Here is a 60,948-nt window from a genome sequence, read left to right as displayed (position 1 = left end):
AAAGTGATCTTGAGACTGGGCTCGAGCACCACAACACTGTTGACCACCACACCGAATCAACTCCAAAGCTACTGATCTACACACCTAATCAATTTACCAGCAACTGACTGACACACAATCAACTCACCATCTTCTGATATAAACACTTGATCAGCAGAGCAGCTACTAACTGGCACACTTACTCAGCAGGCTACGGTAGTTACCACCCTATATATGTGGTGTAAATCTGTACACCTACCGTACATGCCTGTTCAACACAGAGCTTACACAACTTTATTACATTATCTGGCAACACCCTTGGTCAACAGACCAACTCCTGGAATTCATGCAGAAATTCAGAAAAATACAAATGTGCCTATTGATTATATTTGTGACAATAAGGACACAAAAATGGACACGTATCCCACTCTTAATTTGCATTGTTATTTTACAGCATTGCGTCATGTGAGACTTAGGTTTCAGAGTTTTTCTTTTTTATGTTGCTAAGCAACAAAGAACGTCATCGATGATGCAACTTCCAGGCTTGCAGTTAACATGAAATTATGTACCGTAGTTCTGCTTTCTGTAGAAGTATTTGAAATGAAGAGAAAAGGTGGGGGAGGGGAGGGGGTAAGGGAAAGAGAATAAACTAACAATGTGTGTTGAATTGCTTTGATTATATTAAAAGTATATATTCACTGTGCTAATTTATGGGCTTTTCAGTTCCATATTGTATCACATCATGTGCTATAAATTTGACGAAATAAATGTCATTAAATGGTTATTTCACATGAGATATGACGAGTTATTGCTCGGGATTGCAAAACTGCCAGTGATAGAAAGTAAAACAAGCTTTGACACATTGTAGAGAGCCAGCATGCAGTTCAAAAGCTTGTCTTAGAGAACTTGGGTCCAGATTTTATGACGGCTTAATAAGGCCATCGTAGGTTTAAAAAAAAGCTGAGAGGGGGGTAATATTCCGAGAATAAAACTCAGATTTTCTGACAATAAAAAGTCACAAATCTATGAGAAATAAAACCTCAGAAACATACTTTTCGGCTGCAGTGCATTCTGGGAAATGTAGTTGCATTACATTCCAGGCATTTAGCAGACACTCTTATCCAGAGCAGCATACAGTGTACCCAGAGCAGCCTGGGGAGCAGTTGGGGGTTAGGTGCCTTGCTCAAGGGCACTTCAGCCATTTCAGCTGGTCCAGTGCATCGAACCAGTGACCTTTTGGTCCCAAGGTTGCTTCTCTTATCATTAGGTCATGGCGTCCCTCAACAAGCTCTTAGTACTTTATTCTTTGATATTGGACATTCCAGGAAGAAAGAGCACATTTCCTGTAACTCTCAGCTCAGCCGATCTCTAAGTAACAGAAATTTGGGCAAACGAGAATCCACAAGCTGAAAGGAACTGAAAACTGCTCTTGGACAATAATTATATATTTATAAACAGCTAAGACAAAAAAAAAGGACACAGATACACAAAAATGTGCGGTTTATACATTCATGGAAAGTGTGTTAATTTTTTGATAGCAAACAAAAGCTCAAAGAGGGTTTTAACAATGACAAAGTGCTGCTTTAAAGATGTAAGTATAATGCAAAATATTACAAAAAGATCTTAAACCTTAATATGCAAAAGCATAAAATACAAAAAAATGAGAGTATACATTTTAAGAAGCATATGTACATAAATAAACACTGTATTATTGTTGTTGTTGATCACAATAAATTAATATTAGTTCAAAATAATTTTAAACAATATTTAATAAAAACATAAAATAAAAAATTGTGTAAGTGTTGAATCATTTTGCTACAACAACGAACAAGTCAATGGAAATGCCTCACAGATATACTCGTGTGTGTGTTACTTAATTAGTTTTGATGCTGGCATATACTGTCATATCTCCTGATGCTTGTTGAGTGTGTGCTGCTCTCACAGTGTTGCCGTGGACTACAGTCGAGTACGTCACATCATCCTGATGAGATAGAACATCAATAACATGTGATTACACACATGCGTGCACACACACACACACACACACACACACACACACGAGATACACATTTCTAGAACAATACACACCTTTTCTTCCACATTGTTGCGTTGAGATTGTGGGTTTATAGCTGTGTACGGCACAACAGAATCATTCTGTAGAAAAACAAGTTATATTAGAACATCACACACACATGCACGCAGAACCAAATGCACAAATCAGCAACAAATCAGTAACACAGATTGTCCTGAGCACTTAAACACACTCACCTGTGTGTGTACTGATTCATAAGTGGATTCTGATGTTGTGATCAAGTTCATAGGTTCGGTAAAGTTCTACACACCCGGGTGCACACACACATCGAATGTAAGACTTGTTACTAAAGAACATCCCACTAGTGAAACAACATGGATGTGTGCATTCACCTTCTTTTTCTGCTGTGTCTGCTGTCCTGTTTGTCCATCACTGATCTCAGTCTGTCTATGTCTCTGTTCTACAGAATGAAACAAGACAGAGTGAGACTGTAAAAATCACTCACTGTGCATGCGTGCGTGCGCATACGCATATGTGGGTGTGTGTACCAATGTGTTTCCAGTACATGACTCCTCCGAAGATCAGCAGCAGCAACAGAGCCATCACAACACCAACGCTGATGTAGATGTGTTGAGGATCTGTGTTTGAAGAGTTCACAGTGAAAAGCAATAAAAACATTCTGATTAGTCAAACGGAGTTGATTAATATTCTATAAGAGCTGCTCAGATTATCGCGCTGCTGCAAATTACAGGTTTAAATGTTCAGTAATGCACACCACCAGTGGAGAACCGTTCCTATTAGAGTTGGGACTTGAGCTCAGCCAAAACTTAGTCAGATATCAAAAAGGCAACAGGGCAAAGGATTTTGTAAGGGATCAGCGGCAGGCTGCCAGGTAGCTCCGTTGTATGTAGCTGTCAATGCTGATTTTAAAAGTAACTAAGTACAGGGATACAGGGAAATGAATCTTTAAGTCTGAGTGAAAAATACTGTGGCAAGCGTGCAGCGTGGAAGAAGAGTCTGGAGACAGAAATCTTAGTTTCTCAGTCGTTAGCCTGTAGCTCTCGATAGCACTGGCTTGACCGCTTTATTAGCATCCGTTCACACGACTGATGAACGCTACACTGGAAGGTGACTTCACTACTGCGCAGACGGTGCCGACTCACGGTTAAGCCCGTGTTGGCCTTCGAGAAGGCCTAGGGTGATAAATTTTTGGTCCCTCCGACTATAAATCAAAATCTGATTGGTTAATTAGTCATTTGTCATTTCCTGCATAAACACACACTGCCATGGCCTTCTGTCCTGGCAATGAAGTCCTAACCAATAAGTGAGCCAGCTCGAAACTCTTCTCAGCCTAGAGACAACAAACAAACAAATCTCATTGGATAACTCGATTTTCATGTTTTCAGGACAGTAACCCTTTCATTTGTGAAGCAAATTTTACAGAAAATGAGGCAGAATTAGAAGAGAATAATTATCATGAAATTATGAAAGAAATTAAGGAATGAAGGAAATTAAATATAACATCTCATCTCATTATCTCTAGCCGCTTTATCCTGTTCTACAGGGTCGCAGGCAAGCTGGAGCCTATCCCAGCTGACTACGGGCGAAAGGCGGGGTACACCCTGGACAAGTCGCCAGGTCATCACAGGGCTGACACATAGACACAGACAACCATTCACACTCACATTCACACCTACGCTCAATTTAGAGTCACCAGTTAACCTAACCTGCATGTCTTTGGACTATGGGGGAAACCGGAGCACCCGGAGGAAACCCACGCGGACACGGGGAGAACATGCAAACTCCGCACAGAAAGGCCCTCGCCGGCCACGAGGCTCGAACCCGGACCTTCTTGCTGTGAGGCGACAGTGCTAACCATGACACCACCGTGCCACCCCCTAATTGTACTCATTAAACATTTTAATCTACTTTTAGAGTATGTATGTATGATTAGAAATGAGTACTTTGGTCCTTTCACAGAAAAAAAAAATCTTTGCGTTCCCGTAAATGTCAAACAAGCATGAAGCACAAAAACTGTAAATGAAGTTAATGCAGTCAATTCATCGTTACATTTTTCAGATGGTTCAGATGATTGTGGATTCACTTTATCATTGATCACAAGAATTGGTTTTGCTGTACTAACAAATCTGCAGCTAAATGTCACAGGTTTATATCAATGCGCTCGTTCTAATACATTATTGTACCTACGTATAGCAATGGCTCATTCACAGATTGTAGTCTGGTGGACACTTCAGATAATCTAAGACTAATTTTAAGATTTATCTGCGTCACTAACTAACCATCTGGATCATTTTTAGAGCTTATAAAAGTTCTGTATTTATAAAGAGTAGTTTTAAGAGAGAATTCTGTTCCTGGAGATGTTGCGAGAACAGGAGAACATCATGAAACTTCATCTGAAATGAACAGAAGTTAATGTAGTGTATTGATCAGTACCTGTTTCAAAGGGTGCAGATGTTTTGTCATTAACCACTGGGGTTGATTTTGTTGTTGTTGTGACATGTACAGGATAAAGTGTACCAGATAAAGTTAGTGTGTGATTCTTGCTGTGAGCTGATGTACTAACACACTAACAAACCCTTTTCATTCCAGTGTGTATCAGTGGTGTGTGGTACCTGGTTTGGAATGAGGTGAAGTTGTTCTGGTCACTGGTGCGAATGTTGAAGGTTTTGTCGGTGCGTCTGCAAGGAGATAAAGGTTTAATAAGTTAGAAATAAAGAGTGTGAGATGCAGCGAGTGAAGGCAGAACACAAGTGTGTAAACTCAGCGTGTTCTTTATTAAAGACAATCCAGGAATCGTAGTGAGAAGTGAAAGCGGGTCAGAACACAAACTCAGATAATCCATCACCAACACAAACACAGACAAGGAGCAGAACACAGAACAGAAACTTTTCACATCTGATTCTTACATTTTATTTCTGATTTTATCTTGCACTTTTCCTCTATTTCTTTATATTTTCTTACTTTAGCTACATACTGTAGTCAACTTCACACATGGTTTATTTACAGAAGGTCATTTTGCCTCTTACTGTGACACAGACATCTCTGTCGATGTTGTCTCTGATCTTACACCTGTACCGTCCTCCATCCTCTACAGTCAGGTGTGATACGAGTAGAGAGAGATTTCCTGAAAGATGATCATTAAAGAGCTGAACTCTGTCTGTGTAGAGATTTGTCTGGTCCTTTGGGAAGATTTATTTGTGATCAGAACCATTTAAAAACGTCCATGTGAAAGTGTGTGGTTTGGCTTGTAGTTCAGAGCAGGAGCAGGGCAGAAGGACAGACTGTCCCACGTATCCAGTCAGAGTCACTGTCGGTTGATTCAGTGTGCAACCCGGAGAATGAACAAACATCAACATATTGCATCGCTGTTAAAACATCAGATTAATCTGTCATGAGATTATCACTGAAGTAGCATTGTGAATAAAAATGAGTCCTTTACCTTTAACAATGAGTCTGATGTCTCTGTATTCACTCCCTTTAACACTACACCTGTAATATCCTCCATCCTCTTCAGTCAGGTGTGATATGAGCAGAGAGAGATTTCCTGAAGAGCGATCATTAACCAGCTGAAATCTCTCTTTGTACTGATCACTCTCAGGAGATATCTTTACCCATTTCTGTTCATTTGTTGTGAGTTTCTCCCATTTGAATGTCTCAGGTGTGGTCTGGAGGTCAGTGCAGGAGCAGGGCAGCAGTACTGAGCCTCCTGTGTATGCAGCGATGTCTATTAAGTATCCATTTCCTTCCAGCCAGCAGCCTGTAGGAACACAGCAGGTAATGATGTGTTAATGAGCAGTTCACCATCTGCAGCAACTCTACACAACTACAGACAACCTGGAACTCTACAACTCACTAACATCTACCACTCACTGAAGTCCACAGTCGGGATGTAACTGAATATGAAAACATGAACAGATAAACTGTATAAACAGATTTAAATGGATACAAATACAGATAAAGTCAGTATCTGAAGTGCAATATTCATTTACTCTTGTTTCGAAAGCTTGCCTGAAAGAGTCACAGATAGGTCACAAATAATTATAAAACATTATTTACAAGTAATTTTATGAACAATATGTCACTGTGCTGTATGCTTTTTCTAATCTACTGTAAATTTGAAAATAAAATCTAATCCACTCCATTTGGCTGATGCTTTTACCCAAAGCATCTTATAAAACTGGAGCAGGACACACCTGAGCAGGTGAAGGTTACTCCCGGCACCAGAGCAGCTTCATAGTGCTGGGATTTGAACTCATAACCTTTGTATGCTCAAATCTTTAACCACTGATGCACCACTTCTTTCTTCTAGCTTACACTGATTTAACCACATTTACCAATAAATTAACTGAGACTTAAACTCCAGTGTTTTACTTAACCAAAGTATCAAGTTTACAAAAAAAAAAAAAAGCTGTCAGATCCACGCACGATCGTGCCGGGGCACATCGAACTTCCACACGCATGTATTCACGCTCTGAGCAGCGAACACCTCAAAGACTAGTTACACACACCTGTCCAAGATTAGAGCATATTCAGCGCATGCATACTAAAAGGACGCTGTTCACTCTACAACATTATGAAGTATTGTGTTCCCAGTGACCCTTACTGAGCTGTATGTTTATGTTGTTATTCTGGTTCTCGGCTCTGATTCTGTATTTGGACTTTGGCTTTTGTCTGTGCCTCCAATTTTCCATTTGTGCCTCGCTCGACCTTTGCCTGTCCACCATTGCTGATTTTGCCTGCTGACTTGGATTAGATGCCCGCGTACTGTTATTTTCACAATAAACACTCTTCTTAACTTACATCTGCCTCCGACACTTACATGACAGAATATTTAACCTAATACACGCATGTCATGGAGGAGAAAAGGCTGTACTGTTCCATGCTGAGGTCAGGTTGCTGAACCCAGGATCTGTGATTTTTCTTCAATGGCTGGGGCTAAAAATACCAGCACCAAATCCAAATGGATATTTGCCACAGTACAGCTTTTTTGACTAGGACTTATTGGAGCCAGTGGCGTAGCCAGGATTTTTTACATGGGGTGGCCAAATGGGGGCCAAGGATATACAAGGGGTGGCCATGCTGTGACTAAATAAAGGGGGGTGGGTTCCGGGGGTCCTCCCCTGGGGAATTTTGAATTAGCTAGATTTGATTTCCTGTATTCTGATGTATCTGGTGGCATATCTAGTGCCTAACTCATGAACGAAATGCATGTGAGCCAAGAGGTCAGAAATTAATGTATTAATTTATTTATGTAACATAAAGCATCTGCAAAACAAAGAAACCATCCAACTTGTTTACTCTAGTTAAGCATCAGGATTTTAACGATCACTACTAAAATGCAAAAGTAAAAACTAAGAGATCACCTGTCCCAGGCACCTGGGAAGTAGTAAGGATATTAGTCAGGCTTGAATAAAGAGTGCTTTGCTCAGGAAAAGGAAAATGCTTGTATACTTAACTCATACATACAACATATGTAAACACTTACAACATGTTGTGATATTGTCCATTGCAAGTACTGTACAAACTGAATGTGTTAAGTTACAAAATGTGTGCGTGTGTATGCGTGTGAGGGAGTGAGTGAGTGAGTGAGTGAGTTACACTGATGTAACATGACATAGATGAGGTGTAGTGCATGAGTGGTGTGTGTGAGAGAGAGGGGGGGGGAAGTATGCGCACTGCATGTAGATATATATGAGCTGTAGTATACGAATTGTGTGTGTGTGTGTGTGTGTGTGTGTGTGTGTGTGTGTGTGTGTGTGTGTGTGTGTGTGAAGATATGTTACATGTAAATACAAAAATGAAGTGCATAAGTTGTGTGTGAGAGAGAGAGAGTGTATGTTCAGAGTGCATGAGTGTTGTGTGTGTTATATGTGAATATAGAAATGTAGTGCGTGGGTGGTGTGTGGGTGAGTGTGTGTTCAGAGTGCATGAGTGTTGTGTATACCAGTGAGTGTGTTACATGTAAATATAGAAATGTAGTGCATCATGCATGAGTGGTGTGTGTGTGTGTGTGTGTGTGTGTGTATGTTCAGAGTGCATGAGTGTTGTGTGTGTTATATGTGAATATAGAAATGTAGTGCATGGGTGGTGTGTGGGTGAGTGTGTGTTCAGAGTGCATGAGTGTTGTGTATACCAGTGAGTGTGTTACATGTAAATATAGAAATGTAGTGCATCATGCATGAGTGGTGTGTGTGTGTGTGTGTGTGTGTGTGTGTGTGTGTGTGTGTGTGTGTGAGAGAGAGTGCATGAGTTGTATCTTATAGTGAGTGAGAGAAAGACATAGTGTGTGTTAAGAGAGTGAAGTGTGTTCATATATGAGTGAGTGAGTGAGAGAGAGAGAGAGAGAGAGAGAGAGAGAGAGAGAGAGTGTTAAGACAGCGCATGAGTGTTACATTTAAATATAAAAATGTCGTGCATGAGTTGTGTGTCTGTGTTGAGAGTGTATGAATGTTACATGTAAATATAGAAATGTAGTGCACAAATTGTGTGTGAGAGTGAGATAGACAGTGTGTTGAGAGAGTGCGTAAGTGTTGTGTATGAGTGAGTGTGTTACATGTAAATATAGAAATGTGGTGCATGAGAGGGGTAGGGGGAGAGTGTGTGTGTGAGAGAGAGAGGGGTAGGGGGAGAGTGTGTGTGTGAGAGAGAGGGGTAGGGGGAGAGTGTGTGTGTGAGAGAGAGAGGGGTAGGGGGAGAGTGTGTGTGTGAGAGAGAGAGGGGTAGAGGGAGAGTGTGTGTGTGAGAGAGAGAGGGGTAGGGGGAGAGTGTGTGTGTGAGAGAGAGAGGGGTAGGGGGAGAGTGTGTGTGTGAGAGAGAGAGAGGGGTAGGGGGAGAGTGTGTGTGTGAGAGAGAGAGAGGGGTAGGGGGAGAGTGTGTGTGTGTGTGTGAGAGAATGCAGGAGTGTTGTGTATGTATGAGTGTGACAATTATTAATCACTGTGTACTCCCAGCAGTAACACACAACATCTCTATATTTTCATGTAACAGACAAACATTAACTTTAAAAGTTGTATTCTGCGGTTGGAGTGAGCAAAGTGATTCATAGACAGCTAACTTGCCGACGTAATTTTCGCTTTTGAGTCGTACAATCGAAAACCACCGACGTTCTGTTTTCTATCTATCTAGTATCTATCTATGTGTGCACACAGCACAAATCCCACTGTAGCCGGAGATCTATAAAGACACATATGTATCTATACAGTTGCATTTACATGTAAACGAAGGTTTCAGTCACTGAAAACGGATATTTTCGAAAACCCCGGGCAAAGTGGAGATTTCTGGAAACTCTGAATTGTCTGAGGACAGAATTGTAACTGTATGTCTACAAAGTGAGAAAACTTGAAGAGAGTATAAGAGATGAATAACTTACATCCCAAATTAATCGCACGTTCACGTAGTTCGTAGGTTGTTGTGTTGTCAGAGTAGAGCATGACTATCTGATACCACCTGCTGCTTGAACACGTGAAAGGTTTATGTGCTACGGTAATATGCATCCCTGCAGAAACCAAATAGGCGGAACAAAAATCCAGTGGGCGGAACTAACATTTCGTGGGACATATCGGTTTTATAAATTTTATTGTCCGGCCCTGGGGTGGCCAGGGCGGGGCCAAGGCGTGCCCTGGGGTGGCCACGGCCCCCCCCCGGCCACCTCTTAGCTCCGCCCCTGATTGGAGCCCAAATCTCCAGAGTGCTTATGGGTCAGCTGCATGATCTACTGGCTCACCGGCACACTGGGTTGAACACCTAGTGAAGATGCAGCACCTAGGACACCGGGGCTCCCAGTCTTTCACCGAGGAACTCAACTCCTGGTCCCAGACTTCCAGGAAGGAGGCCCATCAATTTTTTTTTTTTTAGGGGGGCTGATACTCCAGAAGCTGATGCAGAGGAGGAAGAGGCCTTCACTCCAGAGCTCCCTCCAGATGCTGGAGCAGTGGTCCCCACTCCAGAGCCAGTGCCAGGGGCCGACAGGGCAGCCTCTGCTCCAGCTTTCAGTGGGAACAATCTCTTTGCCATGCTGCCTGGCTATAAATATATCATCTCACCTCCTGGTCTCAAGGAGTTCGTCACTCCACTGCCAGGTTTCAGCTTAGACGAGCTATTCACTTCCCCACTGGGCTTCAAGGACGTCGTCGCCCCACCACCTGGTTTCGAGAAGTTTGTCACTCTGTTGCCTGGCTTCAGAATGAATGAGCTCTTTACTCCACCATCAGGCTTTGAGGACATCATCACTCCACTGCCAGGCTTCACCAAGGACGAGACTGTCACAGAAGCTAAGTCCAGACCTCCTGTGGAGCCGAGACCTGAATCCATACCCATGCCTGAACCCATGCCCAAACCCATGCCCAAACCCAGGTCTAGATCCATGTTTACATGTAAGCCAGACCTGGGCATTTTATGGCCCACGGGCCGCATCCGGCCCTTTGGTTCATTCTGACCGGCCCGCGTAAGGTTAATTAGAAATTACAAAATAAATGTATTTTCTAATTTTACCTCATGCATGGACTGAATGTGCATTGCTTTTATTTTGAAATTGTGTTCAACAAAAACGCAATGCGCGCGACATGAACATGACATGAAATCCCACGAAACCTAATCCCGTGATAACTACTTCTGTAATTTGTCCAGACCAACCACAAACTTGTACGTCATCCTTCAAACGGTCCAGCCAATCACATAGTGTGACGTCACCAGCAGGCGCCGGAGCCCGAGCCAATCTCTGGCGAAAAACACCAAATGAGGTGATTAGACTACAAATGTGGGCATCATTATTATAATATGATGTATCTTGCTTGATATTTGGAGTAGAAAGACAATATTGTGATGTCTTTATTGTCTTTTGGGGTGAATGTGACTGAAAAAAATGGCACAAACGTTCACATTTTGTTAACCATTGTTTTGGGAAATTTGATTGAATAAATGACATTTTTTGTAAGGCAACCTCGTTTTTTCCATACTCTTACCAGTCTTAGCAGCTTGTAAAAACAATGTTATTTACTGCTTTATATAAAGAAATACAATTAATATTATGCAGAATTTAGTTCAGCCTTTTGGTCCGGCCCTCCACAAAAATTTCTGTTTCTCATGTGGCCCCATGGAAAAAATAATTGCCCACCGCTGATCTAAGCCCCTGCCTAAAACTCCACCAGTGTCCTCACCACCATTTAAGGTCCAACCAGAACCCAAACTTCCACCCACGTCCATGTTCTGGTGCCATGTCCCTCTCAAGCCAGAGCAGAGCACCAATGGCACTGCACCCAGCACCAGGTCCTCATCCCCAGGGACATTCAAGAGGGGTTTTAGCTCCGGAGGGAGATTTTTTTTTTTGTTGTGGGGGGTCTGTCACATTTGCATGCATCCATGTATGTTAACGCCGAGCATGCTTTGAAAGTCCCATCGCACACATACGCACTCTGAGCAGCACACACCTTAAAGACTAATTACACACACCTGTCCCAGAATAGCGCATGCATAAAAGGACACTGTTAACTCAACAACATTGCGGACTATGGCGTTCCCAGTGACCCTTACTGAGCCGTATGTTTGTTGTTATTCTGGTTCTCGACTCAGATTCTGTATTTTGGACTTTGCCTTTTGTCTGTGCCTCAGATTGTCTGTTTCTGCCTCGCTCGACCTTTGCCTGTCCACCCTTGCTGATTTTGCCTGCTGACTTGGATTATATACCTGTATATTGTTATATTCACAATAAGCACTTTTCTGCACTTACATCCGCCTCCACCACTTACATGACAAAAGCAAAGCATATAAACTTACATGTCTATGGGTTTGTGTTCATCTTATATGCTCACAATAATAAAGGGCACAGAAACTGTTATTTTAAAATGTTACATAAAGAGACTCTTGATCATTCTAGCTCCTGTCTAAAGCATTAGATATCCCACTATACATTACATTTTCTCTTATTTTACTGCAAACTGATGCTATTTCTGTATCCTGGATATTGCGAGCACTAAACAGATACAGATAGTGTCATCATGTTGCACCACAAGTAATGACTGTAGAAAACCAAAAAACTGACCCAAATAAGTTCAGTTATTCAGTGTGTGCTTTACATTTTCATGCCATAAGTAAGATTACTCCATGATGAGAAGATTTAAAGGCTTTAAGAGTAAATACTGATATATTTTTAATGAAAGATTATTAAATACTGTAGGTGAGAGAGAGAGAGAGAAGCAGACTCACCTTCAGTGATGTGGAGAAGAAGGAGAAGATAAAAACACAAGAGCATTTTAATAACGTATGTCCACAACTTACTAAATGTCCATAAGCAGAGACACAATGTGCTGAAATGCAGAAATGTTCGCTCTTCAGTGACACCCTCCCCACATATACAACTACACACAACACACACATTACATGTAATGAAGTAATACTTTCCACAACTTTTTTCAGTTGCTACTTCCTCTTTCATGTGTTTCACCACATGATGCAGCACATGCAACTCTATCTATCTATCTATCTATCTATCTATCTATCTATCTATCTATCTATCTATCTATCTATCTATCTACTGTATGTGACCCATGTTAGTATTAATCACCTTCAGTGATATGAAGCTGTATCAAGAGAAGAAAACACACCTGCATTCTTACTGAGGGCCCAAACACACACACACTAATCCAAAGAGAGAATTAGAGCTAAACACACACACTGATTAATTTCTGCACCGTGTCTCATCATAATGAACACACTCTATAGATCCCACACTGCACGTTTAGCACTTGAGCACATTTACACCCTCACAGGAAGTGCTAACACGGGAAGAGTAAAATTATCAGGATGTCACTGAGAAGGCAGAAGAGTGAAACATAACAAAAGCCAAAGCACGCTACTGCAGACAAACTCACTTTATATGAAATCAAGACATCGACAGGATATCTCATTACATTACTGGCATTTAGCAGACGCTCTTATCCAGAGTGACGTACAACATAATTGGAGCACTTGGAGGTTAGGTACCTTGCTCCAGGGCACTTCAGACATTCCTTCTGATCTAGGGAATCGAACTGGCGACATTTTGGTCCCAAAGCTGCTAGGCCATGGTTTCCCCCATGCATAATGCATGGATTTGAGAGGCTGGTGTTGTTTATTCACTTTATTCTTCCAAACTGCAGGTGGATAGTTGCCTAAGATGGCGCCGGTGAGGAGGCTGCTGTGATAACTGCTCTGGCCACACTTTCTTTCTTTCTTTCTTGCTATTTTAAATTATTCAGCTGGTTACTTTTAGTTATTCAGGATGGCAACAATGATTAGATATGATAGAAATACCTTTATTTCTATTGGTCTACAATCTACTTACATATTGATGCTTTTAACTCCAGACTCAGCCTGGCAGAGAAAGATCTTGAAGGACAACAAAGGATGTGACCCAAAACAATGACCCCAGGGGAAATTATCCAACGTCACGACCAGGCTGCAGGCTCATTGTGCACCCATGACCAGTGTCCTGATAACCAATGTGCAATCCATCAAGAACAAGTTTGATTTCCTCAGGGCCAGAGTCAAGTTCCAGAGGGACATTTGGGACTGCAACCTGCTCTGCTTCACTGAGACATGGCTGAGCCTGGCGGTACCAGACCACGCATGGCAATGGACATGGTGATGTAGATGTGTCTTTTCATACTAAGAAGTTTGAGAAATTTTCATTTTAGTCTTAGGGGTAGGTTTTGTTTTTGGAGCAGAACTTGAAACCTCTGAGTGGTATGGTCTTGAAAGTTGGTATATGTGTTGATTAAGTAATGTATATGTACCTTTTGATACTAAGAAATGTGAGAAATTTTAATTTTTAACTCACCCTGACCAAAGGTCCGGTGGGTTTATGCCATGGGCTGCTGTGGTCAGTGTAAAGAGGTAGGGTTGGTTTCCTGCAGCAGCACTTGAAAAATGTGACAAATAATATCTTGAAACTTGGTATATAGTTGGTATATAGGGCGGGGGATATAGAGGACTCTGTCTTCTTGTTATATGATATGAGATAATGATATTCTAAAAGAATAGCATACACTTTTTAGTCATTTTTAATAAGGACTTGGCCAATTTTGCCATGTCTGCAATAGTCTACATGGAATTTTCATCTAACAGACAAACATAAAAATGTGGGGTTTTTTTTAAATCAAACTTTTATTATTTTTAGGATTAACGTTATGTCCCTTGTACTATAAACTATATTTATTCAAAATAAACACATAACTTTTGGACAAAAATGTATGATTTGTGTGTGTCCCTCAGTTTGACTTACCACCCCATCATGTTTACATTTTCTGCCTATAAAAATGCACTGTTGCTTTAAATGACATCAAAAAGAGGAAGTGACATCATCTGAACCCTCACAGGAGCCAAATTCAAAAGCAGACAATTTCCCACATTATTTATTTGTTGTTATTGTATGTTAGACAGGGTCTGTCAAGCTTCACCTTACCACCCCGTCATGCATAATAGACACGGAAACTGTTTTAATTTAATTCTTTTTTAACTTTTAATTAAAAAATATATATACTTTTGACTGAATAGGCGATATACTAGCTCAGCTAGTTGACCACATGGTGAGCTGTAGCAATTTTAAGGTAAAATTTACCATCCTGTAACACTTTGTATTGTGACAGGGTGGTAATGGGTGTGATAGGGGGGTTCTTGTTGCCATTTAAATTTGAAAATTGATGAAACTGGAGCCTAAATGTAGAAGGTATAATGTCTGCCTGGAGTAGGAAAGGTCAAGGGCATGTGTTATTAATGTTTTTGATGTAGGATAATCACTTTGTTTTCTGTTTACCCTCGGTTCGTCTCTCACTCATCCTCATGCATGCACTCTCTTTCACTCACTCATTCCCTCACTCACTCACCCTCTCACCACTTTGTACCTCTCACGTGCTCTCCATCCTCTCATCCACCCACTAACTGTCACTCACTTATGTTTCTCTCTTTCACCCACCCACTTTCTATCCTTCTCACTCATTCAGTCACCCACCCACCCACTCTCTGTGCTTTTTATTCAGTCACCCACTCAGTCATGCTCATATTATCTCTCTAATCCACCCACTCACCCACAATAATTTACTCTGTCACTCATTCACTCACTCACTCCCAATCTCTCTCATCCACCCATTCACTCACTGAATCATTTACTTGGTCTGTCAGGCAGTGAGTCATTCACTCACTATCTCTCTCGTCCACCAATTCACTCACTGAATCATTTACTCAGTCAGTCACTCACTCACTGTCTCTTTCACTCTCTCACTCTGTCCCATACTCACTCAGTCAGTAAATCAAGAATAATGACACATTTCATAATCGGCAGATCATGGCTCCACTAAGTGCTGCCGAAAGACAACAGCGATACCGTGCCCGCCGAGACGCTGATCCCGAGAGGAGGCAAAAGCACTTAGAGAGTGAGCAGCAGAGATGGAGACATGATGTAGAAGAAGGGAGGAAGAAGTTGATGAATGATCTTAGTGAGAGAGGCAAACGTCAGCTCCGAAAAAAGTGGAGTGAACAGAACAAAAGGAGAAAGGAGTCGAAGGCTAGGATGAAGGCTCTTGAGACCCCTCCTCGGAGTCCAGATGATGTCCAACAGCCAGTGCAGCAGGCAGGACCTTCAAGGTCAGGGTAGTATCCATTAAGGACTGAAAATAAATGGACAGTGGCCTAGTTGAGAATAAGAAGCCAGCCTGTTGTTGATGTTATATGATGACTGACCCCCGAAGTTATAAATGTTTTTTTTTGCTGTGTTTTAGGCAAAGCGTATGTCCAGGAGGAACAGAGAGAGACCACAGAAAGAAGTTGAGAAACTAACAAAATTGCTAGAAAAGGAGAGAAAATGAACGAAAAAAATTTGGAACATTTTGAACGGCCAGTGTTTCCTAATTTAATTCCAGCATATTTGCCCTTGTTCATGCGGTTGTATTAATAAATACATTGATATATACATTGGATCTTGCATCATTAATTCATGTCATGTCCACATTTATATCCAGAATGAATAAAGTTAATGTTAAATTAAGGCAAAAACCAAGAAATTATAGAGACAGTCAAATTCAAATGATTTACCACCAGAGTCACATGATTTGCCACCCCATCACACAAGTTACCACCAGGTACGGTGTCGTCTTTTTTTTTTTCTTAAATGATGGAAAGGGAATAAAATGCCCCACAAATGAATGTGGAATAATGTTCTTATTTAGTGGACTATTCCAATATATGTAACTTTTATTTGACAATGTGAAGTAAAATAGCATTTATTGTTGAAATAATGAGGCCGATGACATGTGAAAATCATATTTCAAAGTTAAAAATCTAAAATAAAAAAACTTCTAATTAATTAACACGTTTAATTATTTTAGTATCAAAAAATGGCATTTTATTTGTAGGAAAACACTACATTTTTAAAAATTATTTTATGTATTACATTTCAAATGGTGTGTATCTTGTCCATTATGGGGTGGTACAAAAATGACTCCCAGGTCTTAATGAAAAGGATAATATACCCTTGATTAAAATTTTGAAAATTGCAAAGTGGAAAAGGCAACCGTTTCACAGAATGACCCGACTATAATTCAGCGTTCAACACAATACTTCTCTCAAAGCTCTTCATGAAGCTGAAGGATCTGGGACTCATCCCATTACTGTGTCAATGGATCTTCAGCTTCCTTTCAGATAGACCACAAGCAGTCGAAATATGTTTTTCCCTCCAATCACCCTCAGCACTGGAGCCCCCCAGGGCTGTATTCTGAGCCACCTGCTGTACTCTCTGTACACATATGACTGCATCGCCTCATCAGACTCCATCACCATTGTCAAGTTTGCTGACAACAGCCAGTGTTGTGGTCGGCCTGATTTCCGATAACAATAAGAAGGCCTACATGGAGGAGGTCGGAAACCTGGAGAACTGCTGCCTCCTCCTAAACATCAGCAAGACAAAGGAGCTGATTGTGGACTTCTGCACAAACCAGGTGAAGAACTAAGCCCTTCTCCATCAGTGGGACCACAGTGGAGAGAGTGGATAGTTTTGGGTACCTGGGTGTTTACATCACACAAGAGCTGTCAGTACTGAGCAGGACAGACAGGCTCTCTTGGGAGTGGTGCAATCAGTCCAGTGCATCATCTGCATTGAGCTGCCTGACCTGCAATCTATCTACACTAAGCGGTGCCGGACCAAAGCCAGGAAGATAATGAAAGACCTCAGCCATCCCGCACTTTAAAACAGACCACTGGAAAGTTGGAACGTAAATGGCGTCAAACAAAATAGGTAGTGTTCAAATTAGCATGGAAGGAGAGCTTCCTGAAGTATAGAAAAGCTCTTAGTGCTGCTAGATCAACATATCTCTCCTCCCTAATAGAAGATAACAAAAATAATCCTAGATTCCTATTTAATTCTGTAGCAAAATTAACCAGGAATAAGACCACAATAGACACATGCACACCTGCAGTATGTAGTAGCAACGACTTCATGAATTTTTTAAATGACAAAATTGAGAATATCCGACAAAAAATTCAAACTACTAATTTAAGGTCAGACAATGTAAGTGACCCTGGAGTTAACAATATAACTGTATCAGATCAGCAATTAGAATGTTTTACTCCCCTTAGAGAAACTGAATTACTTTCATTAATCTCGGCATCAAAAGCCTCAACTTGTGTACTAGATCCCTTACCTACACGTCTATTCAAACAGATAATACCTGAAGTAATTGAACCGCTTCTAAAAATCTTCTCTTACGATTGTCTATGTACCCAAATCCTTTAAACTAGCAGTTATCAAACCCCTGATTAAAAAAACCTGACCTTGATCCCTGTCAGCTATCCAATTATATCTCAGGCCATTCGGGTTCAGAACCAGGACAAGACCTTATCACCACTTCACCCCCCCATCTCTTTCACCTCTTCATGCAATTTCATTCCATTACAGTACAATATATATTTCAGTTGCAAGTGCATCTCATTTTAGTGATCTATATATCAGATTTAAAACCTGCAACACACCAAGTCTGTTGTATTTTGTGTTACACTGAGGCCCTGAAACTCTGAATGTATTTTAATCTGAACAGCTAAACTTCCTTCTGTATGAGTGACACGCCACCAAAGAGACCAACTGCTGGTGGAGGAAGTGACGTGTGATCACACTACACGGGTAAGCAGTTTACTGACATCATCCACACATTCTGTGAACAGTGGACACAACACAGTGTTTCAAGCCTCTTTGGCCACATGGATGACGCTGTGAGAACCTCGATGAGTAACAGCCAATGAGAGAGCAAGAGGAAACTGTAGGGTGACGAGGCAGAAACAACCAGAACCTCAATCATGATGGCGGAGGCTCAGTGTTCCACATGAACCCAGGATAGAGACGGCGATTAATAAAACTCTGGCAGAAAGTTCTTCTTTAATGTGTTTACAGCTCTGATGAAAGTCAGATGATGATCATTTTCTCATATTTATATTTAGTTTGACGGCAAACAGAAAAAAACTCAGAAATAATTTCAGTTGTTCAGTGTGCACTTTACATTTCCACATCACGAGTAAGATTACTGCATGACTTTATGCTTTAAAGGCTTTAAATCGTAAAATCTTACATGTAGTATTACCTGACATATTATTCAATGAGAGACAGAAAGAGTGAGAGAAAGAGAGAGAGAAAAGAGAAGAGGAGACTCACCTTCAGTGATATGAAGCTGTATCAGGAGGAGAAGAAAACACACCTGCATTCTTACTGAGGACCCAAACACACACATTCATCCAAAGAGAGAATTGGAGTGAAACACACACTGACCTACTCGTACACTGTGTCTCATCAGAATGAACATACAGTAAAAGCCACATGCAGACCTTCACAGTTAAGACAGGAAGTACAAACTGAGCAGTTTGCCACTGACCACATAGAGGTGAGAAAGTCTCTCATATCTGTTGCACAGCAGAACTGAGTCTATGTTCTGAATAAATCATCCAACACCAATAAAATATTAACTATTCTTCATTTTCATGCTTCAAACTAAACAAAAGCTTTTTTTTTTGCATTCTTCATTTCTTCTTGGAAAACATGCATTTTATTGTGACTTACATTTTGCACATGAGTTTGTACATGACGGAATGACAGTCATCTGCAGTCTCCTGCATTACTGATCTGACCGCCGTCTACTGGCCTTTCAGGGTTACTGCACCACAATAAAACTCCATTTTATATTTGTCTTTTTTTTATTTAACTTTTAATTTAATTTAATAATCATTTCCTCACGGGCGGCACGGTGGTGTAGTGGTTAGCGCTGTCGCCTCACAGCAAGAAGGTCTGGGTTCGAGCCCCGTGGCCAGCGAGGGCCTTTCTGTGTGGAGTTTGCATGTTCTCCCCGTGTCCGCGTGGGTTTCCTCCGGGTGCTCCGGTTTCCCCCACAGTCCAAAGACATGCAGGTTAGGTTAACTGGTGACTCTAAATTGACCGTAGGTGTGAGTGTGAATGGTTGTCTGTGTCTATGTGTCAGCCCTGTGATGACCTGGCGACTTGTCCAGGGTGTACCCCGCCTTTCGCCCGTAGTCAGCTGGGATAGGCTCCAGCTTGCCTGCGACCCTGTAGAAGGATAAAGCGGCTAGAGATAATGAGATGAGATGAAATGTAGGTTGTGTACAGGACCATACTTGATATTTATTAAATGTGGTGTGTTTGCATAAGTGGCCACTAGATGGGTCTATTTGAGCACAAAATTAGAAACCTTTTGAGATTTGAGTTCATCTGGAGGAAGGAAAGAATTTGGTGTCCTGAAGGCCATTGATTTTGTTGTAAACAGATTGAGATCCTTTCTGATTAATGGCAACATTTTTAGTGCAGCCAAGAGCTATGTTTAATGTCAAGGTGTTGTGGGTTATATTTTACATTGGGATTATTATGTTCAAAAAATGAGATAGGGTTGGGCTTCGGGTTCGAATATCAGAGAAAGCCAATCAGAGGCAGAGTAGGGCGGGTCATGCCTTTGCCATCCGAGGAAAAAAATATCGCTCCCTGCCTGAATCCAGCTGTTGGTCATACGATGATAAAACAAGGGTACATCCTGAACATGTACAAGCGCAGTTGATCAAAAAGTTTATGGAGGCCATTTTGTGCTCTCTTCGGCCACAAGAGTTTAAAACTATCCACACAAATGGACTGTCCCAAATATTACATCACAGTCGCATATAGGACAGGTTATAAGTACATAGCCCAAACATAGTTACTAGGAAAAGCCCACATGACCACAATGTGGGCATACATACAGCCCAACGCAGCCCGGACGTCCAAAAGGGGTGTGTATGTTGATGCCAACTGATAGTATGGAAGCCTTAATGGTTCAAATGTCTTAAGACATATAAATTTGAAGTGTTAATGCGGACGCTGAACTTGACATTATGGTCCAATCGGCATTCCACAGTAAATTCCTGGAATGAGAACTCAGGACAGGGTGACATGGTGGTGTAGTGGTTAGCACTGTCGCCTCACAGCAAGAAGGTCCTAGGTTCGAGCCCAGGGGCGTTCTGTGTGGAGTTTGCATGTTCTCTCCGTGTCTGCGTGGGTTTCCTCCGGGTGCTCCGGTTTCCCCCACAGTCCAAAGACATGCAGGTTAGGTTAACTGGTGGCTCTAAATTGACCGTAGGTGTGAATGTGAGTGTGAATGGTTGTCTGTGTCTATGTGTCAGCCCTGTGATGACCTGGCGACTTGTCCAGGGTGTACCCCGCCTTTCGCCCATAGTCAGCTGGGATAGGCTACAGCTTGCCTGTGACCCTGTAGAACAGGATAAGCGGCTACAGATAAAGGATGGATGGAGAACTCAAGACATTTCTCCTTCTTGCCAGCAGGGGTCACACTCACCAGATGGGACCCTGAAATTGTGAGTCAGCAAGTCTTCCACTCCACAAAACTTCAGGCAAATAATAATCACATTTTAAACATGTTTTTATTGAAGAATAATACATAATTGTGAGATTTTTCATTTTATCTTGAAGACAAAAGATTACAAACAAAACTACAGAAAAATGTATTTTAAGGGGAAAAAAGCAAGACTCAAAATACACAGAAATGAATTTTAAAAAGTTCATCTAGTCAAGAAGAATAATATAAATGTTGTGAATCTGAAACAGGCCTAAAAATGGGTGAATATCAGAAATAAAATTGCATTTAAAAAGGAAATGGCATTCAAACTATAAAATATAAACTTTTAAATCAAATCATATCCAGGAGATTCTGCATGACTGTTAACATGCTGTACAATTCAGTATGAAATACAGTGTCTTGCAAAAGTATTCACCCCCTTTGTATTTGTCCTGTTTTGTCGCATTACAAGCTGGAAATAAAATGGATTTTTGGAGGGTGAGCACCATTTGATTTACACAACATGCCACCCACTTTAAAGGTGAAAATTGTTGTGCTGTTGGGACAAAAACAATAATTCAGATGAAAAAACAGAAATCTGGTGTGTTCATATGTTTTCACCCCCTTTCGTATGAAACCTCTAAATATGAGGTGGTCCAACCAATACAATTCATAAGTCACATAATTAATTGATTAAAATCCACCTGTGTGCAATCAAAGTGTCACATGATCTGTCACGTGATGTCTGTATAAATCAATCTGTTCTGGAAGGACTCTGACTCTGCGACGCAACTAAGCAATGAAAATAAAGGAGCCTCCAAACAGGTCAGAGACAAAGTTGTGGAGAAGTATAGATCAGGGTTGGGTCATAAAAAAGATCCCAAACATTGAATATCCCAGGGAGATCTATTAAATCCACTATAGCAAAATAGAAATAATATGGCACCACTACAAACCTGACAAGAGAAGGCCCCGCCCAACAAAACACAGACCGGGCAAGGAGGGCATTAATCAAGATGAAACAAAGACACCAAAGATAACACTGAAGGAGCTGCAAAGATCCACAGCAGAGACGGGAGTATCTGTCCATAGGACCACTTTCAGCCGTATGCTCCACAGACTGGGGCTTTATGGAAGAGTGGCCAGAAAAAAGTCATTGCTTAAGAGAACACGTTTCGAGTTTGCCCAACAGTATGTGGCAGACTCCCCAAACACATGGAAAAAGATTCTCTGGTCAAATGAGACTAAAAAAAATTGATCTTTTTGGCCATCATGGGAAATGCCCTGAGACACCCAACACCCTGAGAACACCATTCCTACAGTGAAGCATGGTGGTGGCAGCATCATGCTGTAGGAGTGTTTTTCATCTCCAGGGACAGGAAAGCTGGTCAGGACTGAAGGAAAGATGGATGGCACTAAATCCAGAGCAGTTCTGGAGGAAAACCTGTTTGAGTCAGCCAGAAGTTTGAGACTGGGGTGAAGGTTCACGTTCCAGCAGGACAATGACCCTAAACATACTGCTAAAGCTACACTGGAGTGGTTTAAAGGGAAACATTCAAACGTCTTGGAATGGCCGAGTCAAAGCCCAGACCTCAATCCAGTTGAGAATCTGTGGCATAACTTGAAGATTGCTGTACACCAACGCAACCCATCTAACTTGAAGGAGTTGGAAGAGTTTTGCCTTGAGGAATGGGCAAAAATCCCAGTGGCTAGATGCACTAAGCTAATAGAGACATACCCCAAGAGATTTGCAGCTGTAATTGCAGCAAAAGGTAGCTCGACAAAGTATTGACTTTGGGGGGGATACCAATCACACTCCAGATTTCTGTTCTTTCATCTTAATTATTGTTTGTGTCACAGTAAAACAACAATTTTCACCTGTAAAGTGGTAGCGATGGTGTGTAAAGCAAATGGTGCTCACCCTCCAAAATTCCATTTTAATTCCAGCTTGTAATGTGACAAAACAGGACAAACACTAAGGGGGATGAATACTTTTTTGCAAGACAATGTATCAACCTGAACATGGAAAAGTGTGGGGAAGAATAATTTGTGAATGAAAAAAGAAAGATTAGCTATAATACATACAATAAAATCCTAAGGCCGGTCCTGGATAAATGTAAAATCTGGTCAAATGAATGAATTGATAATCAGTGTTCTGAATTAAAATCATCTTGTCGAATTGAATTGAAAGATGAGGAAAACATGGCTGTTATTCCACTAGGGGGCAAAATAGAGCAATAAACCCCATGGCAATAAACTCAACCACTGACATCATGTGAGCATGATTTAATTCTTTATGAGCATGCTAAAAAGTTGGCATGTGAACTATTTTGCTTAAAAAAATGTGGTTTAGAGCAATGGCAGTGAATGTGTATGCAGGTGTGTTGGTGACTATATGGTCTTTTAATCGTGTGTAGAATTGTTGCTGCTGTCAAACATGTGTATCTTCTGTTGATGTTGTTCCCAACTACAGACTCACTGTTCCATCTCCATCAGCTCTGCTGTAATGAACTGTAACAGGACCTGGAGAGTAAAATACACAAGGAAAGCTCAGTTCATGCAGCTAAAATGTTGGGGACATGGATGATAAATTTCCACAAAAAGCCGGAAAGTGTTTGTACCTTTCTTTCTGGTGGTGTAATAGACCACAGCCACGATAATGTGCAGAAAGAACACAGTCACTACGCCAAAGGGGATGTAGGGAAGATGCTCTGGAGAGACTTCAATATCTGTAAGAACATTTATTTTTTTATTTGAGGTTATATAATTTACACTGAAGATTATCACAAGACTGTTCTTTCCTTAAAGATGTTAGCAGCCCAGGAGAACACACTAAGTGCATCTGAAATGAAAAGAAGTTCATGTAGAGTACTGATCAGGACCTCTTTTAGATGTTTCAGAGGGTGCAGATGCTTTGTCATTGAGATCAGATAAAGTGAGTGTGTGATTCTTGCTGAGAGCTGATGTACTAACACACTAATAAACCCTTTTCATTCCAGTGTGTATCAGTGGTGTGTGGTACCTGGTTTGGAATGAGGTGAAGTTGTTGTGGTCACTGGTGCGGATGTTGAAGGTTTTGTCGGTGCGTCTGCAAGGAGAGAAAGGTTTTTAATAAGTTAGAAATAAAGAGTGTGAGATGCAGTGAGTGAAGGCAGGACACAAGTGTGTAAACTCAGTATGTTCTTTATTAAAGACAATCCAGGAATCGTAGTGAGAAGTGAAAGTGGGTCAGAACACAAACTCAGATAATCCCTCATCATCATCGTCAACACAAACCCAGATGAGGAGCAGAACATGCAACAGAAACTTTTCACATCGGATTCTTACATTTTATTTCTGATTTTATGTTGCATTTTTCCTTCATTTCTTTATATTTCTTTACTTTAGCTACATACTGTAGTCAACTTCACACATGGTTTATTTACAGAAGGTCATTTTGCCTCTTACTGTGAGACAGACATCTCTTTCGATGTTGTCTCTGATCTTACACCTGTAATCTCCTCCATCCCCTACAGTCAGGTGTGATACGAGTAGAGAGAGATTTCCTGGAAGATGATCATTAAAGAGCTGAACTCTGTCTGTGTAGAGATTTGTCTGGTCCTTTGGGAAGATTTCTTTGTGATCAGAACCATTTAAAAACGTCCATGTGAAAGCGTGTGGTTTGGCTTGTAGTTCAGAGCAGGAGCAGGGCAGAAGGACAGACTGTCCCACGTATCCAGTCACAGTCACTGTCGGTTGATTCAGTGTGCAACCCGGAGAATGAACAAACATCAACATATTGCATCGCTGTTACAACATCAGATTAATCTGTCATGAGATTATCACTGAAGTAGCATTGTGAATAAAAATGAGTCCTTTACCTTTAACAGTGAGTCTGATATCTGTGTATTGAATCCCTTTAACAATACACCAGTAATCTCCTCCATCCTCTTCAGTCAGGGTTGATATGAGCAGAGAGAGATTTCCTGAAGAGCGATCATTAACCAGCTGAAATCTCTCTTTGTACTGATCACTCCCAGGAGATATCTTTACCCATTTCATTTCATTTGTTGTGAGTTTCTCCCATTTGAATGTCTCAGGTGTGGTTTGGAGGTCAGTGCAGGAGCAGGGCAGCAGTACTGAGTCTCCTGTGTAAGCAGTGATTCTTATTAAGCCTCCATTTCCTTCCAGCCTGCAGCCTGTAGGAACACAGCAGGTAATGATGTGTTAATGAGCAGTTCACCATCTGCAGCAACTCTACAGAACTACAGACAACCTGGAACTCTACAACTCACTAACATCTACCACTCACTGAAGTCCACAGTCGGGATGTAACTGAATATGAAAACATGAACAGATAAATTGTATAAACAGATTTAAATGGATACAAATACAGATAAAGTCAGTATCTGAAGTGCAATATTCATTTACTCTTGTTTCGAAAGATTGCCTGAAAGAGTCACAGATAGGTCACAAATAATTATAAAACACTATTTACAAGTAATTTTATGAACAATATGTCACTGTGCTGTATGCTTTTTCTAATCTACTGTAAATTTGAAAATAAAATCTAATCCACTCCATTTGGCTGATGCTTTTATCCAAAGCATCTTATAAAACTGGAGCAGGACACACCTGAGCAGGTGAAGGTTACTCCCGGCACCAGAGCAGCTTCATAGTGCTGGGATTTGAACTCATAACCTTTGTATGCTCAAATCTTTAACCACTGATGCAGCACTTCTTTCTTCTAGCTTACACTGATTTAACCACATTTACCAATAAATTAACTGAGACTTAAACTCCAGTGCTTTACTTAACCAAAGTATCAAGTTTACAAAAAAAAAAGCTGTCAGATCCACGCACGATCCGAACTTCCACACGCATGTATTCACGCTCTGAGCAGCGAACACCTCAAAGACTAATTACACACACCTGTCCAAGATTAGAGCATAATCAGCGCATGCATACAACCCCGATTCCAAAAAAGTTGGGACAAAGTACAAATTGTAAATAATAACGGAATGCAATGATGTTGAAGTTTCAAAATTCCATATTTCATTCAGAATAGAACATAGATGACATATCAAATGTTTAAACTTGGAAAATGTATCATTTAAAGAGAAAAATTAGGTGATTATAAATTTCATGACAACAACACATCTCAAAAAAGTTGCGACAAGGCCATGTTTACCACTGTGAGACATCCCCTTTTCTCTTTACAACAGTCTGTAAACGTCTGGGGACTGAGGAGACAAGTTGCTCAAGTTTAGGGATAGGAATGTTCACCCATTCTTGTCTAATGTAGGATTCTAGTTGCTCAACTGTCTTAGGTCTTTTTTGTCGTATCTTCCGTTTTATGATGCGCCAAATGTTTTCTATGGGTGAAAGATCTGGACTGCAGGCTGGCCAGTTCAGTACCCGGACCCTTCTTCTACACAGCCATGATACTGTAATTGATGCAGTATGTGGTTTGGCATTGTCATGTTGGAAAATGCAAGGTCTTCCCTGAAAGAGACGTCGTCTGGATGGGAGCATATGTTGCTCTAGAACCTGGATATACCTTTCAGAATTGATGGTGTCTTTCCAGATGTGTAAGCTGCCCATGCCACACGCACTAATGCAACCCCATACAATCAGAGATGCAGACTTCTGAACTGAGCGCTGATAACAACTTGGGTCGTCCTTCTCCTCTTTAGTCCGAATGACACGGCGTCCCTGATTTCCATAAAGAACTTCAAATTTTGATTTGTCTGACCACAGAACAGTTTTCCACTTTGCCACAGTCCATTTTAAATGAGCCTTGGCCCAGAGAAGACGTCTGCGCTTCTGGATCATGTTTAGATACGGCTTCTTCTTTGAACTATAGAGTTTTAGCTGGCAATGGCGGCTGGCACGGTGAATTGTGTTCACAGATAATGTTCTCTGGAAATATTCCTGAGCCCATTTTGTGATTTCAAATACAGAAGCATGCCTGGATGTGATGCAGTGCCATCTAAGGGCCCGAAAATCACGGGCACCCAGTATGGTTTTCCGGCCTTGACCCTTAAGCACAGAGATTCTTCCAGATTCTCTGAATCTTTTGATGATATTATGCACTGTAGATGATGATATGTTCAAACTCTTTGCAATTTTACACTGTCGAACTCCTTTCTGATATTGCTCCACTATTTGTCGGCGCAGAATTAGGGGGATTGGTGATCCTCTTCCCATCTTTACTTCTGAGAGCCGCTGCCACTCCAAGAGGCTCTTTTTATACCCAGTCATGTTAATGACCTATTGCCAATTGACCTAATGAGTTGCAATTTGGTCCTCCAGCTGTTCCTTTCTTGTACCTTTAACTTTTCCAACCTCTTATTGCCCCTGTCCCAACTTTTTTGAGATGTGTTGCTGTCATGAAATTTCAAATGAGCCAATATTTGGCATGAAATTTCAAAATGTCTCACTTTCGGCATTTGATATGTTGTCTATGTTCTATTGTGAATACAATATCAGTTTTTGAGATTTGTAAATTATTGCATTCTGTTTTTATTTACAATTTGTACTTTGTCCCAACTTTTTTGGAATCAGGGTTGTAAAAGGACGCTGTTCACTCTACAGCATTATGAAGTATTGCATTCCCAGTGACCCTTACTGAGCTGTATGTTTATGTTGTTATTCTGGTTCTCGACTCTGATTCTGTATTTGGACTTTGGCTTTTGTCTGTGCCTCCAATTTTCCATTTGTGCCTCGCTCGACCTTTGCCTGTCCACCATTGCTGATTTTGCCTGCTGACTTGGATTAGATGCCCGCGTATTGTTATTTTCACAATAAACACTCTTCTTAACTTACATCTGCCTCCGACACTTACATGACAGAATATTTAACCTAATACATGCATGTCATGGAGGAGAAAAGGCTGTACTGTTCCATGCTGAGGTCAAGTTGCTGAACCCAGGATCTGTGATTTTTCTTCAATGGCTGGGGCTAAAAATACCAGCACCAAATCCAAATGGATTTTTGCCACAGTGCAGCTTTTTCGCCTAGGACTTATTGGAGCCAGTGGCGTAGCCAGGATTTTTTTACATGGGGTGGCCAAAGGGGGGCCAAGGATATACAAGGGGTGGCCATGCTGTGACTAAATAAAGGGGTGGGGGTGGGGGGGTTCCGGGGGTCCTCCCCTGGGGAATTTTGAATTAGCTAGATTTGATTTCCTGTATTCTGATGTATCTGGTGGCATATCTGGTGCCTAACTCATGAACAAAACCCATGTGAGCCAAGAGGTCAGAAATTAATGTATTAATTTATGTAACATAAAGCATCTGCAAAACAAAGAAACCATCCAACTTGTTTACTCTAGTTAAGCATCAGGATTTTAACGATCACTACTAAAATGCAAAAGTAAAAACTAAAAGATCACCTGTCCCAGGCACCTGGGAAGTAGTAAGGATATTAGTCAGGCTTGAATAAAGAGTGCTTTGCTCAGGAAAAGGAAAATACTTGTATACTTAACTCATACATACAACATATGTAAACACTTACAACATGTTGTGATATTGTCCATTGCAAGTACTGTACAAACTAAATGTGTTAAGTTACAAAATGTGTGTGTGTGTGTGTGTGTGTGAGTGAGTGAGTGAGTGAGTGAAAGTGTTACACTGATGTAACACGACATAGATGAGGTGTAGTGCATGAGTGGTGTGTGAGAGAGAAAGAGAGAGGGGGGGGGAAGTATGTGCACTGCATGTAGATATAGATGAGCTGTAGTATACGAAGTGTGTGTGTGTGTGTGTGTGTGTGTGTGTGTGTGTGTGTGTGTGTAAAGATATGTTACATGTAAATACAAAAATGAAGTGCATAAGTTGTGTGTGTGAGAGACAGAGTGTATGTTCAGAGTGCATGAGTGTTGTGTGTGTTATATGTGAATAAAGAAATGTAGTGCATGAGTGGTGTGTGGGTGAGTGTGTGTTCAGAGTGCATGAGTGTTGTGTATACCAGTGAGTGTGTTACATGTAAATATAGAAATGTAGTGCATCATGCATGAGTGGTGTGTGTGTGTGTGTGTGTGTGTGTGTTGAGAGTGCATGAGTTGTATCTTATAGTGAGTGAGAGAAAGACAGTGTGTGTTAAGAGAGTGAAGTATGTGTTCATATATGAGTGAGTGAGTGAGAGAGAGAGAGAGAGAGAGAGAGAGAGAGAGAGACAGAGTGTTAAGACAGTGCATGAGTGTTACATTTAAATATAAAAAAGTCGTGCATGAGTTGTGTGTCTGTGTTGAGAGTGTATGAATGTTACATGTAAATATAGAAATGTAGTGCACAAATTGTGTGTGTGTGTGTGTGTGTGTGTGTGTGTGTGTGTGTGTGTGTGAGATAGACAGTGTGTTAAGAGAGTGCATAAGTGTTGTGTATGAGTGAGTGTGTTACATGTAAATATAGAAATGTGGTGCATGAGAGGGGTAGGGGGAGAGTGTGTGAGTGAGAGAGAGAGGGGTAGGGGGAGAGTGTGTGTGTGTGAGAGAGAGGGGTAGGGGGAGAGTGTGTGTGTGAGAGAGAGGGGTAGGGGGAGAGTGTGTGTGTGAGAGAGAGGGGTAGGGGGAGAGTGTGTGTGTGAGAGAGAGGGGTAGGGGGAGAGTGTGTGTGTGAGAGAGAGGGGTAGGGGGAGAGTGTGTGTGTGTGAGAGAGAGAGGGGTAGGGGGAGAGTGTGTGTGTGTGAGAGAGAGAGAGGGGTAGGGGGAGAGTGTGTGTGTGAGAGAGAGAGAGGGGTAGGGGGAGAGTGTGTGTGTGAGAGAGAGAGAGGGGTAGGGGGAGAGTGTGTGTGTGAGAGAGAGAGGGGTAGGGGGAGAGTGTGTGTGTGTGTGTGTGTGAGAATGCAGGAGTGTTGTGGATGTATGAGTGTGACAATTATTAATCAATGTGTACTCCCACCAGTAACACACAACATCTCTATATTTTCATGTAACAGGCAAACATTAACTTTAAAAGTTGCATTCTGCGGTTAGAGTGAGCAAAGTGATTTACAGACAGCTAACTTGCCGACGTAATTTTCTCTTTTGAGTCGTACAATTGAAAACCACCGACGTTTTGCTTTCTATCTATCTAGTATCTATCTATGTGTGCACACAGCACAAATCCCACTGTAGCCGGATATCTATAAAGACGCAGATTTATCTATACGGTTGCATTTACATGTAAACGAAGGTTTCAGTCACTGAAAACGGATACTTTCGAAAACCCCGGGCAAAGTGGAGATTTCTGGAAACTCTGGAGATTTCTGGAAACTCTGAATTGTCTGACGACAGAATTGTAACTGTATGTCTACAAAGTGAGAACTTGAAGAGAGTTTAAGAGATGAATAACTTACATCCCAAATTAATCACACGTTCACGTAGTTCGTAGGTTGTTGTGTTGTCAGAGTAGAGCATGACTATCTGATACCACCTGCTGCTTGAACACACGAAATGTTTATGTGCTACGGTAATATGCATCCCCGCAGAAACCAAATAGGCGAAACAAAAATCCAGCGGGCGGAACTAACATTTCGTGGGACATATCGGTTTTATAAATTTTATTGTCCGGCCCTGGGGTGACCAGGGTGGGGCCAAGGTGTGCCCTGGGGTGGCCACGGCCCCCCTGGTCACCCCTTAGCTCCGCCCCTGATTGGAGCCCAAATCTCCAGAGTGCTTATGGGTCAGCTGCATGATCTACTGGCTCACTGGCACACTGGGTTGAACACCTAGTGAAGATGCAGCACCTAGGACACCGGGGCTCCCAGTCTTTCACTGAGGAACTCAACTCCTGGTCCCAGACCTCCAGGAAGGAGGCCCACCAGTTTTTTTTTTTTTGGGGGGGGCTGAGACTCCAGAAGCTGATGCAGAGGAGGAAGAGGCCTTCACTCCAGAGCTCCCTCCAGATGCTGGAGCAGTGGCCCCCACTCCAGAGCCAGTGCCAGGGGCCGACAGGGCAGCCTCTGCTCCAGCTTTCAGTGGGAACAATCTCTTTGCCATGCTGCCTGGCTATAAATATATCATCTCACCTCCTGGTTTCGAGGAGTTTGTCACTCCACTGTCAGGTTTCAGCTTAGACGAGCTATTCTCTTCCCCACTGGGCTTCAAGGACGTCGTCGCCCCACCACCTGGTTTCGAGGAGTTTGTCACTCTGTTGCCTGTCTTCAGAATGAATGAGCTCTTTACTCCACTATCAGGCTTTGAGGACATCATCACTCCACTGCCAGGCTTTACCAAGGACGAGACTGTCACAGAAGCTAAGTCCAGACCTCCTGTGAAGCCGAGACCTGAACCCATGCCCGAACCCAGGTCCAGGTCTAGATCCATGTTTACATCTAAGCCAGACCTGGGCATTTTATGCCCCACGGGCCGCATCCGGCCCTTTGGTTCATTCTGACCGGCCCGCGTAAGGTTAATTAGAAATTACAAAATAAATGTATTTTCTAATTTTACCTCATGCATGGACTGAATGTGCATTGCTTTTATTTTGAAATTGTGTTCAATAAAAACGCAACACGCGCGACATGAACATGACATGAAATCCCACGAAACCTAATCCCGTGATAACTACTTCTGTAATTTGTCCAGACCAACCACAAACTTGTACGTCATCCTCCAAACGGTCCAGCCAATCACATAGCATGACGTCACCAGCAGGCGCCGGAGCCCGAGCCAATCTCCGGCGAAAAACACCAAATGAGGTGATTAGACTACAAACGTGGGCATCATTATTATAATATGATGTATCTTGCTTGATATTTGGAGTAGAAAGACAATATTGTGATGTCTTCATTGTGTTTTGGGGTGAATGTGACTGAAAAAAAATGGTACAAACGTTCACATTTTGTTAACCATTGTTTTGGGAAATTTGATTGAATAAATGACATTTTTTGTAAGGCAACCTTGTTTTTTTCCGTACTCTTACCAGTCTTAGCAGCTTGTAAAAACAATGCTATTTACTGCTTTATATAAAGAAATACAATTAATATTATGCAGAATTTAGTTCAGCCTTTTGGTCCGGTCCTCCACAAAATTTTCTGTTTCTCATGTGGCCCCATGTAAAAAATAATTGCCCACCACTGATCTAAGCCCCTGCCTAAAACTCCACCAGTGTCCTCACCACCATTTAAGGTCCAACCAGAACCCAAACTTCCACCCATGTCCATGTTCTGGTGCCATGTCCCTCTCAAGCCAGAGCAGAGCACCAATAGCACTGCACCCAGCACCAGGTCCTCATCCCCAGGGACATTCAAGAGGGGTTTTAGCTCTGGAGGGAGATTTTTTTTTTTTTGGGGGGGGGGTGTCACATTTGCATGCATCCATGTATGTTATCGCCTGGCACGCTTTGAAAGTCCCATCACACACATACGCACTCTGAGCAGCACACACCTTAAAGAATAATTACACACACCTGTCCCAGAATAGCACATGCATAAAAGGACACTGTTAACTCAACAACATTGCGGACTATGGCGTTCCCAGTGACCCTTACTGAGCCATATGTTTGTTGTTATTCTGGTTCTCGACTCAGATTCTGTATTTTGGACTTTGCCTTTTGTCTGTGCCTCAGATTGTCTGTTTCTGCCTCGCTCGACCTTTGCCTGTCCACCATTGCTGATTTTGCCTGCTGACTTGGATTATATACCTGTATATTGTTATATTCACAATAAGCACTTTTCTGCACTTACATCCGCCTCCACCACTTACATGAAAAAAGCAAAGCATATAAACTTACATGTCTATGGGTTTGTGTTCATCTTATATGCTCACAATAATAAAGGGCACAGAAACTTATTTTAAAATGTTACATAAGTGTAGGGGCGGCACGGTGGTGTAGTGGTTAGCGCTGTCGCCTCACAGCAAGAAGGTCCTGGGTTCGAGCCCCGGGGCCGGCGAGGGCCTTTCTGTGCGGAGTTTGCATGTTCTCCCCGTGTCCGCGTGGGTTTCCTCCGGGTGCTCCGGTTTCCCCCACAGTCCAAAGACATGCAGGTTAGGTTAACTGGTGACTCTAAATTGACCGTAGGTGTGAATGTGAGTGTGAATGGTTGTCTGTGTCTATGTGTCAGCCCTGTGATGACCTGGCGACTTGTCCAGGGTGTACCCCGCCTTTCGCCCGTAGTCAGCTGGGATAGGCTCCAGCTTGCCTGCGACCCTGTAGAAGGATAAAGCGGCTAGAGATGATGCGATGCGACATAAGTGTAGTGCGATTTCCGGTGGGGGTCGGAGAGGATGGCGGCTTAGAGAGAGAGCTCTCGACAAGAGTTAAATAAAACTGCCCCGAAGCGAAATTATTACCTTACGAAGTGCACGAAAACAAAGGATAAGGGGCACAGATGACGTCCAAGAGGAACAAAAAGGGTAAAAAGTTTACTGCCGAAGATGACGAAACGCAGCTAACAGGTGAAGCTAATGCTAGCTCTCCCGGGGCTAGCCGGGACACCTCCCCCGCCCCCAGCTATGACGGCGCTGGGACAGAGAAAGAGGACGAGCCGGTAAACTTGATGTTGATACTGGAAGAGTTAAGAGCCGTCGGGAAAGAGGTGAAAGAGTTCTGAAAAGACACGAAAACACAATTACAAGATATCAGAGGGGAGCTGGATAAAACAAATGCGAGGATCAACGACGTGGAATCCAGGGTCGCCGAGCATGAAGATAAGATCCAAGGCACAAACGAGATATTAGCCGAAATGCTAATAATGCAGAAAAAACTTCAGTCTAAGGCTACATCCACACGACAACGGCAACGAGATGTTATTTAAAAATATATCGCGTCCAAATGGGCAACAATCAGTAAAATATCGGGTCCATATGGCAACGCAACGCTTGCTGAAAACGATGCAATACACATGCCACACCTCTAGGGGCGCTGTAAGACGGTCCCTTCGGAGACACCAGAACAACCCATACGAAAAATAACAGTAAAGAACTTATAAGAGTTTACCACTGTCTTAGTAGTAAATCCTTATAAGGATTTATAAATAAATATATATGCCATGTATGATTTACTCCTGAAAGTGGCCCATTTTGCATTTTCCTCATACAAATTTTTTATGAAAATCTAGTATGTATGAAGTGAACATTGTGCATGGTTTTTACAGATAATGTGTATGATGAATTACACCGTCTTTGTATGCTTCACGTAATGTTTCTCGTCTCGTCTCGTCTTCTTCCGCTTATCCAGGACCGGGTCGTGGAGGCAGCAGTCTAAGCATGGAAGCCCAAACTTCCCTCTCCCCAGACACCTCGGCCAGCTCCTCGGGAAGAACACCGAGGCGTTCCCAGGCCAGCCGAGAGACATAGTCCCTCCAGCGTGTCCTGGGTCTTCCCCGGGGCCTCCTCCCGGGGGGACATGCCTGGAACACCTCCCCAGGGAGGCGTCCAGGAGGCATCCGAAAAAGATGCCCGAGCCACCTCAGCTGGTTCCTCTCGATGTGGAGGAGCAGCGGCTCTACTCCGAGCTCCTCCCGAGTGACTGTGCTTCTCACCCTATCTCTAAGGGAGCGCCCAGCCACCCTGCGAAGGAAACTCATTTCAGCCGCTTGTATCCGCGATCTTGTTCTTTCTGTCATTACCCAAAGCTCATGACCATAGGTGAGAGTCGGAACGTAGATCGACCGGTAAATTGAGAGCTTCGCCTTTTGGCTCAGCTCCTTCTTCACCACGACGGACCGGTAAAGCGACCGCATCACTGCGGAGGCTGCACCGATCCGCCTGTCGATCTCACGCTCCATCCTTCCCTCACTCGTGAACAAGATCCCGAGATACTTAAACTCCTCCACTTGAGGCAGGACTTCTCCACCAACCTGGAGAGGGCAAGCCACCCTTTTCCGGTCGAGAACCATGGCCTCGGACTTGGAGGTGCTGATTCTCATCCCAGCCGCTTCACACTCGACTGCAAACCGCCCCAGTGCATGCTGAAGGTCCTGGTTTGAAGAAGCCAACAGGACAACATCATCCACAAAAAGCAGAGATGAAATCCTGTGGTTCCCAAACAGGATTCCTTTCGGCCCCTGGCTGCGCCTAGAAATTCTGTCCATAAAAATTATGAACAGAACCGGTGACAAAGGGCAGCCCTGACGGAGTCCAACATGCACCGGGAACAGGTCTGACTTACTGCCGGCAATGCGAACCAGACTCCTGCTCCGTTCGTACAGGGACCGGACAGCCCTTAGCAAAGAGCCCCGAACCCCATACTCCCGAAGCACCCCCCACAGAATACCACGGGGGACACGGTCGAATGCCTTCTCCAGATCCACAAAGCACATGTGGACTGGTTGGGCAAACTCCCATGAACCCTCGAGCACCCTATGAAGGGTATAGAGCTGGTCCAGTGTTCCGCGACCAGGACGAAAACCGCATTGTTCCTCCTGGATCCGAGGTTCGACTATTGGTCGAATTCTCCTCTCCAGTACCCTGGAGTAAACTTTCCCTGGGAGGCTGAGAAGTGTGATTCCCCTATAATTGGAGCACACTCTCTGATCCCCTTTCTTAAAAAGAGGGACCACCACCCCAGTCTGCCACTCCAGAGGCACTGTCCCCGACCGCCACGCGATGTTGCAAAGGCGTGTCAACCAAGACAGCCCCACAACATCCAGAGACTTGAGATACTCAGGGCGGATCTCATCCACCCCCGGTGCCTTGCCACCGAGGAGCTTGCAAACCACCTCAGTGACTTCGGCTTGGGTAATGGACGAGTCCACCTCTGAGTCATCAGCCTCAGTCTCCTCAGTGGAAGACATGACGGTGGGATTGAGGAGATCCTCAAAGTATTCCTTCCACCGCCCGACAATGTCCCCAGTCGAGGTCAACAGCTCCCCACCCGCACTGTAAACAGTGTTGGCAGAGTACTGCTTCCCCCTCCTGAGGCGCCGGACGGTTTGCCAGAATTTCGTCGAGGCCGACCGATAGTCCTTCTCCATGGCCTCCCCGAACTCCTCCCAGTTCCGAGTTTTTGCCTCTGCAACTGCCCGAGCTGCAGCATGCCTGGCCTGCCGATACCCGTCGGCTGCCTCAGGAGTCCCGGAGGTCAACATGGCCCGATAGGACTCCTTCTTCAGCTTGACGGCATCCCTTACTTCCGGTGTCCACCACCGGGTTCGGGGATTGCCGCCACGACAGGCACCGGAGACCTTGCGGCCACAGCTCCGAACAGCTGTGTCCACAATGGAGGTAGAGAACATGGTCCACTCAGACTCAATGTCCCCCGCCTCCCTCGGAAGCTGGGAAAAGCTCTCCCGGAGGTGGGAGTTAAAGACCTCCCCAACAGAGTGCTCGGCCAGATGTTCCCAGCAGACCCTCACCATACGTTTGGGCCTGCCAGGTCTGTCCAGCTTCCTCCTCCGCCAGCGGATCCAACTCACCACCAGGTGGTGATCAGTTGACAACTCGGCCCCTCTCTTCACCCGAGTGTCCAAGACATAGGGTCGGAGATCAGATGACACGACTACAAAGTCGATCATCGACCTCCGACCTAAGGTGTCCTGGTGCCACGTGCACTTATGGACACCCCTATGCTCGAACATGGTGTTCGTTATGGACAAACTGTGACTAGCACAGAAGTCCAATAACAAAACACCACTCGGGTTCAGATCGGGGAGGCCGTTCCTCCCAACCACGCCCCTCCAGGTGTCACTGTCATCGCCCACGTGAGCATTGAAGTCCCCCAGTAGCACAATGGAGTCCCCAGTCTGAGCACCCCTCAGTACCTCCCCCAGGGACTCCAAGAAGGCCGGATACTCTATACTGCCATTTGGCCCGTAGGCACAAACAACAGCAAGAGCCCTCTCCCCAATCCGAAGGCGCAGAGAGGCGACCCTCTCGTTCACTGGGGTAAACTCCAACACATGACGGCTGAGCTGGGGAGCTATAAGCAAGCCCACACCAGCCCGCCGCCGCTCACCACGGGCGACTCCAGAGAAGTGGAAAGTCCAGCCCCTCTCGAGGAGCTGGGTTCCAGAGCCCAAGCTGTGCGTGGAGGTGAGCCCGACTATCTCTAGCCGGTACCTCTCAACCTCCCGCACAAGCTCAGGCTCCTTCCCCCCCAGCGAAGTGACATTCCATGTCCCAACAGCCAGCCGCTGTGTCCGGGGATCAGGTCGTCGAGGCCCCTGCCTTCGACTGCCACCCAATCCACACTGCACCAAACCCCTACTGCTACCTCTGTGGGTGGTGAACCCACAGGAGGTCGGGCCCACGTCGCCTCTTCGGGCTGAGCCCGGCCCCATGGGCAAAGGCCCGGCCACCAAGCGCTTGCATACGAGCCCCAACCCCGGGCCTGGCTCCAGGGTGGGGCCCCGGCTGCGTCCTACCGGGCGACGTCACGGTCCTGGATTTTTTCTCCATAGGGGTTTTTTGGTGAACTGCTCTTGGTCTGGCCTGTCACCTAGGACCTGTCTGCCTTGGGAAACCCTAACAGGGGCATAATGCCCCCGACAACATAGCTCCTAGGATCATTCAAGCACACAAACCCCTCCACCACAATAAGGTGGCAGTTCTAGGAGGGGCACGTAATGTTTGTAGTTTTAAATTATATTTTACAGTTTAAAATGTATATGCCTTTTATATGTAAATCCACATATAAAAGGCATATACATTTTAAACTGTAAAATATAATTTAAAACTACAAACATTACGTGAAGCATACAAAGACGGTGTAATTCATCATACACATTATCTGTAAAAACCATGCACAATGTTCACTTCATACATACTAGATTTTCATAAAAAATTTGTATGAGGAAAATGCAAAATGGGCCACTTTCAGGAGTAAATCATACATGGCATATATATTTATTTATAAATCCTTATAAGGATTTATCCTTATATTTATAAGGATTTACTACTAAGACAGTGGTAAACTCTTATAAGTTTTTTACTGTTCTTTTTCGTATGGGAATAGAAGAAGTAAGGACGCATGCGCATAAACTATTATGCGCGAGACTTCATATTAGCCACAAAGTCAGGAAAATCTGTTCGGAAAATTACATTATAATGACCAAATACAATGAAAAGTATTTTTCCAGTCTCACCTGTAAGGTAATCCCATGTGATCTCGTTTGGACGGTAAACCTGTTGGTACAGTTAAACGCAGCTAATCTTTATTCTCCGCTTTGACCTTTCCAATATGGCGGCGAGGATGACGTACGCGGAAGGCGGCGTCTTTAATGGTCCGGAATAAATTGAATACTACACGTTGATGGATTAATTTGTTGTTTCTCACCTGTGAAAGGTAATCCCATGTGATCTCGTTTGGACGGTAAACCTGTTGGTATAGTTAAACGCAGCTAATCTTTATTCTCCACTTTGACCTTTCCAATATGGCGGCGAGGATGACGTACGCGGAAGGCGGCGTCTTTAATGGTCCGGAATAAATTGAATGATATACACGTTGATGGATTAATTTGCTTTTTTGAGGAATGTATTCTAGGACTTAAACCATCATCTGAAGAGGTGAGATCGCTCTTTTTTCCCCCTAGTTTTGCTGGTGGGATTGACTCTGCCCTAAGGGCTATTGTCTCTCTCTCTCTCTCTCTCTCTCACTTTGCACCATTACACAATAAATATTCACAGTGAAAATATTTTGTAAGCGCGTTTCATGAACCAAGTTATAGGATTTGTTGACAACTCGCATCGCATCGCAATGAGATCATTGGCACTACTGGTGTTAAGAATCAGACCATTTCATAAATGAATATTTTGCTGTAGAGCTGCAGTGTTTGTACAATTGCATGTTTTTGCTTCACTATTACTGTCACTATTCTGCTTCTTGCATTACTACTGTGAACTAACACTGAACATAATAATAATAATAATAATAATAATAATATCCAAGCTCGTGTTTCACTCTCACTAGTGCTCTGTAAGGCTTTTTCCTGGTGATATTCGTTACACTTCTACCCGGCGTGAAGCACTCACAGTCATGTGGTTGTGACGTCATCGTAAACAAATCCGTTCTACTCATCCAGACGACTTCACAACGGCAACGTTGCCAGATCTTTCCACTCTGGAACCTGTTCTCAAAAAGATTGCGTTTTGGGCACCCAAAACGCCGGTGCCGTGTGGACGCCAGGCCTAAACGATAAGCAATTGTATCGGAGTCACCTGAATCCGTTGCCGTGTGGACAGGGCCTAAGGCTACATCCACACGACAACGGCAACGAGATGTTATTTAAAAATATATCGCGTCCAAATGGGCAACAATCAGTAAAATATCAGGTCCATATGGCAATGCAACGCTTGCTGAAAACGATGCAATACACATGCCACACCTCTAGGGGCGCTGTAAGACGGTCCCTTCGGAGACACCAGAACAATAGAAGAAGTAAGGATGCATATTAGCCACAAAGTCAGGAAAATCTGTTTGTAAAATTACATTATAATGACCAAATACAATGAAAAGTATTTTTCCAGTCTCACCTGTGAAAGGTAATCCCATGTGATCTCGTTTGGATGGCAAACCTGTTGGTAAAGTTAAACGCAGCTAATCTTTATTCTCCGCTTTGACCTCTCCAAAATGGCGGCGAGGATGACCTATGATTCTACGCGGAAGGCGGTGTCTTTAATGGTCCGGAATAAATTGAATGCTAATTAAATAATGATTAATTTGCTCCTCTACGCCCTTTTTGAGGAATGTATTGTAGGACTTAAACCCACATCTGAAGAGGTGAGATTGCTCTTTTTTTCTCTATTTTTGCTGGCGGGATTGACTCTCTCTCTCTCACTTTGCACCATTACACAATAAATATTCACAGTGAAAATATTTTGTAAGCGCGTTTCATGAACCAAGTTATAGGATTTGTTGACAACTCGCATCGCAATGAGAAGATCATTGGCACTACTGGTGTTAAGAATCAGACCATTTCATAAATGAATATTTTGCTGTAGAGCTGCAGTGTTTGTACAATTGCATGTTTTTGCTTCACTATTACTGTCACTATTCTGCTTCTTGCATTACTACTGTGAACTAACACTGAACATAATAATAATAATAATAATATCTAAGCTCGTGTTTCACTCTCACTAGTGCTCTGTAAGGCTTTTTCCTGGTGATATTCGTTACACTTCTACCCGGCGTGAAGCACTCACAGTCATGTGGTTGTGACGTCATCGTAAACAAATCCGTTTTACTCATCCAGACGACTTCACAACGGCAACGTTGCCAGATCTTTCCACTCTGGAACCCGTTCTCAAAAAGATTGCGTTTTGGGCACCCAAAATGCCGGTGCCGTGTGGACGCCAGGCCTAAACGATAAGCAATTGTATCGGAGTCACCTGAATCCGTTGCCGTGTGGACAGGGCCTAAGCTGACATCACTGGAGGCATACTCGCGGAGGGAGACCATCAGGATATACGGGATCCCAGAGGGAGCGGAGGTTGGATCACAATCCATGGTTAATTTTGTGGAGAAGCTACTTCAGGAGAATTTAAACATCCCCTCGTCAATAGCCCTCCAAATCCAGAGGGCACACAGAGCGTCTCCCTCCCTCCCTCCCGGCGGTTCCCAGCCTAGATCAACCCTGGTAAAGTTTTTGTGTTTCACTACTAAAGAAGAAGTGCTTAGGCTGGCATGGCAGAAGAAGGGCTTTATGTGGAACAACAGTAAGATAAACCTCGACCACGACTATCCCCCGGAGATCATGGCTATGAGGAAGGAGTACGCAGAGGCGCGGAGGGTCCTGAAGGACAAGAACCTACGATTCCGAACCCTCTACCCAGCCCGCCTTAAAGTGTTTTATGAGGAAGGTGCAAGAGTCTACAACACGGTGGAGGAAGCGACGGCGGACCTGGCGAGCCGGGGGTTTCCGGCGAAAGTGATTAAACCGTCGACAACCCCTAGAGAGAAAATACAGAGATGGTCGGCGTGGCGGGATGCCGGGGGACGGCGCTCGCGGCAGAACCGGGGAACTGCAGGATACAAGGAGAGGCTGCAAGTATACAGACGGGAAGAGAACTAATATTATAATGTGCTTGTGACATGGACGACAGGGTAATGTACAACTAGGGTCGAGTCAAAATGGGGTGGGATTCTCTTTTCAGAGGGCGCCATCACATTGGAAGGCCCCCTAACTCAGAGAGTAAATAGGGGTTTTCCTTCAAAGACTAAGGGAAGCAGTGGAAGTGATTCACTGCTGGAAGTTTGGCTTGACGCATTTGTGTTTCAGTTAAACACCACACATATCTGTTTGTTTCTGGTTTGTTTCATGGGGGGATGGGTTGTCCGCTGCTGTTGGGGTACGTTGTTTGTGTATCTAATATACTTACATGCAAATTGAGCCAGTGAAAATTATGTCCTTCAATGTAAATGGGGTTCTGAATATAATTAAGATGAACAAAATATTATCTAAATTAAAGAAAGAAAGAGCCCAAATTGCCTTACTTCAGGAGACCCACATGAACCAAGCAGATCATCTGAGGCTGAGGAGAAGGGGCTTTAAACATGTATTTTCCTCATCGGATAAATCAAAACACAAAAGGGGGGTGGCGATACTAATTTCTGGCACCCTTAACTATGAACACATTTCTGAAATAAGTGATGAGGAGGGCAGATTTGTCAGGGTAACAGGAAGTATAGAGGGATCTGAAATTACTATTCTAAATGTGTACGCCCCCCCTGGGAGCGACTGGGCTTTTTACAGGAAAATTTTTGATTTAATGGTGGGCTCACAGGGCACAGTCGTCTGTGGGGGGGATTTCAACTTCAGACTTGATCCCACACTAGACTCCTCCAATCCGACTAAGCACGCTAATACACTCATTAGGAAAGTTAAGTCTTATCTGATAGAAATGGGAATCATGGATGTGTGGAGAGAGCTCTATCCATCTAGCCGAGACTACACACACTACTCTGGTCCATTCAAAGTCTATGCTAGGCTAGATTACTTCTTTATGTTTAATGTGGACAGATTCAAGATTAGAGACTGTGAAATATTAACAAGGGATTTATCTGATCATAGTCCTATTTCTATGTCTCTGCGGATGGCTAGGAAAAAACGAAATACCCTGTGGAAATTTAACTCAAATATACTCAACGATCCTACCATCGTTTCTAAAATAAAAGAAGACATTAAAGAATTTCTAGAAATTAACGACACAGGAGAGGTGTCTGCAATCATTCTGTGGGACGCGTTGAAAGCAGTAATGAGAGGCAAATTAATTTCCATCACTTCTCACCTGAAAAAAACCAAAGATCAAAAGCTAACAATTTTACTGGCAAGGCTAAAGTCGAAACAACAGGAAGATATTAACCACCCTAACCCCACTGTAAAGCAGGAAATCAGGAAACTACAAGGAGAAATCAATGATATATACACACAGGAGGCTCAGAGGAATCTAACTTTCCTAAGGCAGAAATATTATGAGATCGGAGGGAAATCAACTAAGTATTTGGCGTACAAACTACGGAAACAACAGGAGGAAAGCACTATCTATAAAATTAAGAACCCTAAAACTAATGCAATAGAATCCAAACTGGAGAGGATTCAGGAATGCTTTGAGGTCTTCTACAGGGATCTATATTCACAATCTGATGCTTCTGAGGAGCATTGCATTGATTCCTTTCTCGGCAGTCTAGACTTACCTTTAATTTCAGAATCTGAAAATGAGCATTTGATAAAGCCAATCTCAACACAGGAAATTAACGCAGCTATCTCCAGACTAAAATCAGGAAAGGCAGTTGGACCGGATGGGTACAATTCCCAATGGTTTCGCATCCTAAGGACGGAACTAGTCCCTATATTGCTTAAGACATTCAATTACATCCTACTGAACGGAGTAGTTCCACCCTCCTGGAGGGAGGCTACTATCTCAGTTATCCTAAAAGAAGGGAAAGATAGACAAGAATGTGGGAATTATCGACCAATTAGCGTCTTAAATTTAGATTATAAACTATTCACTTCTATTCTTGCCCGCAGATTGGAGAAGTTGCTGCCTAACCTCATTAATTTAGACCAGAGTGGTTTTATTCATCACAGACAAACAACAGATAACATCAGAAGAATACTACATATCCTAGGACAAATACAAAACGACAAAACTCAAGCAATTGTCGGAAGCCTGGATGCTGAGAAGGCTTTCGACTCAGTCAGATGGGCTTTCCTGTACAAGGTGATGGGGAAGTTTGGACTTCATGACAAGTTTATCAGAACAATTCAGGCCTTATATGATAGTCCCTCAGCCCGTATCAAGATCAATGGTGATCTTTCAAGTGCCTTTACCCTGCAGCGTGGCTGCAGACAGGGCTGTCCAGTCTCACCTCTCCTCTTTAACTTATTTATAGAAGCTCTAGGTCAATTAATAAGACAAAATAAAAATATCAAGGGTATTGCTCTTTCAGGAGTTGAACACAAGGTAGCGATGTTTGCTGATGACGTACTGGTGTGCCTGGGGGATCCAGAGAGATCTTTCAGGGAACTGATGTCGTCTCTGAGTGAATTTGGTAAGCTTTCGGGCTATAAAGTCAACATCTCAAAAACCCAGGTGATGACACTTAATTATACAGCCCCTGCGGCTCTTAGTGACAAATTTAAGCTAAATTGGGAAAACGAGAAAATCAAATATCTAGGGATAATTCTGACCAGGGACCTCTCGGGGCTCTTCCGGGCAAACTATGAGCCAATATCCTCTATTGTAAAGAACGATTTACATAGATGGAGCCTGATCCCTTTCCTGGGCCTTAGTGCTAGAATTAGTGCAATCAAAATGAATGTGTTACCACGTCTACTTTATCTTTTTAGGAATTTGCCTGTTGAAGTGAGTGAAAACCAATTCAGGGAGTGGGATAAATGGATCTCCAGATTTATCTGGCTGGGTCGGAAACCAAGAATTAAATTTGCCACTCTTCAACTTCCCAAGGAGAGGGGAGGGCTGGGCCTCCCCTGCCTAAGGAATTACTATTATGCTGCACAAATTGCTCCCCTTCTATTATGGAGTAATGCAACATATACAGCCAAATGGAAGGAGCTAGAGTCCAAATTACTGATACAGTTCCCAATTCAAGCAGTAATAGCGGATAAGGGCTTAATAGACAGGGTGGTTAAGTTGGGTAACCCTTGGTTGACCCATACATTACAGGTTTGGCAGAGGGTGATCAATATCAGCGGGATAGATAAAATGTTGAGGATATTTAGGTGGTTCGCTTATGACTCAGATTTCCTTCCCAATAGACACGACTCCGGGTTCAAATTGTGGACATTGTATGGCCTCACAGCATTCATATCACTTACGCAAAGAAACACTGTGTGCAGCTTTGCTACCCTGAGAGACGAACACGGCTTGGCACGGAACGAATTTCATAGATACCTGCAACTACGTTCTTATATCGATCATGAATGTAAACTAACTGACCTTTCAGATGTTGAATTAGCATTCTCCCACATTATGAAAAATGCCTTGACCATGATCCCCTCTAAATCTATTTCAAAACTGTATAAAGCTCTTTCCTACTCCAGCAATAATAACACCCTATACATTAAAGATAAATGGGAAAAGGAATCAGGGATCAAGATTTCCGAGGAGGCCTGGAGTAATATCTGGTCCTTTCAATGGTCAACATCTAACTCTATGGTCTGGAGAGAGCATTGCTGGAAGAATATTATAAGATATTTCAAGACACCGCATCAGGAGAGGTACAAAGGTGCAACTACGCCATGCTGGAGGAATTGTGGCTCGTTTGCTGTCAACCACTACCATATCTTCTGGGACTGTCCCAAGTTAGTAGTTTTCTGGAGGGATGTCCAGTCTACATTAAGCACTGTCTTTAACACTCAAATACCCCTGAGTTTTGTTGCACTGTACTTGGGTTATGTTCCTTTTTTGAAAAGTAAGAGAGAGATAAAGCTGCTGCAATTACTCTTGGTGGCAAGTAAAAAGACAATTACAAGGAGATGGTTAAGTCCGACTCAGCCCACCCTAGACGACTGGATTGGAATTACTTTGGAGATATTTAGAATGGAAAAATTGACCTACCAAATAAGAATCCAAAAGAACGAATTTTACCAAATTTGAAACAAATGGATTTCCTTCATTACCCCCACGAGAGCAGACTTTACCTGATCTCACTGGCAATATTATGTTGTACCCTAATCATTTGATCTGCTTGATAAGGAATGTTTATTTTTATGTCGGCAGCAGCGGGGACCCCCCCACCAACTGTTTCTGTATATAGTTCTGTACTAACTGTTTACTGTTAACTGAGATGTTCCAGGATGCTATCCAGGAGAACGTGTGTACTCCACTGGCCCCACACACTTCGTCAGACTGGGCCTTAAGAAGTTAACCATGTTCCCAACAGGCAACTGTGACTCAAATCTTGCCCAATCTTGGGTTAAAGGAATAAGGGTCATGCAAGAGACAAACGAAGTCTGACCCAGGCTTCACGACTTTTCATTCTGTGGACTTATTGACCATGTCGGCGAGTGCTACGCCCTTCCTGGTTTAAACACAAAAAACTGGATTGGTTTTTGCTTGTATTCCTATTAATGATGCCATGCGGATGTATTCTTCTGTCCATTCCAAATAAAGATACAATTTCAAAAAAAAAAAAAATGTTACATAAAGAGACTCTTGATCATCCTAGCTCCTGTCTAAAGCATTAGATATCCCACTATACATTACATTTTCTCTTATTTTACTGCAAACTGATGCTATTTCTGTATCCTGGATATTTCTGGATATTACGAGCACTAAACAGATACAGATAGTGTCATCATGTTGCACCACAAGTAATGAATGTAGAAAACCAAAAAACTGACCCAAAGTTATTCAGTGTGTGCTTTACATTTCCATGTCATAAGTAAGATTACTCCATGATTTGAAGATTTATAGGCGTTAAGAGTAAATATTGACATATTTTTAATGAAAGATTATTAAATACTGTAGGTGAGAGAGAGAAGCAGACTCACCTTCAGTGATGTGGAGAAGAAGGAGAAGATAAAAACACAAGAGCATTTTAATAACGTATGTCCACAACTTACTAAATGTCCATAAGCAGAGACACAATGTGCTGAAATGCAGAAATGTTCGTTCTTCAGTGACACCCTCCCCACATATACAACTACACACAACCACAAACCCATTACATGTAATGAAGTAATACTTTCCACAACTTTTTTCAGTTGCTACTTCCTCTTTCATGTGTTTCACCACATGATGCAGCACATGCAACTCTATCTATCTATCTATCTATCTATCTATCTATCTATCTATCTATCTATCTATCTATCTATCTATCTATCTATCTATCTATCTATCTGTCTACTGTATGTGACCCATGTTAGTATTAATGACCTTCAGTGATATGAAGCTGTATCAGGAGAAGAAAACACACCTGCATTCTTACTGAGGGCCCAAACACACACACTAATCCAAAGAGAGAATTAGAGCTAAACACACACACTGATTAATTTCTGCACCGTGTCTCATCATAATGAACACACTCTATAGATCCCACACTGCAAGTTTAGCACTTGAGCACATTTACACCCTTACAGGAAGTGCTAACACGGGAAGAGCAAAATTATCAGGATGTCACTGAGAAGGCAGAAGAGTGAAACATAACGAAAGCTAAAGCATGCTACTGCAGACAAATCACTTTATATGAAATCAAGACATCGACAGGATATCTCATTACATTACTGGCATTTAGCAGACGCTCTTATCCAGAGTGACGTAGAACATACTCGGAGCACTTGGAGGTTAGGTACCTTGCTCCAGGGCACTTCAGACATTCCTTCTGATCTAGGGAATCAAACTGGCGATATTTTGGTCCAAAGCTGCTAGGCCATGGTTTCCCCCATGCATAGTGCATGGATTTGAGATGCTGGTGTTGTTTATTCACTTTATTTTTCCAAGTTGCAGGTGGATATTTGCCTAAGCTGGCGCCGGTGAGGAGGCTGCTGTGATAACTGCTCTGGCCACAATTTCTTTCTTTCTTTCTTTCTTTCTTTCTTTCTTTCTTTCTTTCTTTCTTTTTTAAACTATTCACCTGGTTACTTTTAGTTATTCAGGATGGCAACAATGATTAGATATGATAGAAATACCCTTATTTCTATTGGTCTACAATCTACTTACAAATTGATGTTTTTAACTCCAGACTCAGCCTGGCAGAGGAAGCTCTTGAAGGAGAACAAAGGATACGACCCAAAACAATGACCCCAGGGGAAATTATCCAACGTCACAAACAGGCTGCGGGCTTATGCACATTGTGCACCCATGACCAGTGTCCTGCTAACCAATGTACAATCCATCAAGAACAATCCATCTGGCCTCAGGGCCAGAGTCAAGTTCCAGAGGGACATTTGGGACTGCAACCTTCTCTGCTTCACTGAGACATGGCTGAGCCTGGCGGTACCAGACCACGCATGGCAATGGACAAGGTGATGTACGGTAGATATGTCTTTTCATACTAAGTTGTTTGAGACATTTTCATTTTAGCCTTAGTGGTAGGTTTTGTTTCTGGAGCAGAACTTGAAAACTATGAGTGGTATGGTCTTGAAAGTTGGTATGTATATGTGCCTTTTGATACTAAGAAATGTGAGAAATTTTAATTTTTAGCTCACCTTGACCAAAGGTCCGGTGGGGTTATGCCATGGGCTGCTGAGGTCAGTGTAAAGAGGTAGGGTTGGTTTCCTGCAGCAGAGCTTTAAAAATGTGACAAATAATATCTTGAAACTTGGTATTGGCTCGAATATAAGACGGTGTTTTTGTTGTAAAAAATAGCTCTTAAAAAGGGGGGGGTCGTCTTAAATTCGCGGACTAGACAAAATGCCGCCAAAAACGAAAGTGAAAGTGAGAACAGTGAGAGTGAGCAAAGTGAGGCTGAGGATCTCTGTGCTGAGTAGCTGTAATTTAGCAAACTACCCTTTCCATTGTTTCAGTTGTTTATTATTGTAAACCTTAATGTATTGTTTAATCCATTGTTTAAAAGCATTTGCACTGTTCTGCAAATTTATTCCATATACCCGTAGGCTATTGGAAGTTATGCAGTGACATTCTGAAGTTTATGAACTTTCAATCTAAACCTGACAAATTTGTTGAATTAATGCAATTTAAATGTTTTAATTTGGCTTGTCTAGTAGCCTGCAGTTTAGCCTCTTTTTTTTACTTCTATGAAAAGTGTTCACGGAAATGAGACTGAAATGACCTCTATTTAAATGTGAAAAACAAAAGCCTCTAATTTTAAACAGAATTTTGAAATAAATACGCTTTATATGAATGAACATTTGGTCTTCAAAAAACTTTTTCCCCAAAGATGAACTTGGAAAAGGGGGGGTCGTCTTACATTCAGGGTCGTCTTATATTCGGGCCAATACGGTAGTTGGTATATAGGGCAGGGGACATAGAGGACTCTGTCTTCTTGTTACATGATATGAAATAATGATATTCTAAAAGAATAGCATACACTTTTTAGTCATTTTTAATAAGGATGTGGCCAATTTTGCCGTATCCGCAATAGTCTACATGGAATTTTCATCTAACAGACAAACAAAAATGTGGTTTTGGTTTTTTTTAATCAAACTTTTATTATTTTCAGGATTACTGATACTGACTCCTCCTAAACATCAGCAAGACAAAGGAGCTGATTGTGGACTTCTGCACAAAGCAGGTGAAGAACTAAGCCCTTCTCCATCAGTGGGACCACAGTGGAGAGAGTGGATAGTTTTGGGTACCTGGGTGTTTACATCACACAAGAGCTGTCAGCACTGAGCAGGACAGACAGGCTCTCTTGGGAGTGGTGCAATCAGTCCAACGCATCATCTGCATTGAGCTGCCTGACCTGCAATCTATCTACACTAAGCGGTGCCGGGCCAAAGCCAGGAAGATAATGAAGGACCTCAGCCATCCCGCACTTTAAAACAGACCACTCGAAAGTTGGAACGTAAATGGCATCAAACAGAATAGGTAATGTTCAAGTTAGCATGGAAGGAGAGCTTCCTGAAGCAGGGGCGCAGATAGGATTTTTGAACTGGGGGGGACTGAGCTGTCAGCAAATGATTCCATTTTGTGTAAATGCATGCATATATATATATATATATATATATATATATATATATATAATGTGTGGAGGCGGCACGGTGGTGTAGTGGTTAGCGCTGTCGCCTCACAGCAAGAAGGTCCTGGGTTCGAGCCCCGGGGCCGGCGAGGGCCTTTCTGTGCGGAGTTTGCATGTTCTCCCCGTGTCCGTGTGGGTTTCCTCCGGGTGCTCCGGTTTCCCCCACAGTCCAAAGACATGCAGGTTAGGTTAACTGGTGACTCTAAATTGACTGTAGGTGTGAATGTGAGTGTGAATGGTTGTCTGTGTCTATGTGTCAGCCCTGTGATGACCTGGCAACTTGTCCAGGGTGTACCCCGCCTTTCGCCCGTAGTCAGCTGGGATAGGCTCCAGCTTGCCTGCGACCCTGTAGAAGGATAAAGCGGCTAGAGATAATGAGATGAGATGAGATATAATGTGTGTTTGTACTGAAGCTTCAATATACATTCAAATTGTGAGTTTTCTAACTGAATGAACATTGGTAGACAAAGGCCTACCTGGTCAACATTGCTCGGTTTTTGAAAAAACGCTGTAGCTAATTGTTTTTTGTTTTTTCATTGTTGACCCCACCAGGGATTGCCTGCAGGCCAGGAGGACAATGTTAATATCTTGAATCTCATAATTTCAGTTAACAGTTGCTGCTTACTAAAATAACATTATACATAAAAATAACAACATTAAAAGATATTCACCTACAGCGTAGAATGCTGTCATGTTCATCCTGGGATTGAGATGCTGGCCTCTTCTGCCCCTCGGACCTGCTTGATCCATCCTGGTGCCCTGTGTCTGGTCGGAGTTTTATCGCACCGCTCCTGTGAAGGACGGCCCCATGAGGACAGTTGAGGTTTATACCTGTTAAAACTGTTAATATTATAGTCAGGCTGTCTGTTGTTGCCCAAATGAGGATGGTTTCCCTTTTGAGTCTGGTTCCTCTCGAGGTTTCTTCCTCATGTCGTCTGAGGGAGTTTTTCCTTGCCACCGTCGCCACAGGCTTGCTCATTGGGGATAGATTAGGGATAAAATTAGCTCATGTTTTAAGTCGTTCAAATTCTGTAAAGCTGCTTTGCGACAATGTTTATTGTTAAAAGCACGATACAAATAAACTTGATTTGATTTGATTTTACATTTAGCCTACTTCAGGTAAGTCCAAATTCCTTCTTCTTATTATCAGACTAGCTACTCAACATTACAAAACAAGTATTTGTCACATCTGGGAAAGGCAACAGGCATAGGATATTTACATCTTTTGCTCCAGCTTGCCTGCGACCCTGTAGAACAGGATACAGCAGCTAGAGATAATGAGATGAGATGAGATGGTTCTTGAAACAAACGCTGTGATTTTTCCCCCCCTCTTCTCTGGCTTAATGTGGCAGAAAGATCACCAGCTCGGTCATTAGACAGTTGTTTATGATCACTATGGTTACTGCGACAGGCAAAGTCCCCAGCTCCCCTTAGGGCCCCGGGGTCGAGATGGTGCGTTACATTTACATTGGAAGTCGGAACTTGGAGCTCCGAGCAACATAACCTCAGAACTGAGCGCTTCCCAGTTTAAAAACTGGGACATCATGGAACATGGAATTCGAAAAAAATGGCCAGTTAATGAAATGAAACAAAAACCACAACGTTTATGCTGGGAGATGCTGGATTTCAATGCTTTTCTGACTTCAAACTTCCAACTTACGAGTACAACTGAACGCACCATTAGTCGCAGCAGAAACACCGCTGCTATCAAATGGATGAGCTGTGCAGTGTTATTAACCAAGAATTACGTGGAAAATGAACACCTTGCTTTCCCAACTCTGCAAGGATCTGCTCCAGCCTACACCGATTCAAGAAGGGGAAAATGTGGATTGATCACTGACAAGGCTGCTGCTGCTGCTGCCATTTCAACTTTGTGCTGCAGTGTAAGTTAGTCTAACTAACGGAACATTAATCCTCACTTTTTCTACCTATGTGTGGCACCTTACGTAGGGACGGTGGGTGGGGGGAACAGATGGGGGTCACTATAAATCTGGGGGGGACATGTCCCCCCCATCCCCCGTGCTATCTGCGCCCTTGTCCTGAAGTATAAAAAAGCTCTTAGTGCTGCTAGATCAACATACAGTGCCTTGAGAAAGTATTCTTACCCCTTGAACTTTTTCACATTTTTCCACCTTACAACCACGAACTTAAAAGTTTTTTTACTGAGATTTTATGTGATAGACCAACACAGAGTAGCACATAATTGTGAAGTGAAACAAAAATGATAAATGGTCTTCAAAATTTTAAACAAATAAAAATCTGAAAAATGTGGTGTGCATTAGTATTCAGCCCCCTGTACCCTGATACCTCTAAATACAATCCAGTGCAATCAATTGACTTCAGAAGTCATCTAATTAGTTAATAGAGTCCTACTGTGTGTAATTTACTCTCAGCATAAATACACTTGTTCTGTGAAGGCCTCAGTGGTTTGTTAGAGAACACTGAAGAACAAACAGCATCATGAAGACCAAAGAACTCACCAGACAGGTCAGGGATAAAGTTCTGGAGAAGTTTAAAGCAGGGTTAGGTTATTAAAAAAAAATCCCAAGCTCTGAACATCTCAAGAAGCACTGTTCAGTCCATCATTCAAAAATGGAAAAAGTATGGCACAACTGCAAATCTACCAAGACATGGCTGTCCACCTAAACTGACAAAGCAAGCAAGGAGAGGCCCATGATCACTCTGGAGGAGCTGCAGAAATCCACAGATCAGGTGGGAGAATCTGTGCACAGGACAACTATAAGTCGTACACTCCACAAATCTGGCCTTTTTGGAAGAGTGGCAAGAAGAAAGCCATTGTTGAAAGACAGGCATAAGAAATGTAGGGGACACAGCAAACATGTGGAAGAAGGTGCTTTGGTCAGATGAGACCAAAGTTGAACTTTTTGGCCTAAATGCAAAGCGCTATGTGTGTCGGAAAACTAACACTGCTCATCACCCTGCACACACCATCCCCACTGTGAAACATGGTGGTGGCAGCATCATGCTATGGGGATGCTTTTCTTCAGCAGGGACAGGGAAGCTGGTCAGAGTTGATGGGAAGATGGATGGAGCTAAATACAGGGCAATCCTGGAAGAAAACCTGTTGGAGGCTGCAAAAGACTTGAGACTGGGAAGGAGATTCACCTTCCAGCAAGACAATGACCCTAAACATACAGCCAGAGCTACAATGGAATGGTTTAGATCAAAGAATATTCATGTGTTAGAATGGCCCAGTCAAAGTCCAGACCTAAATCCCATTGAGCATCTGTGGCAAGACTTGAAAATTGCTGTTCACAGACACTCTCCATCCAATCTGGCTGAGCTTGAGCTATTTTGCAAAGAAGAATGGGCAAAAATTTCACTGTCTAGATGTGCAAAGCTGGTAGAGACACAAAAGACTTGCAGCTGTAACTGCAGCAAAAGGTGGCTCTACAAAGTATTGACGCGGGGGGGGCTGAATACTAATGCACATCACATTTTTTCAGATTTTTATGTGTTTAAAATTTTGAAGACCATTTATCATTTTCGTTTCACTTCACAATTACCATATTGGTCCTAATAGACGTGCAATGCGTGAATGCAAGACCATTTGCATGCGCGTCTATTATGTACCAAACGCCTAGGTTCCGAACGAATATCGGTCGATGTGCATGTTTTCGTTTCCAAAACGTTATGATCAGCTTGAAGCGGTTTTCACAGTTTCCGAATTTTATCACCACCCAATAGGAAGCAACCAGGGCTGAACGATATATCATTATCGTATCTATATCTAGATATGAACATTCAAGATATTAATATTGAAAAAGCGACGATATAGATTTCCCCTCCCCGCGCTCGCCCTGTATGTACAGCTCTGGCAGTCAAAACAAACATCATTTTTACGATTGCCCTTGAATGCACCGCTAAGGCCAGCCAACCACAAACCTTATTTCATGCTTGCTGTGGATCGACAGCTGAAGCCAACCAATGACAAACATATGAGGGCAGGAGTGAGGGAGATGGAGACCGATGCGCGCACACACTACAGACATAGCGGGGAAATTAAAAAGAAGGAAAGAAAATTAGTGCAGAAGATAATGCGGCCGGTGGCGGTGCAGAATCTGACTTGGTGCCAAAACATAAATCATCCTCCATTATTTGGAGGTATTTTTGATTCAGAAAGGACGATGTTAACCAGAGTGAGGTGTTGTGCAGGTCGTGCTTAGCAAAAATTGCGACGAAGCAAGGTAGCACAACAAACATGTTTCACCACCTGAAACAACACCATCGTGTGCTGCACGAAGAGTGTATGACAATGAGAGAAACACCAGGGACTTCTCAGTCATCCCAAAATAAGCCAAAGCAAAGTTTGATTGCTGATGCATTCAGTAGCGTTACACTGTATGAGTCGACGTCCACCAGACAAAGAAATTACAGACGCTATAACATACCACATTGCAAAAGACATGGTACCTGTGTACACAGTCTCAAAAGAGGGCTTTAAAAAAATGGTTCGGACGCTGGACAAGCGTTATAAAACACCATCCCGAACACATTTTAATCAAGTGGCCATTCCGAAACTCTATAATGAGTGTAAAATGAATGTTGAATCCGAGCTCCGTGAAATCGATCATTTCGCCACAACCACGGACCTGTCTGAAGCCAGACATGGTTAACAAGCTAATGTTCCTGGCAAAGAATCTGTAGAAGTTGTGCTGCCTGTAACTACCTCTGTTCTGTTAGTAGCAAATGCATTTTCTGCATACAGTTAAGTGATCTTTTGAAGAATATAAGATGCTGCACTTCAATGCACTTTCAATGTTCCACCAGCTTCTGCATTTGTTATTTATTGTTAAAGCAGAGCTGCAGTAAAGTGTTTGATTTGTAATTTATTTATTCATAATTTATGTTAATGTTGATGACTGGCAGTGAGTTCTTAAAAATAAAACTGCACTTTCCACATTTTTTTGTATTATGATATTTTTATTTTTCTGAAAAATGCTTGGTTTTCACCGAACCCGTAGTCATATTGTATCATATTGATATCAAGATATGAAATTTTGTCCATATCGTTCAGCCCTAGAAGCAACGACCGCGTATGCGCATGAAGAAGATCCATGGCTGCTGAGTTTGAGTTGGATTTGTGTGTGTGAGGTTTTCATGTCTACCAACACGTGTGGAAACCAGAAATAGGTGAATCATTGGAGTGTCGAATAGAAGAAAATCCATTTGATAAAAACGCTGTCGCTGTTGTTCACCAGGATAAAACTGTAGGCCACGTCCCCAAAAGACACTCGAAAGTGTGCCGGTATTTCATTGTCCAGGGTGGGGTGATTACAGTTGCCGTCATCGGTAAACGGCGGAATACAGGTGTCGGACTCGAAATTCCTGCGCGGTATACATTGACTGGTGTGCCTGGAGATGTTATTAAACTGACAAACTTGTTGAGGTGAACGATTCAACCTGACAATCTTCACTGTTGTTGACTATTTCTGGTTCGAGTGCAGCCGGGACGGCTTGCCATCATTGATGGAATAATGAATTCTGAATTATACCAGCGAATTCTAAAAGAAAATATCAGGACATCTGTCCATGAACTGAATCTCAAGAGAAGGTGGGTCATGCAGCAAGACAACGACCCTAACCACACAAGTCTAGATGTACCTGTAGATAAGTTTGATAGTGTTTGGTTGCTTGGTACATGTAGTTCCTGTATGGTAGTAAACAATTGATGTTTCCATATTAAAAATGTTGTAGTTTGAAATACTTCAACTAGTCTTGCATGCATATGTCAGTTGATATTTTGTTGCGGGTAGAGAATACTGTATTCTTATTTTGTGATAATATTGAGTTCATCCAAAGTGCCATTTTAATATTTTACATTATTGTCCAGAGTGCCGTTTGATATTCTGTATTGTGCTACGCTAGTCTTCATATGTGGGTGTTATCCAAAGTGTCAATAGATATGTTGTTTCAGGGTACACCACACGCTTATTATGTTTACATTTGTTTTCATTTGAAGTGCCATTTTATGTTTTGTTACAAGTTGATGTATCGCTACTAGTGTAATATTTTAATACATGCACGTGTTCGAGTTTGTTAATGAATGAAAATGTGAGCATAAAAAATAAGTAGTTTTTTTTTTTCCATGGAATTGTTCACAAAGAATTGATAAAGTATAGTCTACGGGGAAAATCTCTGGGGGAAATTACAAAATCGCGCAGGAATTTTTTCGTAAATGGGGGGGGGGGGGGGGGGGGCGCTCTTCTATTCAGACCAATACGGTATGTGCTACTCTGTGTTGGTCTATCACATAAAATCTCAATCAAAAACTTTTAAGTTTGTGGTTGTAAGGTGGAAAAATGTGAAAAAGTTCAAGGGGTATGAATACTTTTTCAAGGCACTGTATCTCTCCTCCCTAATAGAAGATAACAAAAATAATCCTAGATTCCTATTTATTTCTGTAGCAAAATTAACCAGGAATAAGTCCACTATAGACACATGCACACCTGCAGTATGTAGTAGCAACGATTTCATGAATTTTTAAAATATTGTTAAAACCGCTACACAAATAAACTTGACTTGACTTGACCTATGGACCCTTCTCTCTGTTGAGGTCAGGGAAAACACTACATTTTTGCTCCCTTAAGGCCAACATGGAGAGAATAAGGAGGAGCTTCATCTTTCAGGCCATTCGGGTTCATAACCAGGACAACACCCAGGTCTTATCACCACTTCACCCCCCCCCCACCATCTCTTTCACCTCTTCATGCAATTTCATTCCATTACAGTACAATATATATTTCAGTTGCAAGTGCATCTCATTTTAGTGATCTATATATCAGATTTAAAACCTGCAACACACCAAGTCTGTTTTATTTTGTGTTTCACTGAGGCCCTGAAACTCTGAATGTATTTTAATCTGAACAGCTAAACTTCCTTCCATATTAATGACACGCCACCAAAAAGACCAACTGCTGGTGGAGGAAGTGACGTGTGATAACACTACACGGGTAAGCAGTTTACTGACATCATCCACACATTCTGTGAACAGTGGACACAACGCAGTGTTTAAAGCCTCTTTACCCACATGGATGACGCTATGAGAATCTCGATGAGTAACAGCCAATGAGAGAGCAAGAGGAAACTGTAGGGTGACGAGGCAGAAACAACCAGAACCTCAATCATGATGGCGGAGGCTCAGTGTTCCACATGAACCCAGGATAGAGACGGGGATTAATAAAACTCTGGCAGAAAGTTCATCTTTAATAAGTGTGAAGCAGCTTTGATGAAAGTCACATGATGATCATTTTCTCATATTTATATTTAGTTTGACGGCAAACAGAAAAAAACTCAGAAATAATTTCAGTTGTTCAGTGTGCACTTTACATTTCCACATCACGAGTAAGATTACTGCATGACTTTATGCTTTAAAGGCTTTAAGTCGTAAAATCTTACATGTAGTATTACCTGACATATTATTCAATGAGAGACAGAAAGAGTGAGAGAAAGAGAGAGAGAAAAGAGGAGACTCACCTTCAGTGATATGAAGCTGTATCAGGAGGAGAAGAAAACACACCTGCATTCTTACTGAGGACCCAAACACACATTAATCAAAAGAGACAACTGGAGCGAAACACACACTGACCCACTGCTACACCGTGTCTCATCAGAATGAACATACAGGAAAAAACACATGCAGACCTTCACAGTTAAGACAGGAAGTACAAACTTAGCAGTTTGCCACTGACCACATAGAGGTGAGAAAGTCTCTCATATCTGTTGCACAGCAGAACTGAGTCTATGTTCTGAATAAATCATCCAACACCAATAAAATATTAACTATTCTTCATTTTCATGCTTCAAACTAAACAAAAGCAAATTTTTGCATTTTTTCTTGGAAAACATGCATTTTATTGTGTCTTACATTTTGCACATGAGCTTGTACATGATGTAATAACAGTCATCTGCAGTCTCCGGGGAGCAGATTCCAAAAAAGTTGGGACAAAGTACAAATTGTAAATAAAAACGGAATGCAATGATGTGGAAGTTTCAAAATTCCATATTTTATTCAGAAGAGAACATAGATGACATATCAAATGTTTAAACTGAGAAAATGCATCATTTAAAGAGAAAAATTAGGTGATTTTAAATTTCATGACAACAACACATCTCAAAAAAGTTGGGACAAGGCCATGTTTACCACTGTGAGACATCCCCTTTTCTCTTTACAACAGTCTGTAAACATCTGGGGACTGAGGAGACAAGTTGCTCAAGTTTAGGGATAGGAATGTTAACCCATTCTTGTCTAATGTAGGATTCTAGTTGCTCAACTGTCTTAGGTCTTTGTCGTATCTTCCGTTTTATGATGCGCCAAATGTTTTCTATGGGTGAAAGATCTGGACTGCAGGCTGGCCAGTTCAGTACCCGGACCCTTCTTCTACACAGCCATGATGCTGTAATTGATGCAGTATGTGGTTTGGCATTGTCATGTTGGAAAATGCAAGGTCTTCCCTGAAAGAGACGTCATCTGGATGGGAGCATATGTTGCTCTAGAACCTGGATATACCTTTCAGCATTGATGGTGTCTTTCCAGATGTGTAAGCTGCCCATGCCACACACACTAATGCAACCCCATACCATCAGAGATGCAGGCTTCTGGATCATGTTTAGATACAGCTTCTTCTTTGAACTATAGAGTTTTAGCTGGCAACGGTGGATGGCATGGTGAATTGTGTTCACAGATAATGTTCTCTGGAAATATTCCTGAGCCCACTTTGTGATTTCCAATACAGAAGCATGCCTGTATGTGATGCAGTGCCGTCTAAGGGCCTGAAGATCAAGGGCACCCAGTATGGTTTTCCGGCCTTGACCCTTACGCACAGAGATTCCTCCAGATTCTCTGAATCTTTTGATGATATTATGCACTGTAGATGATGATATGTTCAAACTCTTTGCAATTTTACACTGTAAAACTCCTTTCTGATATTGCTCCACTATTTGTCGGCGCAGAATTAGGGGGATTGGTGATCCTCTTCCCATCTTTACTTCTGAGAGCTGCTGCCACTCCAAAATGCTCTTTTTATACCCAGTCATGTTAATGACCTATTGCCAATTGACCTAATGAGTTGCAGTTTGGTCCTCCAGCTGTTCCTTTTTTGTACCTTTAACTTTTCCAGCCTCTTATTGCCCCTGTCCCAACTTTTTTGAGATGTGTTGCTGTCATGAAATTTCAAATGAGCCAATATTTGGCATGAAATTTCAAAATGTCTCACTTTCGACATTTGATATGTTGTCTATGTTCTATTGTGAATACAATATCAGTTTTTGAGATTTGTAAATTATTGCATTCCATTTTTATTTACAATTTGTACTTTTTCCCAACTTTTTTTGGAATCGGGGTTGTACCTTGCTCAAGGGCACTTCAGCCCAAGGCCACCCCACATTAACCTAACTGCATGTCTTTGAACTGTGGGGGAAACCAGAACACCTGGAGGAACCCCACGCAGACACAGGGAGAACATGCAAACTCCACACCAAAAGGCCCTCGCTGGCCTCTGGGTTCGAACCCAGAACCTTCTTACTGGAAGGTGACTATGCTAACCACTACACCACTGTGCCGCCGCAATTTGAATACTTTTTTTCCCCTTTTTAGTCCAGAGCAAATATGATGATAACTCAGCTCGGTCTGCCACCAGCAGCATCACTCCAACTGACGGTAAATTATATTGCATAAATCTGACATTCACAAATCTGATTTGATCTGAAAATATGCTGATTGAAAATATCTGCAGGCTGCACTCCGCTAGAGAACACAAAGACAGATTTCATCACTGCATATAAAGGAAGCTCAGTGCTTGCTTTATATGCTTACTCAGTGCTTGCATGCCTTGCTCATGCACTGAAATACACACCAAACCTCCAGCATTCAAGTGGAAGAAAAATAATCCAGGCAAAATCATATGGGACATGATATCCAGTTTGAGTGAGAGGTACGGGAACAGAATTCAGCTGCTTAACACTCACTATACAGGAAATCTCTCACTGCTTATATTCCATCTGACTGAAGATGCTGAGGGAGATTACATGTGTTTCCTTGACCATAATCAGTATAGATACATTTGTTTCACAATTAAAGGTAATCATTACCTGGAAAAACTGAGCTGAAATGTGTTACTGAATTTCTTCGAGGCCGACCGATAGTCCTTCTCCATGGCCTCCCCGAACTCCTCCCAGTTCCGAGTTTTTGCCTCCGCAACTGCCCGAGCTGCAGCACGCCTGGCCTGCCGATACCCGTTAGCTGCCTCGGGAGTCCTGGAGGTTAACATGGCCCGATAGGACTCCTTCTTCAGCTTGACGGCATCCCTTACTTCTGGTGTCCACCACCGGGTTCGGGGATTGCCGCCACGACAGGCACCGGAGACCTTGCGGCCACAGCTCCGAACAGCTGCGTCCACAATGGAGGTAGAGAACATGGTCCACTCAGACTCAATGTCCCCCGCCTCCCTCGGAAGCTGGGAAAAGCTCTCCCGGAGGTGGGAGTTAAAGACCTCCCCGACAGAGTGCTCGGCCAGACGTTCCCAGCAGACCCTCACCATACGTTTGGGCCTGCCAGGTCTGTCCAGCTTCCTCCTCCGCCAGCGGATCCAACTCACCACCAGGTGGTGATCAGTTGACAGCTCAGCCCCTCTCTTCACCCGAGTGTCCAAGACATAGGGCCGGAGATCAGATGAAACGACTACAAAGTCTATCATTGACCTCCGACCTAAGGTGTCCTGGTGCCACGTGCACTTATGGACACCCCTATGCTCGAACATGGTGTTCGTTATGGACAAACCGTGACTAGCACAGAAGTCCAATAACAAAACACCACTCGGGTTCAGATCGGGGAGGCCGTTCCTCCCAACCACGCCCCTCCAGGTGTCACTGTCATCTCCCACGTGAGCATTGAAGTCCCCCAGTAACACAATGGAGTCCCCAGTCTGAGCACTCCTCAGTACCTCTCCCAGGGACTCCAAGAAGGCCGGATACTCTATACTGCTATTTGCTATTTTATGGACAGAATTTCTAGGCGCAGCCAGGGGCCAGAAGGAATCCTGTTTGGGAACCACAGGATTTCATCTCTGCTTTTTGCGGATGATGTTGTCCTGCTGGCTTCTTCAAACCAGGACCTTCAGCATGCACTGGGGCGGTTTGCAGTCGAGTGTGAAGCGGCTGGGATGAGAATCAGCACCTCCAAGTCCGAGGCCATGGTTCTCGACCGGAAAAGGGTGGCTTGCCCTCTCCAGGTTGGTGGAGAAGTTCTGCCTCAAGTGGAGGAGTTTAAGTATCTCGGGATCTTGTTCACGAGTGAGGGAAGGATGGAGCGTGAGATCGACAGGCGGATCGGTGCAGCCTCCGCAGTGATGCGGTCGCTTTACCGGTCCGTTGTGGTGAAGAAGGAGCTGAGCCAAAAGGCGAAGCTCTCAATTTACCGGTCGATCTACGTTCCGACTCTCACCTATGGTCATGAGCTTTGGGTAATGACCGAAAGGACAAGATCGCGGATACAAGCGGCCGAAATGAGTTTCCTTCGCAGGGTGGCTGGGCGCTCCCTTAGAGATAGGGTGAGAAGCACAGTCACTCGGGAGGAGCTCGGAGTAGAGCCGCTGCTCCTCCACATCGAGAGGAATCAGCTGAGGTGGCTCGGGCATCTTTTTCGGATGCCTCCTGGACGCCTCCCTGGGGAGGTGTTCCAGGCATGTCCCCCCGGGAGGAGGCCCCGGGGAAGACCCAGGACACGCTGGAGGGACTATGTCTCTCGGCTGGCCTGGGAACGCCTCGGTGTTCTTCCCGAGGAGCTGGCCGAGGTGTCTGGGGAAAGGGAAGTTTGGGCTTCCCTGCTTAGACTGCTGCCTCCGCGACCCGGTCCCGGATAAAGCGGAAGAAGACGAGACGAGAGAGACGAGAAATGTGTTACTATCTTCATGTAACTGAAAATGACTGCTGCAGTCATTTTCCACATTGTCATCATTTTCTATGTCACAAAGAAAGACAAAAGTAAGAATAACTCAGTCAAGCTATTATAAGTAACTTTATTCCCTGTATGAGCACCTGTTTTCTCAAC

At 43.0% G+C, this 60,948-nt stretch overlaps 2 protein-coding genes across 3 annotated transcripts; both read right to left on the bottom strand.

Moving 5' to 3' along the window:
• Positions 1–1,678: 1,678 nt before the first annotated feature.
• Positions 1,679–12,349, bottom strand: LOC132872145 (uncharacterized). 2 transcript variants are annotated; one of them, XM_060906758.1, is made up of 8 exons: positions 12,233–12,349; positions 5,472–5,789; positions 4,645–4,710; positions 2,560–2,649; positions 2,404–2,471; positions 2,248–2,313; positions 2,068–2,133; positions 1,679–1,960 (listed from the first exon to the last, which is right to left on the bottom strand). In XM_060906758.1, exons 1-8 carry the CDS (start codon positions 12,276–12,278, stop codon positions 1,853–1,855), a joined length of 828 nt encoding a protein of 275 aa, XP_060762741.1. In that variant the 5' UTR covers positions 12,279–12,349; the 3' UTR covers positions 1,679–1,852. The 2 variants fall into 2 exon arrangements, with proteins under 2 accessions (XP_060762741.1, XP_060762748.1); XM_060906765.1 differs by lacking the exon at positions 2,248–2,313.
• Positions 12,350–22,845: 10,496 nt separating this feature from the next.
• LOC132872137 (uncharacterized) lies at positions 22,846–49,905 on the bottom strand. The gene is made up of 5 exons (XM_060906746.1): positions 49,557–49,905; positions 24,735–25,052; positions 23,897–23,962; positions 23,496–23,603; positions 22,846–23,397 (listed from the first exon to the last, which is right to left on the bottom strand). The coding sequence occupies exons 1-5, from the start codon at positions 49,858–49,860 to the stop codon at positions 23,342–23,344; spliced, it is 852 nt and encodes a 283-aa protein (XP_060762729.1). The 5' UTR covers positions 49,861–49,905; the 3' UTR covers positions 22,846–23,341.
• Between the last annotated feature and the right edge of the window lie 11,043 nt (positions 49,906–60,948).

Source organism: Neoarius graeffei, chromosome 2 (genome assembly GCF_027579695.1).
Source record: "Neoarius graeffei isolate fNeoGra1 chromosome 2, fNeoGra1.pri, whole genome shotgun sequence".
Classification (NCBI taxonomy): Eukaryota; Metazoa; Chordata; class Actinopteri; order Siluriformes; family Ariidae; genus Neoarius; species Neoarius graeffei.
Note: the sequence above shows the minus strand (reverse complement) of the source record. Positions and strands in the feature narration are given on the sequence as shown.

Coding starts and splice junctions, on each gene's coding strand:
- LOC132872145 (XM_060906758.1), bottom strand. CDS start 12,278: ATGCTCTTGTGTTTTTATCTTCTCCTTCTTCTCCACATCACTGAAG. Junction 2,472..2,559: donor CATGTACTGGAAACACATTG/GTACACACACCC, acceptor TTCATTCTGTAG/AACAGAGACATAGACAGACT. Junction 1,961..2,067: donor GCAACAATGTGGAAGAAAAG/GTGTGTATTGTT, acceptor CTATCTCATCAG/GATGATGTGACGTACTCGAC.
- LOC132872137 (XM_060906746.1), bottom strand. CDS start 49,860: ATGAGCAAGCCTGTGGCGACGGTGGCAAGGAAAAACTCCCTCAGACGA. Junction 23,963..24,734: donor TATCAGACTCACTGTTAAAG/GTAAAGGACTCA, acceptor CTCTCCTTGCAG/ACGCACCGACAAAACCTTCA. Junction 23,398..23,495: donor TTACACCACCAGAAAGAAAG/GTACAAACACTT, acceptor TTTACTCTCCAG/GTCCTGTTACAGTTCATTAC.